We start from the raw sequence: 70,210 nt of genomic DNA on the forward strand, positions 1-70,210 counted from the left end.
CCAGCAGCTCTCCCAGCTCCTCAGAGACAGTGTGCGCAGGAAAGACTTGGGTACCGGGGGCCTGGGCGGGGGATTTTCCAGGGGGCTGTCTGATGGCCAGGCGTCCTCTCTCGCCCGGTGAGTGTCCAAGCCGTCCCTTGACCCCCGCAGGAGACCTGATTCCTGCCACAAGCGGCCCTCTAGCCACATGGGGCCGGGACACCTGGGCCCGGTGTGCCAGCAACTGGCCTACATGGAGGCAAACAAACAGACACCTCAGGCCCGACCCCACCACTGCGAAGATCCCCCTTTTCTTCCATCCGTAAAGGGGTCACGCTTGAGGAGTGGAAGAACATGGGGAGGCCCCCAGGAGATGGCTTTTCTCCGAGCTGCGGCTGTCTCGTTTCGGGCCTACACGTGGGCCGAGCGTGCGCACTCAGGCTCCCCACGCAAGACTCCCTCGGGTCACGGGACCCACCCTTGAGGTGTCTCCTGACCTACCCTTTAGGGGTCACGTGACCCACCCCTGAGGGGTCTCGTGACCCACCCCTGAGGGGTCACGTGACCCACCCCTGAGGGGTCTCGTGACCCACCCCTGAGGGGTCACGTGACCAACCCCCGAGGGGTCACGTGACCCACCCTTGAGGTGTCACGTGACCCACCCCCGAGGGGTCTGGTGACCCACCCCCGAGGGGTCACGTGACCAACCCCCGAGGGGTCTCGTGACCCACCCGTGAGGGGTCACGTGACCCACCCCTGAGGGGTCACGTGACCCACCCCTGAGGGGTCTCGTGACCCACCCTTTTGGGGTCACGTGACCCACCCTTGTGGGGTCCCGTGACCCACCCTTGAGGGGTCTCGTGACCCACCCTTGGGAGGTCACGTGCCCCACCCTTGAGGGGTCACATGACCCACCTTGAGAGGTCACAGCAGTTTTACAGGGTCCCTGCGCACCTGTTCGGGGAAACAGAAGCCCTCCCTGCCACTCAGAGGACCGCGCGATTTCCCACAGGCCACACTGCCTAGCAGCACCTTCAGCCCCGCACAGACAGTGTGCTAAGGACAGACTTGGGTACCGGGGGCATGGGCGGGGGATTTCCCATGGAACTCTCTAAGGGTCCGGTGCCCTGTGTGGCCCGGGGAGTGCCCATGCCGTTACTTTACCCCGCAGGACACTTGCATCCAGCAATAAGCAGCCCTCTGCCTCCACGGGGCTCAAACACCTGGGCCCGGTGTGCGGGCACCTGGCGTACGTGGAGGCAAACCCGCAGAGCCCTCTGGCCCGAACCCACCACTGCGAAGATCCCCCTTTTCTTCCATCCTTAAAGGGGTCACGCTTGAGGAGTGGAGGAACATGGGGAGGCCCCAGGAGATGGCTTTTCTCCGAGCCGCGGCTGGCTCGTTTCGGGCCCATACGTGGGCCGCGCATGCGCACTCAGGCTCCCAAGCACACGCCTCCCTCGGCTCACCTGACCCACCCTTTAGAGGTCACAGCAATTCCACAGGGTCCCTGGGCACCTGTCCGTGGACACAGGAGCCCTCCCTGCCACCCAGGGGACCGCGCCATTTCCCATGGGCCACACTTCCCAGCAGCTCTCCCAGCTCCTCAGAGACAGTGTGCGCAGGAAAGACTTGGGGACCGGGGGCCTGGGCGGGGGATTTTCCAGGGGGCTGTCTGATGGCCAGGCGTCCTCTCTCGCCCGGTGAGTGTCCAAGCCGTCCCTTGACCCCCGCAGGAGACCTGATTCCTGCCACAAGCGGCCCTCTAGCCACATGGGGCCGGGACACCTGGGCCCGGTGTGCCAGCAACTGGCCTACATGGAGGCAAACAAACAGACACCTCAGGCCCGACCCAACCACTGCGAAGATCCCCCTTTTCTTCCATCCGTAAAGGGGTCACGCTTGAGGAGTGGAAGAACATGGGGAGGCCCCCAGGAGATGGCTTTTCTCCGAGCTGCGGCTGGCTCGTTTCGGGCCTACACGTGGGCCGAGCGTGCGCACTCAGGCTCCCCACGCAAGCCTCCCTCGGGTCACGGGACCCACCCTTGAGGTGTCTCCTGACCTACCCTTGAGGGGTCTCGTGACCCACCCCTGAGGGGTCACGTGACTCACCCCGGAGGGGTCACGTGACCAACCCCCGAGGGGTCACGTGACCCACCCCCGAGGGGTCACGTGACCCACCCCTGAGGGGTCTCGTGACCCACCCCTGAGGGGTCACGTGACCAACCCCCGAGGGGTCACGTGACCCACCCTTGAGGTGTCACGTGACCCACCCCCGAGGGGTCTCGTGACCCACCCCCGAGGGGTCACGTGACCAACCCCCGAGGGGTCTCGTGACCCACCCCTGAGGGGTCACGTGACCCACCCCTGAGGGGTCAGGTGACCCACCCCTGAGGGGTCCCGTGACCCACCCTTTTGGGGTCACGTGACCCACCCTTGTGGGGTCCCGTGACCCACCCTTGGGAGGTCACGTGCCCCACCCTTGAGGGGTCACATGACCCACCTTGAGAGGTCACAGCAGTTTTACAGGGTCCCTGCGCACCTGTTCGGGGAAACAGAAGCCCTCCCTGCCACTCAGAGGACCCCGCGATTTCCCACAAGCCACACTGCCTAGCAGCACCTTCAGCCCCGCACAGACAGTGTGCTAAGGACAGACTTGGGTACCGGGGGCATGGGCGGGGGATTTCCCATGGAACTCTCTAAGGGTCCGGTGCCCTGTGTGGCCCGGGGAGTGCCCATGCCGTTACTTTACCCCGCAGGACACTTGCATCCAGCAATAAGCAGCCCTCTGCCTCCACGGGGCTCAAACACCTGGGCCCGGTGTGCGGGCACCTGGCGTACGTGGAGGCAAACCCGCAGAGCCCTCTGGCCCGAACCCACCACTGCGAAGATCCCCCTTTTCTTCCATCCGTAAAGGGGTCACGCTTGAGGAGTGGAAGAACATGGGGAGGCCCCCAGGAGATGGCTTTTCTCCGAGCCTCGGCTGGCTCGTTTCGGGCCCATACGTGGGCCGCGCATGCGCACTCAGGCTCCCAAGCACACGCCTCCCTCGGCTCACCTAACCCACCCTTTAGAGGTCACAGCAGTTTCACAGGGTCCCTGGCACCTGTCCGTGGACACAGGAGCCCTCCCTGCCACCCAGGGGACCGCGCGATTTCCCATGGGCCACACTTCCCAGCAGCTCTCCCAGCTCCTCAGAGACAGTGTGCGCAGGAAAGACTTGGGGACCGGGGGCCTGGGCGGGGGATTTTCCAGGGGGCTGTCTGATGGCCAGGCGTCCTCTCTCGCCCGGTGAGTGTCCAAGCCGTCCCTTGACCCCCGCAGGAGACCTGATTCCTGCCACAAGCGGCCCTCTAGCCACATGGGGCCGGGACACCTGGGCCCGGTGTGCCAGCAACTGGCCTACATGGAGGCAAACAAACAGACACCTCAGGCCCGACCCCACCACTGCGAAGATCCCCCTTTTCTTCCATCCGTAAAGGGGTCACGCTTGAGGAGTGCAAGAACATGGGGAGGCCCCCAGGAGATGGCTTTTCTCCGAGCTGCGGCTGGCTCGTTTCGGGCCTACACGTGGGCCGAGCGTGCGCACTCAGGCTCCCCACGCAAGACTCCCTCGGGTCACGGGACCCACCCTTGAGGTGTCTCCTGACCTACCCTTTAGGGGTCACGTGACCCACCCCTGAGGGGTCTCGTGACCCACCCCTGAGGGGTCACGTGACCCACCCCTGAGGGGTCTCGTGACCCACCCCTGAGGGGTCACGTGACCAACCCCCGAGGGGTCACATGACCCACCCTTGAGGTGTCACGTGACCCACCCCCGAGGGGTCTGGTGACTCACCCCCGAGGGGTCACGTGACCAACCCCCGAGGGGTCTCGTGACCCACCCCTGAGGGGTCACGTGACCCACCCCTGAGGGGTCAGGTGACCCACCCCTGAGGGGTCTCGTGACCCACCCTTTTGGGGTCACGTGACCCACCCTTGTGGGGTCCCGTGACCCACCCTTGAGGGGTCTCGTGACCCACCCTTGGGAGGTCACGTGCCCCACCCTTGAGGGGTCACATGACCCACCTTGAGAGGTCACAGCAGTTTTACAGGGTCCCTGCGCACCTGTTCGGGGAAACAGAAGCCCTCCCTGCCACTCAGAGGACCGCGCGATTTCCCACAGGCCACACTGCCTAGCAGCACCTTCAGCCCCGCACAGACAGTGTGCTAAGGACAGACTTGGGTACCGGGGGCATGGGCGGGGGATTTCCCATGGAACTCTCTAAGGGTCCGGTGCCCTGTGTGGCCCGGGGAGTGCCCATGACGTTACTTTACCCCGCAGGACACTTGCATCCAGCAATAAGCAGCCCTCTGCCTCCACGGGGCTCAAACACCTGGGCCCGGTGTGCGGGCACCTGGCGTACGTGGAGGCAAACCCGCAGAGCCCTCTGGCCCGAACCCACCACTGCGAAGATCCCCCTTTTCTTCCATCCGTAAAGGGGTCACGCTTGAGGAGTGGAAGAACATGGGGAGGCCCCCAGGAGATGGCTTTTCTCCGAGCCTCGGCTGGCTCGTTTCGGGCCCATACGTGGGCCGCGCATGCGCACTCAGGCTCCCAAGCACACGCCTCCCTCGGCTCACCTAACCCACCCTTTAGAGGTCACAGCAGTTTCACAGGGTCCCTGGCACCTGTCCGTGGACACAGGAGCCCTCCCTGCCACCCAGGGGACCGCGCGATTTCCCATGGGCCACACTTCCCAGCAGCTCTCCCAGCTCCTCAGAGACAGTGTGCGCAGGAAAGACTTGGGGACCGGGGGCCTGGGCGGGGGATTTTCCAGGGGGCTGTCTGATGGCCAGGCGTCCTCTCTTGCCCGGTGAGTGTCCAAGCCGTCCCTTGACCCCCGCAGGAGACCTGATTCCTGCCACAAGCGGCCCTCTAGCCACATGGGGCCGGGACACCTGGGCCCGGTGTGCCAGCAACTGGCCTACATGGAGGCAAACAAACAGACACCTCAGGCCCGACCCCACCACTGCGAAGATCCCCCTTTTCTTCCATCCGTAAAGGGGTCACGCTTGAGGAGTGGAAGAACGTGGGGCGGCCCCCAGGAGATGGCTTTTCTCCGAGCCGCGGCTGGCTGGTTTCGAGCCTGTACGTGGGCCGCGCGTGCGCACTCAGGCTCCCCACCACAAGCCTCCCTCGGGTCACGGGACCCACCCCTGAGGGGTCTCGTGACCCACCCCTGAGGGGTCACGTGACCCACCCCTGAGGGGTCTCGTGACCCACCCCTGAGGGGTCACGTGACCCACCCTTGAGGGGTCACGTGCCCCACCCTTGAGGGTCTCGTGAACCTACCCTTGTGGGGTAACGTGCCCCACCCTTGAGGGGTCTCGAGACCCACCCTTGGGAGGTCACGTGACCCACCCTGGAGGGGTCAGGTGACCTGCCCTTGAGAGGTCACAGCAGTTTCAGAGGGTCCCTGCTCACCTGTCCGTGGAAACAGAAGCCCTCCCTGCCACTCAGAGGACCGCGGGATTTCCCTTAGGCCACACTTCCCAGCAGCACTCTCACCCCCGCACAGACAGTGTGCTAAGGACAGACTTGGATACCGGGTGCCTGGGCGGGGGATTTTCCATGGAACTCTCTAAGGGCCCGGTGCCCTGTGTCGCCCGGGAGTTCCCATGCCCTTCCTTGACCCCGCAGGACACTTGCATCCAGCAATAAGCATCCCTCTGCCTCCACGGGGCTCAAACACCTGGGCCCGGTGTGCGGGCACCGGGCGTACCTGGAGGCAAACCCGCAGACCCCTCTGGCCCGAATCCACCACTGCGAAGATCCCCCTTTTCTTCCATCCGTAAAGGGGTCCTCCTTGGGGAGTGGAGGAACATGGGGAGGCCCCCAGGAGATGGCTTTTCTCCGAGCCGAGTCTGCCTGGTTTCGGGCCAACACCTGGGCCGCGCATGCGCACTCAGGCTCCCAAGCACACGCCTCCCTCGGCTCACCTGACCCACCCTTTAAGGTCACAGCAGTTCCACAGGGTCCCTGGGCACCTGTCCGTGGACACAGGAGCCCTCCCTGCCACCTAGAGGACCACGCGATTTCCGCTGGGGAACACTGCCCAGAAGCACTCCCAGCCTTGCACAGACACTGTGCGCAGGATAGACTTGTGGACCAGGGGCCTGGGCGGGGAATTTTCCAGGGAACTCTCTAAAGGCCAGGTGCCCTCTGTTGCCCTGGGAGTGCCCACGCCGACCCTTAACCCTGCAGGACACTATCATCCAGCAATAAGCAGCCCTCTGCCTCCACGGGGCTCAAACACCTGGGCCCGTTGTGCGAGCACCTGGCGTACGTGCAGGCAAACCCGCAGACCCCTCTGGCCCGAACCCACCACTGCGAAGATCCCCCTTTTCTTCCATCCGTAAAGGGGTCCTCCTTGAGGAGTGGAGGAACATGGGGAGGCCCCCAAAGAGATGGCTTTTCTCCGAGCCGCGGCTGGCTCGTTTCGGGCCCATACGTGGGCCGCGCATGCGCATTCAGGCTCCCAAGCACACGCCTCCCTCGGCTCACCTGACCCACCCTTTAGAGGTCACAGCAATTCCACAGGGTCCCTGGGCACCTGTCCGTGGACACAGGAGCCCTCCCTGCCACCCAGGGGACCGCGCGATTTCCCATGGGCCACACTTCCCAGCAGCTCTCCCAGCTCCTCAGAGACAGTGTGCGCAGGAAAGACTTGGGGACCGGGGGCCTGGGCGGGGGATTTTCCAGGGGGCTGTCTGATGGCCAGGCGTCCTCTCTCGCCCGGTGAGTGTCCAAACCATCCCTTGACCCCCGCAGGAGACCTGATTCCTGCGATAAGCGGCCCTCTAGCCACATGGGGCCGGGACACCTGGGCCCGGTGTGCCAGCAACTGGCCTACGTGGAGGCAAACAAACAGACACCTCAGGCCCGACCCCACCACTGCGAAGATCCCCCTTTTCTTCCATCTATAAACGGGTCCCCCATGAGGAGTGGAAGAACATGGGGAGGCCCCCAGGAGATGGCTATTCTCCGAGCCGGGGCTGCCTGGTTTCGGTTCTAGACCTGGGCCGAGCATGCGGACTCAGGCTCCCCACCACAAGCCTCCCTCGGCTCACGTGACACACCCTTGAGAGGTCACAGCAGTTTCACAGGTTCCCTGGGCACCTGTCCGTGGACACAGAAGCCCTCCCTGCCACCTAGCGGACCACGCGATTTCCGCTGGGGCACACTGCCCAGAAGCACTCCCAGCCTCGCACAGTCACTGGGCACAGCATAGACTTTGGGACCAGGGTCTAGGCGGGTATTTTCCAGGGAACTCTCTAAGGGCCAGGCGCTCTCTCTCACCCGGTGAGTGCCCACTCCGTCCCTTGTCCCCTGCAGGACACCTGAATCCCGCGATAAGCGACCCTCTAGCTCCATGGGGCTCGGACACCTTGGCCCGGTGTGCAAGCACCTGGTGTATGTGGAGGCCAACCCGCAGACCCCTCCGCCCCGTCCCCACCACTGCGAAGATCCCCTTTTTCTTCCATCCATTAAGGGGTCCCCTCCCCTTTTTCTTCCATCCATTAAGGGGTCCCCGTTGAGGAGTGGAAGAGCATGGGGAGGCTCAGGGAGATGGGATTTCTCGGAGCCGCGGCTGACTGGTTTCGGGCCTAGACCTGGCCGCGCATGCGCACTCAGGCTCTCCACCAAGGGCCTCCCTCGGGTCAGGTGACCCACCCTTGAGCTGTCAGACCATTTGCACAGGGTCCCTAGGCATCTGTCTGGGGAAACGGAAGCCCTCCCTGCCACCCATAGGACTGCGTGATTTCTGCTGGGCCACACATCCCAGCAGCTCTCCCAGCCCCTCAGAGACAGTGTGGGCAGGAAAGACTTGGGGACCGGGGGCCTGGGCGGGGGATTTTCAAGGCGGCTCTCTAAGGTTCAGGCATCCTCTCTCGCCCGGTAGTGCCCACGCAGTCCCTTGACCCCCACAGGACACTTGCATCACGTGATATGGGGCCCTGTAGCTTAATGGGGCTCGGACACCTGTGCCCATTGTGCAAGCAACTGGCCTACGTGGAGGCAAACCAGCAGACCCCTCCGTCCCGTCCCCAGCACTGTGAAGATACCCCTTTTCTTCCATCCGCAAAGGGGTCCCCCTTTTTCGAGTGGAAGAACATGGGGAGGCCCCCAGGAGATGGCTTTTCTCAGAGCCGCGGCGGCTGGCTAGTTTCGGGCCAAGATGCTGGGCCGGGCATGCGCACTCAGGCTACCCCAACCTCAAACCTCCCTCGGGGCAACGTGCCCCACCCTTGAGATGTCAGGCCAGTTTCACAGAGTCCCTGGGCCCCTGTCCAGAGAAACGCAAGCCCTCCCTGCCACCCAGAGGACCACAGGTTTTCCCATGGACCACATTTCCCAGCCGGTCTCCCACCCGCGTTGAAGCAGAGTACCAGGGAAGAACAAGGGATCTGGGCCAGGGACGGGGTGCCGGCCATGGTTCCACGCCCGGTGAAGGGGGTCCAGTCAGGCGTGACCCACATCCACGTTCGGGTTCTCCTGTGGGGAGTCAGGCCCTCGCCCTGCCTTGGCAACTAAGAGTTCTGCTTTGTCTGAAACTGCCCCACCCTGCCCCCAGGTGGCAGACTTTGACCCTGGGGCTTCCATCCTCCTGTGTGTGGTGAACCACCAAGAAAGTGAGTGTGACCGCTTCGATCTCAGTCCCCCAGAGCTCGAACCCCCTTCTCGGTGAAGAAATCGGCAGGCTCCTCCTGTCCTTGGTGTCCGCAAAGCGCATTCACCTGCGGTGAACCTGGGCCCGGGCGAGCAGCACCGGAGCCCATGGTAGGAGCCCGGGGACCCAATGGAAGCCACCCCTGCCAGGCCTCGGGCTCTCCCGGGGGAATATCTCGGGGAGCGGGCACCCTCTCTCGCCTAGATCATGCCCCGCCGTCCCATGAGCCCCACAGGATAGCTGCATCCCACGATAAGCGGCCCATTGCCTCCATGGAGCTCGGACCCCTGGGGCCAGGGTGCCAGTCACGGGGTTAAAAACCCCGTGGGATTTTTCTGTTGCTGGAAACCAGCAGACCCCTCCGTCTCGTTCTCCCCGCTGCGAAGATCCCCCTGTTCTTCCATCCGTAAGGGTGTACCCCCTTTCGATGAAAGAACAGGGGGGAGGCCCCCGGGAGATGGCTTTTGTCGGAGTCACGCCTGCCTGGTTTCCGGCCAACCCGCGGGGCCCAGCAGGCTCACGGCAGGCACCCCCACCAGAAGCCTCCCTTGGGGCAACGTGCCCCACCCTGGACATATCAGGCCAGCTTCACAGGGACCTGGGATTCTGTCTGTGGAACCGGGAGCTCTCCCTGCCACCCAGGGCACCGTGTCATTTCCCGTGGACCACAGTTCCCAGCCGGTCTCCCACTCCCGCTGAGGCAAGTGCCAGGAAAGAACAAGGGACCTGGGGCCGGGACAGGGTGCCGGCCACGGTTCCGCTCCCGGTGAAGCGGGTCCAGGCGGGCATGACCCACGTCCACGGATGGGTTCTCCCTTGAGGAGTAAGGCCCGCGCCCCGCCTGGGTGGCTAAGAGCTCTGCTTTGCCTGAAACTGCCCCACCCTGCCGCCAAGCGGCAGACTTTGACTCTGGGGCTTCCATCCTCTTGTCTGTGCTTAACCACCCAGGAAGGGAGTGTGACCCCTTCTACCTCAGTCCCCCAGAGCTCGAACCCCCTTCTCTGTGAAGAAATCGGCGGCCTCCTGTCCTTGGTGTCCGCAAAGGGCATTCCCCTGCGGTGAACCTGGGCCCAGGCGAGCAGCACCGGGCCCCATGGTAGGAGCCTGGGGACGCAATGGGAGCCTCCGCTGCCAGGCCTCGGCCTCTCCCAGGGGAATCTCTCGGGGCGCGGGCACCCTCTCTCGCCTAAAGAGTGCCCACGCCGTCCCTTCATCCCCGCAGGACACCTGCATCCCACGATAAGCGGCCCATTGCCTCCATGGAGCTCGGACCCCTGGGGTCGGGGTGCTAGTCACGGGGCTAAGTTGCTGGAAACCGGCAGACCCCTCCGTCCCATTCTCCCCGCTGCGAAGATCCCCCCTGTTCTTCCATCCGTAAGGGGGGACCCCCTTACGGATGGAAGAACAGGGGGGAGGCCCCCAGGAGATGGCTTTTGTCAGTGCCACGGCTAGCAGGTTTCGGGCCAAGACGCCGGGTCCGGCATGCTCAGGGCAGGCACCCCCACCAGAAGCCTCCCTAGAGGCAACGTGCCCCACCCTTGACATAGCAGGCCAGGTTCACAGGGTCCCTGGGGTCGTGTCCATGGAACTGGAAGCTCTCCCTGCCACACAGAGGACTGCAGGATTTCCTGTGGACCACAGCTCCCAGCACGTCTCCCACACCGCAGAGGCAGAGTGCCAGGAAAGAACTAGGGACCTGAGACCTCGACGGGGTGCAAGCCACGGTTCCGCGCCAGGTGGAGCAGGTCTGGGGGGGGTGTGACCTAGGTCCGAGGACGGGGTCTCACGTGGGGAGTCAGGCCTGCAACCCGCCTGGGAGGCGAAGAGCCTGGCTTTGGCTGAAACTCCCCCACCCTGCCTCAAGGGGGCAGACTTTGACCCAGTGGCTTCAACCCTCTAGTGTGTGCTGAACCACCCAGGAAGGGAGTGTGACCACTTCTACCTCAGTCCCCCAGAGCTCGAACCCCCTTTTCTGTGAAGAAATCGGCGGCCTCCTGTCCTTGGTGTCCGCAAAGGGCATTCACCTGGGGTTAACCTGGGCCAGGGCGAGCAGGACCGGACCCCATGGTAGGAGCCCGGGGAGGCAATGGGAGCCACTGCTGCCAGGCCTCGGGCTCTCCCTGGGGCTGTCTCAGGGCACGTGACCCTTGTCCTCGGACAGGGTCTCCCGTTGAGAGTCAGGCCTGTGCCCAGCCTGAGTGGCTAAGATTCTTCCTTTGGCTGAAACTCCGCAGCCTGCCTGAGTCGGCAAACATTTACCAAGCGTCTTGACTCCCTATAGTTGTGCTAAACCACGCAAAGAAGGGAGTGTAACCACTTTGACCGTGGTCCCCCCAAGAGCTCTAAGACCCTTCTCTGTGTTGGATCAGTGGTCCCCTGCCCTTGGTTTCCACAAATGGCATTTACCTGTGGTGAACGTGGGCCCGGGCGAGGAGGACCAGGCCCCATGGTAGTAGCCCAAGGAGGCAACAGGAGCCTCTGTGGCCAGGGCTCGGGCTTTCCCTGTTGCCTCCCTCTGGGCCCTGGCTCCCTCTGTCGCCTAGAGAGTGCCCACGCCGTCCTTTGATTCCCCGCAGGAGGCCTGGGAACTTCGGGGTGTGGTCCTCTGCCTCCCCAGAGCTGGGACTCCAGGGCCAGAGTGCACATCACTCATCTAACTTGCTGGAACCGGGTGGGTCCTCCACTCCAGGCCTCCCCACTGTGATGATCCCCATGTCTTTCCATCCGTAAGTGGAGAGGCCCACAGGAGATGGCTTCCGTCAGAGCCAGGGCTAGCTCACTTGGGCCCAAGATGTGGGGCCGGGCAGTTTCGGGCCGGCACTCCCAATAGAAGCCTCCCTCGGGGCAATGTGCCCCACCTGGAGATATCATGCCGGGTTCACAGGGTCCCTTGGACCGTGTCCATGGAACTGTTACAGAGCAGGGCAGGGGGTGGTTCACGATAAATTATTACAGAAAGGACTCCCCCTTTCTGTCTCTGGAGGTTCCTTCCCCCCACGCCCACCTGCTAGGTTTGAAATGCCCGCCGCCAGAGGAAAGACGTCTCTCAATGCCAGAGACTGGTGAAAAGGAAAGGAATTGTTTATTTAAAAGTTACACAAACTTAGAGTAATGACTTAATGTCTTCAATAAGATACTAAAGTCCTCTAGAATACCCACAGATGCACAGTCCTTCCCTCTCCCTGTGCCCAGTCCGGGGTACCGTGTCTCAGGAAAAGAAGTAGAAGTCCGTGATTCAGGCTCCCGGCACCATCAGCTGTGTGGCCGCTTCGATCTCCAGTTAATCCAAAGCCATGTGGCACCTTCTCATGGCCCAGCAGCAAGAGTCCTTTCTCCCCTTTTCAGAACCGCATGGTCCTCTCTTTACTTCACCAAAGCTGCCTGAATCTGGCCCTCTTCCTTTCCCCTCAGAACCTCGTGGTACTCTCCTCTTTTACTTCAGAACCACATGGACCTCTATCTATCTACTTGCTTCAGAGCCTCGTGGTTCTCCCATTTACTTCAGAGCTGCGTGGTCTACTCTTTCCTTCAGAGCCGCATGGTCTCCTCCCTCTTTTCTTCGGAGCCGCATGGTCTCCTCTTTTCTCCCCCAAAACCTTGTGGTCCTCCCCCTTCTATGGCTGCCGGGCCTAGGTTTAAATCCCAGCGCCCATCTTCCTTTGCAGCCCCATTTCCGACTCCTCCTACAGTCAGTTACACCTGCCAGCATCCCTGTATTCTTCCAGCTTTACTGGGCTGCCATAGTAAGTCTGGGCAGGTGTGGCCCCATGGCATGGAGCCAATCATCTCCACACTCTCACACAGGTGCTGTAACCAGGGGGAGTTGCTTCCCAGTCCCATCATGGGTGGAAGTCACTCCCATCTCCCTGGCTCAAAGCAGGGCCACAGCTATTTAACATATCCATGAAACCAGTTAAAGGTTATAGATATGTTAAATGACTGTGCCAGGGGTTAGCTGCAAAGCTCTTGCTACCCAAAACAGCTCTGAATGGCCCTGTTCCATGTGTCCCATCCCCCCTGGCTCAGGCCTGTGGGGGTGAGGACATCCTACATACATTTTTCTAATATTTCCTGGACACCCTGAGTCCTGGACCCCATTACAAATCCCTTCTTGGGGCCCTCCTCTTGGCTGCACCCTGCTTCAGAACTGCATGCTTTCCCTGCCATCCGGAGGACCGGGTGTTTTTCTGGAGACCACACTTCCCAGCAGGTCTCCCAGCCTCCCAAAGGCAGAGTACCCAGTGAAGAACCAGGGTCCTGGGGTCAGGTCGGGTCCCGGGCATGGTTCCACACCAGGTGGAGCGGGTTCAGGTGGGTGGGACCCACGTCCAGGGCCTGGTTCTCCAGTGAGGAGTCATGCCTGTGCTTTGCGTGGCTGGCTAATAGTGTGCCACCCCCATATGGGTGGGACCCCCTTACGAATGTAAGAACGGGGGAATTCACAGTGGGGAGGCCTGGAGCGAGGAGTCGGCACGTTACCCACCAGTTTGGCGAGTGGCGTGCACCCCGGCCCCCGGGGTCCCTGCTCCAGGGAGGCAGAGGACCAATTCCCCAGTTGTCCAGGAGACCTGCGGGGAATCAAGGGATGGCATGGGCACTCTCTAGGCCAGAGAGGGATCCAGGGCCCAGAGAGAGGCTCCAGGGAAAGCCTGAGGCCTGGCTGCAGAGGCTCCTGTTGCCTCCCTGGGCTCCCACCATGGGGCCTGGTTCTGCTCGCCCAGGCCCAGGTTCATGGCAGATGAATGCCTTTTGCAGACACCAAGGGTAGGAGGCCACCGATTTCTTCACAGAAAATGGTGTTCGAGCTCTGGGGAGACCATGGTCGAAGCAGTTACCCTCCCTTCTTGGGTGGTTTAGCACAGATTTTAGGGAGTTCAAGACGCTCGGTCAATGTTGGCTGCCTCAGAGCAGGTTGGGGGAGTTTCTGCCAAAGCAAGAGTCTTAGCCACCCAGGCAGAGCGCAAGCCTGACTCCCCATGGGAGAACCCATCGTGGGCGTGTGTCCTGCCCGCCCGAAGCCGCTCAACGTGGCGGGGAACCTTGGCCGGCACCCCGTCCGGGCCTCAGGTCCCTGGTTCTTGCCTGGGCCCTCTGCCTTTGCAGGGCTGGGAGACCTGCTCGGAAGTGTGGTCTCCAGGAAAATGTGGGGTCCTCCGGACGGCAGGGAAAATGTCCAGTTCCACGGACATGACCCCAGGGACCCTGTGAACCTGGCCTGATATTTCCAGGGTGGGGCACATTGCCCCGAGGGAGGCTTCTGGTGGGAGTGCTGGCCCTGTAACTGCCTGGTCCCACATCTTGGCCCCAAGAGAGCTAGCCTTGGCTCTGACAAAAGCCATCTCCTGGGCGCCTCCCCCCTATCTTACGGACGGAAAGACAGGGGTACTTCGCAGTGGGGAGGCCTAGAGCGGGGGAGCCTGCGCATTTCCCGCACGTAGGCGAGTGACGGGCACCGCAGCCCCCGGAGTCCCAGCTCGGAGGTCAGGAACTTGCTTAGCCCTATCCCCGGGGTTCCTGATTCAGAGGGCCTGGTTGACGCTGCTGGTCAGCACCATAGTTTGAGGCCGTTGCCCTGGAAAGGGGGTAAGTGAGCTAACGCTCACAGAGTTGGAGCCCGCACCTGTCACCAAGGAAACCCTCAGTGAATTCGGCTACTCTTTTCCTAAGCCCACAGCTGTGTTTCCAGGCCACATGGGGTCACCCTGGCACCCACCTGGGCCCAGCTCTGAAGCTAGAGTCCTGGCCATCTCCTGGCTCTTTGCCCTGGAATGTATCATGGAGCCTCGATTTCACATCTGTAAAACGGGAGTAAAAACCCCTGCCTCTCCAGGCTGAGATGAGAGAAGATGGTCTATGCAAAGTACCTGGCACAGGGTACATCTCAAGAATTGGTTGCGAATCTTCATGAGCTTGGATTAGACGATGATTTCTTAAGTTTTCTATCAAAAGCACGAGAGACAAAAGAAAACCCTAAGTTGGACTTCATTATATTCAAAGGGCACCAGCAAGAAGTGATGACAACCCAGAGAACGGGAGAAAGCATTTGTAAACCATCTATTTGACAAGGGGCCTGTATCCAGAACACACAAAACCTCTCACAGCAAACAATCTGAAAAGAAACTTTCCCAAACGTGGCATACAAACAGCTCATAAGCACACAGAGATGCTTGACAGTGTTGGTCATACGGGAAACACAAACCAAAACCACAACGAGGTGCCACTTCCTATCCGCGAGGGCGGTTAGAGTAACTTTTTAATACAGGTATTAACACGTGCTGGTGAGAATGGGAAGAAATTGGAGTGTCCACATAAAATGGTGTAGCTGCTTTGGAAAACAGTTTGACAATTTCTCAAAGATTCAACTTATAAGTTACCATATGACCCAGCAATTCCACTCCTAAATATGTACCCCAAGAGAAGGAAAGCTAGGGTCACATAAAAACTTGTACACCGAATCCATAGCAGTCTTATTCATAGCAGCCCAAGCAGAAATAACCCAGTGGTCTACCAAGTGATAAATGGATAAGCAAATGTAGTATGTCACACACCAGAATGTTACTCATCCATAAAATACAATGAAGTTCAGATACGAACTACCACACAGATGAACCTTGAAAACACTGTACTCATTGAAAGAAACCTGTCACAAAAGGCCACATATTATATAATTCCATTTGCATGAAATGTCCAGGATAGGCAAACCCATACAGACAGGAAGGAGATTAGTCGTTGCCAGGGCTTGCAGGGAAGGGAATGGGGAAGACTGCTAATGGATACTGGGTTTCTCTCACGGGTGATGCAAGTGTTCTGGGATTAATGATTGTGACTGCTGTACAACTCTGTAAATACACTTACAAAACACTCACTAGTCTGCTTTAAAAGGGGGAACTTTATGATATACGAAATATATCTCAATGAAGCTGTAATTTTTAAAAGGAGACGATTTATATTTTTTTGTCATGGATATGATATTTGGATTGGATTTCAGGGAGTTGGAAGGGCTAGAGGTTCTTGGGGTGGTGGGACTCCAAGCAGTGGAGGCTGCACGTGCAAAGGCCCTGTGGCCCCACAGAGCACTGTGCTCACAGGGAACGCCATCCCCCAGCACACTGTAGGTAGCGCTACAGGCAGCAGCAGGCCTCGAATGCCAAGCTTAAGGAGCTTGTGCCTTGTCCCAAGGAGTGAAAGACGGTTCCAATTGCAGCCTGGTGAGAAACGAGGTGGGTTGGGGTGAGGCTAAGTGTGACCCTCCAGGGTAAGGGAGGACCAGAATGGAGATCCCAGAGCTGAAGACCCTGCAGGATTGGCCTTTAGCTAAGGGGAGGTAGCAAGCCATCCCCCAACGAGCCCCCCAGCCCCAGTCATCCTCTACTCCAGTCGACAGCCACCACACGTTTCCTGCGAGTGGCCCCAGCCAGGACTCAGAATGGGAAGGAAACTTTTGCAGAAATACAAAGAGGACTGAAGCCGTTCTCAGCGATTGTCCCTTAGCCCAAGGTGGGCGGGCCTGGGATGGCGGCCAGATTCTCAGGCACCAGGGAGTGCAGAAACAGCCAATACAGACAAGAGATTCCCGGCTTCCTCCTCTTGGCTGGCCCCCTAGACTCCCGCAGAATTGCCCCAGCACTGCCTTGCCTTTTCTTGCCACTACTAGTTAGAACCGTACACAAACTGAGAGTTAACAGGCAGCAAGCCACCCCTGTGAGTATGAGCTTTGGCACAGGGGCTGGAAGGGTTCCTTCGAGCTGGTTGGAGTCTCTTATTTCCCTCTTGGTTCCCAGTGGCATGGCTGGCAGGCAAGGCTGGGGACCCCCCAAGATCTCCACCGGCCTGAGTGATCAGTCCCATCCCATCTGCCTGGGCTTCTCCCCTCCTCGGGACCAGTTCAGACACCCTCTTTCCCAGCTGGGCTGTGCCCAGAATGCCTGCCTCGGGCTACAGGGGTGAGGGCAATGTGTGCCAAGGTCCCTGGAGACGGGACGGGCCAGGACAGGCAGGAGGCAGAAGTCCCAGGCTCACCAAGCTCTGGCCCTGCTGCTGCACTGCTGTGCCTCAGGCAGGTGCCAGAGCCGCATCTGGATGCCCCACCAGGGGGCGCAGGACGGGCCAGCCCCTGACCCACCTTCCTGCCCCGCAGATGGTGAAGCCCTGACCCATTGTTCTCGGGGACACTTTGACGGAGGGCACAAGGAATGTGGGGCCTGGGGACGGGAAGTCCTGGCTTCTGTGGGGGGGGAGGTCTCTCTTCCAAACTCAGGCCCATCCTCCAGAGAGAGGCCTTGGTCCCCTTGTGCCCCTCCTAGCTCACCAAGCCACACTGTAACAGGGCCTTGACCTCTCTGTGCCTCTGCAGGGGCGAGGGTGCAGGAGGGTTGGTCAATAGGGTAATGGGACAATGACTCCAGATGACAGAGGAGGAGGGTGCTGCCCAAGGCCTGGCCCGCCCACGGCTCAGCTGCACCCCTCAGCCTGCTCATGTACCCTAAACCCACACACGGTCACACACATGTGGGCGCCTTACAAGTTCCGTGCATGCTCTTCCATGTGCACATACAGCTGCCAAACGAATGCACACACGGTGCCTGTGCTCACACCCTGACATGTGTACACATGTGACAGTGATGCGGCATCGCTGGCATGACTCATGTTTATTGAGCACCTACTGTATGCCAGCCACTGCTCTAGGCACTTCACTTGAACCTTCTCAACTCCTCCTCCCAGCAACCCCATGAGAAAGACGTGCAATCAGTCCCATTTTACAGAAGGGGAAACAAAGACACGAAAGCTACATGGCTTGTCCAGGATCGTCAAGACTGTAAGTGGCAGAGGCAGCTGGGTTCAGGACACAGCCCGAGACACCCTCCGAACCCTCATGCTCATCTGCTCCTTGCTCCTCCCCTGCGGTCCACAGCATGGTTCCCTAACTGGCTTCCCCGGATGTTGAGAAAAGTGAGACACATCTGGGAAAGTGCTCCGCGGATGCGGTATTGTTCTCAGTGTCGGGAATTCAGTCCCTGGCCAGCCAGTCCTTTCCTGGTCCCAGAGAGGCCTCTCTCACCTCCCGTCCCCCCACCCAGCTCTAGCGACCGCCCGCTCAGTGGCCCTGGCTTGTGGTTCACCAGCCTGTGGCCTCTCCCTGGCCTGCTGACAGGCCACAGTGTGGATAGGGAGATTCTGCTAAAATTCAGGGCTCCTTGGGCCCCTGCTTGGGGTGAGGGGCCCAGGGTCCCCCTGCCTGAGCTCTCAGTGTGGCATGAGAGGCCCCACCCCCTGGCTTCATCCCCAGCCAGTCCCTCCCTGCACCTGAGTGCTTCCCCCCCCCACCCCAAGGAATGGCTTCTCCTTCCCAAATAGGCCTTGGTGCCCTTGACCTTGCTGTCCCCTCTGCTCAGCCAGGTCTGCTCTGTGCTTGGTGACCTCCTGCCCATCCTTTCAGAGCAACCTGGGGACTCCGTGGTCCAGGAGCTGGGAGCACACCCAGCAGGGGGCACGCACCTCAGCCACCAACCTGGCCCTACCCAGTACAGCATACTGCTCTGCCATCAGAGAGATGGGGCGTCCATCTCTCCCATCAAAGTGGGGACACATGAAGGACAAGGACCCAGCCTGAGTCACCTCTGTGTCCTCCATTCCCAGCACAGAGCTGGGCCCAGTTTGGGCACTGTAACTGAGCATCAAACATTGTTAAACAATGACTGGTTGTCAGCAGCAGGAGGATGCGGAGTGAGCACTAAACGGAACCGCAAGATGCAGGCGGCTCCTGGCTCTGCTACTCTGGGGCTGTGTGACCTTGGGTAAGTGACACAGCCTCTCTGAGCCTCCTCAGCTCCCTTATCAGGGAATGCAGATAGTATTTGCAACTCTCAGGGCTGTCGTGTGGAATCATTACCTACATAAGAAAATAGGGGAGGGGCCCAATAGGCTCTCAAACTGAACAAGTGGGGTGTAGAGTGGGGTGGAAGCTTCTGAGAGGACAAAATGCTTTCCAGAATGGGAATCTAGGAAGGTTGGATGCAGGGTGAGCTGGGCACTGGAGGGCTAGGAGGGTCTGGGCTGGCAGAGGTAGAAAGGACAGGGCACCCCAGGTAGCAAGGAGAGGTGGGCACAGGCTAGGGGGCAGGAAGCTGCAGCATCTCAGCCTAAGAGTGGATCTAGGTTGTTCTGCAAGGCTAGGGCACTCACCTGAGCCCTGGTTCCAGCTGGGCACTGATGTGGTAGGCCGGTCACTTAACACTATAAAATGGGCAGAGCCATATGCCGCCCTCAAGGTCAGTTCATGGTCATGGTAGTGACTGTAACTAACTCTACCCCCCGTGTCAGAGTTTATCAGCGGACAGCATCTTTCACTTCCCTGAATCCCACCCTCCTCCTGGCCCAGGGTTGGGCAGCCAGCAGGGCAGAGAGATTGGTTGGTTGACTGGGTACTGCCTTGAAGCCTTGGAGAAAAGGACTCGCTGTGCGCTGGGATGGGATACGCCACAGAACACAGGCATACACCTGGCCCCGCGCCTGTGTCTGCCTCAACATGCCAGTGGTTCATCCACCCAGGCGTTCACCCAGTCATGCCTTCATCGGTTCCATAACCCCGACTCCGCTCCCGCCCTGAGCTCAGCTCCTGGCACTCCAATGTGAGCCTAGCCCCATCCCTGCTCTGAGGAGCTCTTCCTGCTTCTGTGGGACCACAGCTGTTCCTCCTTCCTGCTCCTCCTCCCTCCGGAGCCCCCAGAGCCCACCCCACACTGACCCCCATTCTCTTTCCCCTCAGCGAAGCCAAGGAGCTTCCCCAAATCCTGCTGGGCAGTAACACAGCAGGCCAGCAGGCCGGCCCTGAGGCCAAGCCGCCCTCTCTCCCTGCAGTCAGGAGCCCAGTGGGCCGCCTGTGAGTCCAACGCACCCCACCGTCCCCCTCTGTGAGGGCTTTGCACACAGGTCGGGGCCACCCGGTGCAGGGAGAAGAGACCCACACCCCACACTGCCCCTGCAGGAGCTGCAGATCTGGCCCCCAGTGCGCAGACTGCCATCCTAAGGGCCCCCAGTGTCATGTGAGCATCTACGGAGCACTTGCCCTGCGCTGGACGCCCGTCAGGAGCACACGCACCAAGGAGACAGACCCAAGCCGGGTGGAGGGAGCAAAGATGAGCGGGTGAGGGAGGTGGTGGGTGGTGAAGGGGGCCTTATAAATGCTTCCGGAGCCTAGAGGAGGGTGTGGAGCAGAGGGATAGTCTGGGTGGAGAAGGTGGATGGGGCTCTGCAGGCAGGCGACGGCAGAGCCCCAGCAGCCCAGGCACCGGGGCTGGGGGGCGGGCAGCGGCATGGCGGGGGGGTGGGAGGGTGACTGCCGAAGCCAGTGGCACAGCTTCCAGACCCGTCCTCAGGCCCCCACAGACCACCCAGGGGAAGAGGCGACAGGGAACTCGGCTCAGTGGAATGGGAGGCCCGGTTCAGAATTCCCGTCCCACCACCGCAAGCTCTGCTTGCAGGGCTCGCTGAATTCCTAGTCTCTGTTTCCCCATCTGTGTAATGGGGATGACGACAGTGCCGTCCCCCAGGGCTGGCCGGAGCCTGCAAGGGGAGGCCCCGGGGACGGCCCAGTGCGCTGCCAGCACACACAGACCACAGACGGCGGCCCTCAACCATGCCCGCACTGACATGGTCTGGGAGCTGCAGGCAGTAGGTCGTGGGGGCCCACTGCCAGCAAGTCTCACTCCACGGGCCTGGGGAGGGGACCAGGAATCTGCATTTCCACACCCCCCGCCCCCGCCAATTGATTCTGATTCTGAGACAGGTGGAGAGACGCTCGCTCGATAAATGCTGTTGCTCCCAGCATTTACTTCCGTGGTCCCACCTGATGCACAGGACGGCCTGAAAGCCCGACCCAGTCACCCACTTCCCAGGTGCAGAAAGAGGCTCCGAGAGGCTCGTCAACAGCCCCAGGTCACAGAGTCAGGGATGGGTCGGGGAGGGTCTGGCCTGGGTCTGCCAACCCCCAAGGCCAGGCCAGTCCAAGCAGGACGTGCCAGGGCCCCCTCCCTGGACAGAGGCAGGGTGGGTGTCCCAGGCCTCCCCACTGCCCCCATCCTTGCTTCCTCCTCTTCGCTGCTAATCAGGCCTCGCACACCATCCCATTTCCTGCCGGCCTGCCAGCTGCCTCCTTTGCCCCTGATAGCACTTCCTGGCCTTGCACCTTCCCATTACCTCCTTTGCTGCCACACAGGTTGGAGCAGGGGGTGGGCAGTGGCAGAAATCGGGCATGAGATCCTTGGGGGCACTAGCCTCCCTCCTGGGGCCTGGACTACCTCGGCATGGCCACGCTGTCCCCACCCCAGGGGCACGAGCCTGGACGGCCATCCCTTGTTTACAACATGACAGGAACAGCGGGTTTCAGGGCAGGGTCAACTTCCCCACAGACTGGGACACAAAGGGAACTGGCAGATGGTGGCAGGACAGACCCCGCCAGGGTCTGCCACCAGCAGCAGGTCGGAGACCCAGCAGGAAGCTATGCCCCTGTGGGCACGTACACCACCAGGGCGGGCGGCTGGCCCAGGCAGGGTGAGGGGCTGGAGCACCAGGGACAGAGCACTGGCCTGGCCTGGCCTGGCTCCTCTGTGGTCACCTCCCAGCCCCTGGCAGGAGAAGGCAGAGTTAATCCAGTTGGAGAAGGAAAGGCTGAGCTTTGTTTATTCCACAAACACTGATCGAATGTGCTGGATCCCACTCAGAGGCCACCACAGGACCAAGACCTCCAGCAGACCTGGACTTCCCAACTGCTGGACATCCCCTCAGCACACAAACATAGCTTTAAAAAAAAAATTTTTTTTTTTAAACCAGAAAGCCTTGTACTCCTCCGCTCCCACTTGCTCCAAGTCCCGGGGCAGGGGCTGTGATCGCGCCCGCCTCCACGTCCTCACCCCTTTCACCAGGCCCTAACCCGTCCAGCTGCTCCTCTCTGGTTACCCTGCTCTGTCACAGTCATCGATGGCCTCCCTCTTCCAAAGCCACCCTCACTCCTCCAAGGCTGACCCAGCTGACACCTCCCCATTCTCTCATCCCTGGCTCCCCTCCTTCTTCTATGGGCTCCCTTCACTTGAAAATCTACACACCCCAGTGGCTCGGGCCACTCCCTGTAGGCGCCTCCACGCCCAGGCTTCCAGTGTTAGCCAGAAAGAAGCCCCCAGATTCCAACTTCATCTCCAGGCCACCTGTGTCTGCCCATCTCCAACTGCCAACCTGACATCGCCACCTGGGTGTCCAAGGGCCATCTCAAACTCAACACACCCAGAAATCTGTACCTCTCCCTCCCCAAAACACACTTCTCTACACCATGCCCCATCTCCAAACTAGTGTCCTCTGACTTACAGAGTGCCCCTGGGCGAGGCCCTCTTCCTCCCAGGTCTCTGTCCTACTGTCCAACGGAACCAGTTCGGGACTTCCCAACCATTCATTCACCCGTGGAAAAATGGACAGCTATTCAAAGGGCAGACTCCCACTGTGCGCCCTGGGAGATTCCAAATCAGCTGGCCTGGGGTGGGGCCCCAGTGTCTGTAGTTTGTGAAAGTTCCTCATATGATTTTCATACGAATCTGGGACACGCACCCCCACCTGCCCACCCAGCTTCTCGGGCCCCATGAGCTCTGGCCCTGCCTCAGCTTCCCTATCTTCCAAGCTGCAATTTGAGTTTTGTTTATGTCAACAGCCCTGTAGGGTTGAGGCTCTGATTACCCCCACTTCACAGGTGGGGAAACTGAGGCTCAAGGGGACACAACTGGCCCACAGTGACATCAGAAGCAGAACCAGGGCACCTGACTCCACCTGACACTCCTAAACCCAAACGGCCCCCACAAGGCCAGGCTGGCACTCCGCGCTGGAACCCCTGCCCACCCCGCCATGGAGAAGCCTCTGGGCCCTCCAGGGCCAAGAGCTGCAGTTTGTCCGCCTTCTCCCCCCACCAACCTCACCCCCAAAGCCCCTAAAGCCTCCCCAGATCCTGCAAAGTCTGTGCCTCCGTCAGCATGTCAGGAAATCACCTGAGAAAATCTGGCTCCGGGCCCAGGCTGACCCCAGCGGGCTCTCTGATCCTGCTATGCCCCAGCTGGGTGGACAGGCTCAGACTGGCTGAGTCCCAGTGTCTTAAGCTATAAAATGACAGTGATGATACCTGCTCTTGGGGTAACAAGAAGGATGAACCAAGGCCCTTGGCAGGTGCTAAGGCCCCACTGAGTGCAGATTTGAGGCCTGGGGTCAGCATATGAATTGAGCGTCCCAGGCGGGTCCAGGGCTAGGCCTCCGTGGGGACAGCATGGCTGGGCCGAGGCGGCCGCCCACCACGGCCTGCCTATCTGCAGCCAGCCCAGCCCTCACACAGAAACAATAACAGGAAACCATCCCAGGGGGAAGTGGGCCAGGGCCAGCTGGAAAACCTGAAGGGGGCGGCGGCCGACCTCCCTCGCCGCTGCCGGGTGTGGCTCCCCTCGAGAGGCCATCGGAGCTGCTCCACAGAGCTCCACAGCACTCAGTCCTGGACAGACGGTCTGACTGACGGAACACAGACTCCTCAGCCCCCAGCACGGTGAGTGAGCGCCCCCTGAACCCTGGCCCACCCCACAGCCATCGCCTCGTGCCCAAGACAAAGAGGGTCCTGCCTTCCCCATTGGCAGAATGGTTGCCGTTGGGGTCCCAGGTGAGAGCCAGGCCTCAGGGCAGACGGGGTCTCCTCCTGGCACAGAGCAGGGCTGGGAAGCACACGAACGGGCATCCTCAGGGCTGAGGGAGTGGGTAAGGGCCAGGCTCTCCCTCGTGTAGACTCTCCCCCTCGTGACTCCCACTGGCGCCGGGCTCAAAGAGAGCAGGGTGCTGCCTGAGCCGCCAGCACGCCAGGGCTGGAGGACTGGGACCTAGGCCTAAGCTCCTCTGATGCCCCTTCCCCCATGGGAGAGGACAGACTGCGGCCTGCCCTCATGCCCTCCCCCCAAGGCTCTGTGCTGGGACCAGGAGACGAGCCCTGGAAGGGGCGTGCAGAGCCCTCTGCCAGCCTGTGCCCCCAGCTTCAGAACAGGCAAACAGAGGCTTAACTCTGGGTACTCGAGGCCCTGCCTGTGGAAGCCCTTCCCCTACCTGCCCCACTCAGAGCTGTGGGAGCTGGGGTCAGGAGGGCGGCCACCCTCTCTCCCTCAACACCCAGGCACCCACAGCCCTCGAATGTTAGGGAAGCCCCTCAAAAGGACCTGACTCAGGTAGTCTAGGTGAGAGCCCAGGCAGGAGACAGTGGTGCCGGGTACAGATCCCAGCCCTCCCACTCACTTCCCATGTTACTATGGGAAAATCACTCCACGTTACCAGACCTCAGTTTGCTGGTCTGAACAATCTGCTGTGGGACTGGAGGTGATGCATGGACGGCTCGTAGGCAACAGAGCTCCTTATCTTACCGCTCACTACCAACCACCCGTGAGTTAGCCGCAGCCTCTCTCCATTTCTCAGTGAAGGAAACTGGGATTTGGAGAAGTTAAGTAAGAGCTGGGGTGGGGGGTTCGAACCAGGAGCTCACACCCCAAAGCTCAGGCTCTTTCTGGCAGCATGGAGCTTCTCCGTGTCTCAGCTTTCTTGTCCATCAAACAGAGGAGACGGCCTCTTCCTGGGGGAATTTAATGAGGCAAAGGACACACCTGGCTCCCAAAGTGGCTCACAGTAGGGCATCTTCAAAAAATCACAGCCGGCCCTGGCCAGGTGGCTAAGTGGGTTGGAGCGTCGTCTCATGCACCGAAAAGGTCACAGGGTCCATCCCCGGTCAGGGCACATCCCTGGGTTTCGGGTTCAATCCCCAGTCAGGGCGTGTACAGGAGGCAACTGATCGGTGTTTCTCCCTCACATCAATGATTCTTTCTCTCTCCCCTGCCCCACCCCTTCCTCTCTCTCTAAAATCAATAAACATCCTTGGCTGAGGATTAAAAAAAAAAAATCACAGCTGAATTTACCTGCTGCCCCAGAGCTGACCATGGCTGTGAATGCCACACAGGTTTTGGCCCCTGAGGTCAGGAGGCCCCAGCAGGTGAGAGGGGCGGTAAAAGCCAGAGGACCTCCCCCCTGCCCTTCCTCTGGCAAGCACTCTGGGGAGTTCCTGTGAGCCAAGCACTGCACGCTAGTTCCCCAACTGACAAGGGCGTGTCTGCCCTGAGGGATGGGCAGACAGAAGCCTACAGGGGGAGAAGGGCATGCTGGGGGAGGCCGATGTGGTATGGCCGGATGGTTGTAGAGCAGGGCATGGCAAGAGGGCTAGAGATGCTGGAGGCCAGGAGCGCCAGGGCCAGGCGCTTTGGTTCACCTTCAAGGAGACAGGGAGCAGGGTCTCTCCTGTCTGGCCTGAATCCAGACACCTGTGGGCTCTGGCCTGGTGGCAGCAGCAGACCTCCTAGTGCCTGGGAGCTGCTGAGTCCCAGGCAGCCCTGCCGATTCCAGCTTCCTGTGGTGAGGGGGTAGGGGAGGCATCCACTGGCCTTGGAGGGGTTAAACTGCCCGCCCTGCAGTCTGGGCCTGAGCAATTGTGCTGCTGAACAAGGGCCGGACATGGGGGCAGGAAGCCAGAGGGGGCCATGCTTATTTTCTCCCAAAGTCGGATGACTCACAGCTCTGCTGCTGCCTCGGGGGCGCAAGGTGGACACAGCAGCCACCAGCTTGGGAAAACTGTTGAGCCCCTTAGCCATGTGGGCCCATGCCTGCTACATCCATCACTTCTCTGCACCCCATACACCCCCGCCCCAAGCAACCCTGAAGCTACTAAAAGAATGCCCATTTGACAGATGGGACCACAGAGGCTGAGAGAGGCTGCGTGGAGAGGTTACAGTATGAGATGAAAGCAGGATATGAGTGAGACCAGAACCTTCTGACCCCACAGCCCCCAGCACACACCATAATCAAGCTCAGAGAGGGGATAAGACAGGAAGGTTTGGACATGACTGTTCAAGCCACAGAAGCAGGAGTCAGGATGAGCCAGGAGACCAATAAGCTCAGGGAAGGAATGTTCCAGGAGACAAGACCTACCCTGAGGAGCTTGACTTCTGGCTGGAGAAATACTGAAAAGCCCATCCTAACACAGGTCCAAGATGATGTTGGGTGGAGAGATCATGGAAGGCTTCCTGGAGGAAGAGAAGAAGCACAATAAGATATTGGCAGGCCTTGGGTCATCATGATCTGATCCTCAGTCTTCTATCTCTAGGGCAGGGGATGAACTCAAAGGGCCCCAAACTCCTTCAGGGACCTCCAGATGGCCTGCATGGGGCTCCAGAGTAACAGTCAGATCCTGGCAGGTGTGCAGACCAGGAAGAGGAGGGAGTGGGGCCCATGGGACCGGGCCGGGCAGGCAGTAAATGAGATTTCCTTCTGGGGGAGAACAGAGGGGAGTAGAAGTGAACCCAGGACAGAACCAGGAAATGAGGTCAGGTGTGACTCGGCCAGTCGAGTTCATAGCCTTCTAGGCTGGAACTTACTGAGCACCTACTGTATACTGGGCTTTAAACCGATGATTTTGCTTAATGCTCCTGACAAAGGAGGCAGCTGATCTTGATGAAGCAGCTAGAGCTCAGAAAGGGCAAGGGGTGGGCCTACAGCCACGCAGCTCATGGACAGGTTCAAACAAGCAAGTGGTGGAGCTCATTCTGTTGCTCCCACCGACTGCCTCAGAGCCCCAGGCAAAGTCAGGAAGCCCAGAGGAGCCTAGCAAAGGCTCTGTAGGGGAGCGTTCTCTCCTTGAAGCTTGGAGATGCCCCATTAGGAGACAGGGGCATAGACTGGATGATCCTAGAACCCAGGGACCCGAGCACAGATTTGTTTCAAATTGCAAACCAGCTCTACTAAATTTGTGGTACCTACTTCAGAGTTTGGACTGAAGATTCAGGGACTGAGTTCAAGTTCAGTGGGAATAAACCCAGTGGTTGATTAGTGATGTCTACCAAGGGTATGGGAACAGGTGAGTGACAGCCTATGAGCTCTGTTTTCCCAACCCTACTGTAAGAGGCCCCCACACAGGGGTAGGCGTGTGTTCATCAGGGACCCATAAGAAGGCGAATCTTAATGTCCTCAAAGGATCGGCGCTTTGTGATGTGCCTGATAACATCATGGGCCATTAGTGAAGCTATCTGGGGACAGGGAAGGGCTTCTTGGAGGGATATCAACTATTGCATTGCTCTGCCCACCTGAGGTGCTGTCTGCAAATACGCGGATTTGTTCTAAACCCCATGAGTGAATACAGACGCAGTGACAAGGCCAGAACTGGAGACTGAGGCAGGCCGGCAGGCAGCAGTGGGGACACCGGAGCCTTGAGTTCATGCAGCTAGGTGTTGGATGAAGGGGAGACAGACCGGGACCTCCCTGGTCAGAGACACTAGGCTGTGCTAGGGACAGGAGTCAATCAGAAGACCTCATGGACGAAGTGACCTGGGGCTTGAAAAGAAATACAGCATTCACTCGGGGGACACAGCAAGGAAGGGCGTTCGGGAGGAGGGAACAGCCTATGCAGAAAGCCTGCTGGAGAGAGGGAGAGCACTGTGCGCTCCAGGAAGGTCTTGTTCTCCTCCGGCAGGAAGGGGCAGGGAGGTGGGGAAGAGGAGAGCCAGAGGGGTGGGCAGGGGACAAACCGTCCTGCAGGGCCTTGAACTCTGGCTCAAGAGCTAGATTCATGCTGCAGGGGGTGGGGACCCAGGGAGAGGGGTCAGCAGGGAAGCTGTGTGGTCAGTGTGGTCAGCTCTAAACAGAGTCAAGACAGGGAAGGACCCCGAGGGGAGGGGATCGGGTCTGGGACCACGGGAGCAGGCCCCTGGGCTGAACTGAGCTGCAAACCAGGAGAAAGCCCGGGGGCAGCTCTTAGCTACCCCGTTCCACACCCAACACACCCCACCTCCGAGGCTCCCAGGGCCTCACCCTCCATCCTCCTAGTGTGTGGCTGCCAAGGCCCAGCTATAAATGCTTGGGCTTAGTGGACAACTTGGGAATCCATGAAGGAGTTTGGGGATCCCTGGCTCTAGCTTCTGCCCTGGGCTGAGGTTGTGGGGTGGGAGGGTGCTGGGAAGAGTTGCCCAGGGCCACACAGGGAGCAGGAGAAGGAGCAGGAACTGGGAGTGTGGCCCAATGTGTCCCCTCCCAAAGACACGCCTCCTGCAGGCTTGGGACCCAGCCCCTCATCCCTGACCCGGGCCTCTGGGCCAGAGCCCAGAGCCTGCAGGAGGCTGTGCTGGGACTAAGTGTCCAGTCCCCCTTCTGGGGCTTCGCCTGGGGCTGGGCCCAGCTGACAGATAATGTGCTGGGCGGGAACAGAGGGGCCAGACCCCAGGAGCAGAGACCCTTCAGGAGCTGGTGTGGGCAGACTCCTGGGGACAGGGATGTGACTTGTGTAGGCACATTTGCGGGTGTGGTGTATCCATTTGGCCTGAGGATGTCATGTGGGTATCCCTGACCTGGAGGCTTCCTCCACCGCACCCCAGGGCCCATGGCCTACTCGATACCCCCCGGGGTCCAGACTTAGCCCCTGAAACCTCAGGCTTGAGAAGGGCCCTGGTCACGCCAGCAGCTAGGGCCTGCCCAATGGTCAGGGGCAGGGCCAGCCCAGGAGTATCTTCCAGGCCACCCTGCTGAGTGGCTCCCAGCAGGGTCCAGGCTTCTTGGGGTCCATGTAGCTACAAATGAAGCAGCTCCAGACCCTCCCATCCCCTCCCTTTGTGCCCTGTGACCCCCTAGCCTCTCCTTTTAAAGAGCACAGAGCTAAGCAGATCTCACAGCCCCAAAGACACATGGGGGCCAGAAAAATAAAAGGAGCAAAGGGAGTTTTGCCTGACGTCCCACACAATAGGACAGAGAGAGGCAGGACTCACGCCTGGACTGCAACCCCCAGACCAGCCGAGGTCCCCACTCTCAGCCCTCTCCTAGCTTCCTGACTCCCCCCTCAAAGCCTGCACCACAATCTGAAACCACGTGTTCTACCCAATGGCAGCGACCACCTCTTCCACCGGGACATAGCCTGTGCTTGCTCCCCAAGCTCAGTTCAGTACCAGCCCATAGTCGCTGCTCAATAACTGTTTGTCAGGTGACTGTGTCACCCCGAGGCTCTAGAGCAGGCTTCAGAGAGGTGGTGACATGGGAACTAAATCTGGGCAGCGGAGAGAGAGCGGCAAGGGCAAAGGGCAAGGTGTGACTGAGTCTGGTGGGTGTTATCATCCTACGGGCTGGAACTGTGCTTGGAGGCTCCCCAAGCTCCTCTGGGACCCAGACAGGCAACCAAAGCAAAGAGCCCACTTGGCTCGACCCTGAGACCCTGCTCAGTTCTTGGGCCCAGCCCAGGCATCTGGGTTTCAACCACACAGTGGACACAGACCGGACCTGCAGCTCTCCACAGCCCCGCCCTGCCGTCCAGGCATGGCTGACCCCAGCCACTCCCTGGGTCCCCTGCCCCTGCTCCTGGGCTCCCTGCCCGCTCCCCAGAGGCTTTGGGCCACACTTTGTCCTCTCATTTTGGGCCCTCCAGATCTTCCCAGATTGACCAAGGGCACAGAGGGCCCGCCCCTACACACGAGTCTATCTGGAGCTGCCCCCAAATCTCTTACGGGGCTCCAGAGATGGGCATGGTCCTGGATCCTGCGTGACAGGGACATGGGCGGGCACCTGGCCTCTGCGCGCCCAGCATGCACATCTGAGCTGCCACGTAAGTCCTCTCTCCCCTCAACGCAGTTGTGGGCAAGTTCTCAGGGCTGTTCGGCTAGGAATTTCTGAGCCTGGAAATCACTTCCAGAATCTTCCAACCTCTGCATATCTGTCATACCAAACCCACCCTGCACCAGCAGATCGCTCTGAAAACTGTAAGTGCACCCGAGAGGCTTGAGTCCTATCTGTGGCAAGGTCAAGGGTTAAAGTGAGCCTGACCTCAGCTGTGGCTCTGACAACAGGGAGGTGCGGCCAGGAGCACCCTGCTTCCAGCTGTGGGTACCATCCATCCTGCCACCTGACTTCCTTCTCATTAGCAGCAGGAGGAGGAAAGAAAGATTGAAAACCCATCCCCTGGGCACCCTTTTTAACAGCCAAATTTCTCACACAAAAGGCTAAAGACACAAATAAACATGGCTTTTCAGATGGAAAAGTCCGTCAGGTCCATCAGTTGGGAAGAGGTGTAGGAGTCCAGGGTGTCGGGAAAGGTGGGCAAGGGTCCCAGATCTACCCCTTGGAAGTAGTTTGTCTTGAGCCTCGGTTTCCTCCTCTGTGAAAGGGGCTGATACTCCCTACCTCTGGGGACAGTGGGAAAACTGAACGAGACGGGCTCTGGGAAAGCCCAGCAAGGAGGACGGTCCGTTGTTGTTACTGCACGTCTGTCACGGCAGAGGGGGGCATGATGGCAGAAGGACTATGTGGGGAGAAAGGCAGCCTAAGTTCAAATCCCGGCTCCGCCTCTTGCTGCTGTGTGGCCCAGGAGGACTCGCTCCACCTCTCGGAGCCTCCCCTGCAAAACGGAATTACGTGCAAGTGCCTCCCAGTCTGACCCTGTGCCACCGAGGAGGTGCTCAGCAATGTCACTTAGGGCTCACAGGACTGCCCCCCCACCCCGGCCACCCACCCCAGTCAAACTAATGATGTGATGTGGGCTGACTGTGGGGCTAGTGTCAGTCCTGTGTGCCCAGGAAGCTCTCCCCGGGGCTCACAGTAGGGCCCTTGCTGGCACAGATGGAACCTAAGGGACTTGTCTGCACACTGAGAGAAGACTTTGTCCATGGGGCCAGCCAAAGCCCACTGCGGGGCTGATGTCCCCTGTGAGGCCTGTGGCCCTCGCCTGTGACTGGCTCTGGGGGAAAATCCACTCCCTCGCCTTTTCCTTGGCCTGTGGGCCCACAGCACTGTAACCTCCATTTCTGTGGTCACGTCCCCTTCTTCCTGATTCTTTCCCACCTCCGCCCCCGCAACACACACGCACACACTCTACCCACACGATCCAGGACGGTCTCTCTGGCTCAAGATCCTTAACTGGATCTTATCTGCTAACAGCCCCTTGTCACGTACAGGTTCCAGGGATGCGGACGTGGACACTTTGGGGCGGGGGACACCGTTCAGCCTACTGCACTGGCCTGACCTCCGCTTCTTGCGCCCCACTCACTCTCCCCCCCGCCCCCCCTGCTCATTTCTATCTGACCCAGGGGCCTTCTTTCGGTTCTTCAAATACACTAACCACTTTTCTACCTCCGGGCCTTTGTCCTTGTGGGTCCCTGTGCTGAGAATTCCCTTCCTTCCCCTGCATCCCTAGGGCTGACCCTCAGATCCTGCCTGAAGTGCCATCTCTCTGAGAGGCCTTCCCTGGCCTCTGCATCCCAGCCAGCTGCCCCCCTCTATTGTGGCCTCCACTGTAACCCCCTGAGCACCCCCGAGTCACTAGCTGTTGCTTTTGCCCATTTACTTGCTCTCCTGGGGTTCCCACTACGGTGTGTATATCCTGAGGGTGGGCCCCGTCGGCCTGGCTCAGTGCTGCACCCCAGGGGGCCCAGCACAAAACAGGTGCTCAGGGCCCAGCCAGGCCAGCACCCTGTCCAGCTCAGAGGCCTGACAATTCTCTCTCCCTGTCTCTCAGTTTTAATTCGGTTTATTTTACTTTTTCTTTTTTGAATCACTTCTCACTTCTGGAAGGAAGAAGAACTAAGACTTGTAGTTCCTTTCTAGGCAAAGAAGGAAATGACCCACCAGGCCTGGGTCCAGAGAGGCTAGGACAGGGGTCATGCCTGCTGTCTCCCCAGAGTCAGGACCAGCTTCCTGGCCGGGACTCCCAACCTCCCACGCCTTTGTTTACTGCCTGCCTCTAGCAGGAATGGCTGCCCTTTCCAAATCCTACATCAAAGGACACGAGTCTCTTCCAAGTAAACCGCCTCATCTGTTACTCAGGAATGTGATACGCAAAGCCAGGAGGGCGTCCCCCCAGGCACATGGTACTTGCGTTCTGGGGCCTGCCCTGCCCCAGCCCAGCCCCAGCAGGCCACTTCCTCATGGGCCAGTGGCAGAGGCCACAAGGTGGGGCCTTTGGATGCTAAGATCAGCAGTCCAAGAGGCCAGGCCAGCCCAGAGCAGACATCCTCAGCACTTGGGGAGGCCAGCTTGGCGCCAGGGTCTCAGAGGAAGTTACAAGCGTTCGGAGATCTCCTGAGCTGTGCAGAGGCCAGCCTCTCCCCTAGGCTGGGGCAGGGGACAGCTGTAGAAGAGGCCTCCTACCCAGCACCCTGCGAGTCTGCATCTCCCCAGGCAGGAGCCCTGGTCCCACTACCACCCACCCGCCTTCTTCCCCTGAACCATCCCAGGGGCCACAGGTCAGTGACACAGGGACCCAGCAGGGGAGGACGGATGGGGTCAGGGCTGAGGGCGCAGTGACAGCCGCAGTCAGAGCCTCCACCTACCGTGGGGCAGTGGGGCAATCCCTCTTCCCGGAATTCTGGAGGAAGCCAAGCCCCCCTCGATGGGTGACCCAGGTCCCAGCCCAGGCTGACCCAAGGGCTGCCTTCAAGGGCATGCAGTCTGGGCAAGGCAGGGACCCTGTGCTTGAAAGCCCCCCGTGCTTGGTTTCATGGTTCCTCTGTCTCCGTCCTGAAATTCTTAATAACTTCTGAACATAGGACAGCACATTTAAATTTGGCCCTGGGCCCTGAGAATAATGACACCAGTCTCGTGAGCCCAGACTCTCGACCCCCACCCCGCCACCCCTTTGCTCATGCAGCTGCTGCCGAGATGATCACCTCCAGTGAGGTCTGGGGTGAGGTCTGACCCTCTGGGCTAAGACATCCGGGTTTCCCAGAGCCTTTCAAGGCAGCACCAAAGCAATGCAGCCACAGGGGCTCTCGGGCTGGCCAGGGAGGGCACAGGTTTACTTAGAGGAGCCTTCAAATCCCACATCCTCCTAGCAGCTGCTGGGACCAGAGAGAGCAGTAGGTTCCGGTCCAGGTAACAGCAGGTGAACCAAATACACACATCCTCCCACAACCACATCGAAATTACTACCAAACTGCAGGACAACTATCATTTAGAAAGAGCTACCTGAAGTCTAGCTGAACAGAAGTCCTATAAGTAAGGATGTAAAGAGGAAACCACATGGAGACCGGGAGGAGGGATGGAGAGGCAGAAGGGGCTGGCCCCTCACCCACGTGTGGCAGCTAGAAATTGAGAGGGGTATCTCAGCTACAGAGGTACCCCCCGGAGCAGCAAGGGGTCTAAACCCCAGCCCAGGCTCCCCAGCCCAGGGGTCCAGTGCCAGGAAGAGAAGTCCCCCATAACTTCTGGCTGTGAAAACCAGCAGGGATTGGGGCTGAGGGAGATGGAGGGCTGTTGGAGTCCCAGGCGTTCCTCTTTTTTTTTTTTTTTTCTTTGGTTTTAATTGAATGTATTGGGGGCACATTGGTTAATAAAACCACATAGGTGTCAATGGTACAACTCAACAAAACATCATCTGTGTATCTCACCATGCGCACACAGCCCGAAGTCAAGTCTCTTTCCACCCCCATTCTTCCCCCTTTGCCCACTTGCAGCTCCCCACACCCTCCTTTCCCTCTGGTTATCACCATAATGTCGTCCGGGTCTGTCATGTATATATTTTTTTTTTCTTAATCCATTCACTTTTTTCATCCAGCCCCTAGACCCCTCCTTTCTGACGGCTATCAGCCTGTTCTCTGTATCTACGCTTCTATTTTGTTTGTTAAATTATTTTGATGATTAGATTCCACATATAAGTGAGATCATATGGTATTTGTCTTTCCCTGACTTGCTTGTTTCACTTAGCATAATAATTCCTAGGTCTATTCATGTTGTGGCAAAGGGTAAGATTTTGTTCTTTTCTTTACAGCTGAGTACTATTCCCTTGTGTAAATGTACCACAGCTTTTTAATCCACTCATCTACTAATGGGCACTTGGGCTGCTTCCATACCTTGGCTTTGTAAATAACAGGGCAATGAACCTAAGGGTGCATATATTCTTCGGAATTCGTGTTTGGGGTTTTTTCAGATAGATTCCCAGCTGTGGGATCACTGGGTCAAAAGTGGTCCCATCTTTAATTTTTTGAGGAAACTCCATACTGTTTTCCACAGTGGCTGCACCAATCTGCATTCCCACCAACAGTACATGAGGTTCCCTTATCCGGACCTACTGAGACTCAGTACTCTGAGCTCTAGTGCTAGGGCAGCAGACTGAAAGGCACCAGGGACATACAAGGAGGAACTAAATGGTCTGGCTTTGAGGTGGGGGCTGGAGGGGCAGCTTTCTCCCAGACAAAAGCACTGGCTGAGGCCATTGTTCTCTGCTGAGCCCTCCACCACATAGCCGGAAGACAGGCACCATACCAGAGCCCCCATCCACCTGGCTAACACAGTTTGCCCTGCCCTGGTGATTCCCTGAGACTCTACCACACCCAACTTGCAGCAGACCCCAGCCACTTCCATGCCATTTCCATACAAAGGCCCGTCTTGGCTCAAACTACAGATTTTCCTAAAATCTCTCAGAGGTTCAAAAATCCCAAACAAGGAGCTTCTAGGCTCAACGCACCCTGTACTGTTTTGCAAAGTGGCCCTAGGCCCTTCACTGGGGGCAGCCGGCCTTGGTTCTTAGCTGCTTTCCCAGGCACCTCCAAGCCCAGCACAAGAAGCAGCACTCTGCAGATTGCTTTGTAGCTCATGTCAGGTGGCCCTAGGCAGGGCACAGGTGGTGACTGACCTTGGCCTGCACCTCCCCAAAGGCCCCAAGCCAGCACACCAGGTGGACAGCATCAGGTCATGCTGCAGCACCACCTAACCACCTCCAGAGCAACACACTCAAGGGGTAAACCCACTGGGGACCAGAGCCCCCCTGAAGGAAGTCCTGCTCCACAGGGTGGACCTCTATAGCAGCTTCCCCCAAAACCCTTGCCACTGATCGGCCTGGGGGTAAATCCCTCCCACTGACACGCCAACAGCTATCTAGGCTCAACTACAACAGTGGGGTACACACAACTCACACAGGAGGTAACCTGGAGCAGTAACTCAGGTGCTCAGGGAGGCAGCACACCTGGGGCCTACAGGACACCTATTATATAAGGTCACTCTCCCAAGACTGGGAGATGTAGCAGCTCTTCCTAATACACAGAAACAAACACAGGGAGGCAGCTAAAATGGGGAGACACAAAGAAGCATGTCCCAGATGAAAGAACAGAGCAGAACTCCATAAAAAGGACTAAACAAAATGGAAACAAGCAATCTACCAGATACAGAGTTCGATACCCTAGTTATAAGGATGCTCAACAAACTTAGGGGAAGAGCAGATCAACTTAGTGAGAACTGCAACAAAGAGATAGAAATTATCAAAGTGGAGATAGAGAACATTAAAAAGAGTCATTCAGAAAAGAATATGATAACTGAAATGAAGAATACATTACAGGGAATCAACAGTAGATGAAGCAGAGGATCAAATCAGCAATTTGAAAGATAAGGAAACAGAAAACACCCAATCAGAACAGTAAAGAGAAAAAAGAATATAAAAAAAAATTAGGATAGTGTAATGAGCCTCTGGGACAATGTCAAGCATACCAGGGTTTGCATCATGGGGGTTCCAGAAGGAAAAGCTAGACAGCAAGGATTTAAAACCTATTTGAAAAAACAATGACAGAAAACTTCCCTAACCTGGTGAAGAAAATAGACACACAAGTCCAAGAAGGACAGAGAGTCCCAAACAAGATGGATGCAAAGAAGCCCACACCAAGACACAGCATAATTAAAATGTCAAAGTTAAAGATAAAGAGAGAATCTTAAGAGCAGCAAGAGAAAAGCAGTTACCTACAAGAGAGTTCCCATAAGACAATCAGCTGATTTTTCAGTGGCAACTTGGCAGACCAGAAGGGACTGGCACCAAATATTCAAAGTGATGAAAGGCAAGGACCTATAACCAAGAGTATTCTCCCAAGCCAAGCCATCATTTAGAATTGAAGGACAGATAGAGAGCTTCCCAGACAAGAAAAAGTTGAAGGAGTTCAGTACCACCAAGTCAGTATTATAAGAAATGTAAAGGTTCTTCTTTAAGAAGAAGAAAAAATCAAAAATACGAAAAATAAAATGGCAATAAATTCATATCAACAATTACTTTAATTGCAAATGGATTAAATGCTCTAATCAAAAGACATCCGGTGGCTGAATGGTAACAAAACGAGACCCTTCCATATGCTGTCACTTCAGACGACCCTCACTTCAGTTCAAAAGACACATACAGACTGAAAGCAAAGGGATGGGAAGGAACATTTCATGAAAATTGAAATTAAAAAAAAAAAACTGGGGTAGCAATACTTACAGCAGAAAAAAAAAAAAAACTTTAAGAAGAGACAAAGAAGGACCCAGCAATTCCACTTCTGGGTATTTATTTGAAGAAACCCAAAACACTAAATCTAAAAGACATATATATCCATATGTTCCTTGCAGTATTATTTTCTTTTTTTTTAAAGATTTTATTTATTGCCCTGGCTAGTGTGGCTCAGTGGATTGAGCGCTGGCGTGTGGACCAGAGGGTCGCAGGTTCGATTCCCAGTTTGGGCAGGTGCCTGGTTGTGGGCCAGATCCCCAGTAGGGGGCATGTGAGAGGCAACCACACATTGATGTTTCTCTCCCTCTCTTTCTCCCTTCCTCTCTGGCTAAAAGTAAATAAAGAAAATATTCTTTTAAAAAAAGATTTTATTTATTTTATTTTTAGAGAGGGGACAGGAGGGAGAAAGAGGGGGAGAGAGACATCGATGTGTAAGCGAAACATCAACTGATTACCTCTCATACACTTTCCAACCGGGACTGGCCCTCAACCCAGGCAAGGACCCTGACTAGGAATCGAACCAGCGATGTTTCGCTTTGCAGGACCACCCCCAACCAACAGAGCCATGCAGGTCAGGGCAACGGCAGCACTATTTTGAATAGCCAGGATATGGAAGCAACCTAAGTGTCCATCAGTAGAATGAACGGATGAAGAAGCAGTGGTGCGTACATACAATGGAACAGGACCCAGCCATAGAAGAAAAAAGCATGAAGTCTTGCGTCTGCAACGGCACGGATGAGCGGGGAGGGTGCTGCGTGAGGCGAGATACGTCAGGGGACACAAATGCTGTGCGGTTTCACATACATGTAGAATCTAAAACACAAACAAACAAGCAGAACAGAAACAGACTCACAGATAGAGAAGATTCTGACAGGTGCCCGATGGGAGGGAGGGTTTTGGGGGGGGATGGAGAAAAAAGGGGGAAAGATGAGTAGGTACAAACTGGTTGTAACCAGGTAGTCATGGGGATGTGAAGTACAGTGTAGGGGATACAGTCGATAATATCGTAGTAACTGTGTATGGTGTCAGATGGGTACTAGATTTATCGGGGGTGACCATCAAGTTATAGAAATGTCTAATCACTGGGCTGTACGCCTGAAACTAATTTAACATTACACATAATAAACAAACAAACAGAGAGCAGAAGGGAAGAGCATGAACTTTTGGGCCCTCCCGACGCTGCTGCTTGTAGTCTGAATGATCTCAGAAATGTTACTAAACCTCTCTGTCCCTCAGCTTCCCTGTACAATGAGGATCACAGTTACATACGCACCTCGGGGGTTACTGGGAGAATTAAATAGGGTAACACAGAGTGCTTGAATGGCGCCGGGCAAATAATAAGTGCTGGATACATGTTAGCTGGGTTCCACCGTCGGCCCCGCCACTTGCTCCAACGTGAACTTAACTCCTTTGTGTATTGGTTTCTCAGGGATAAAACGAGGAAAACTGGGTGCCCACTGCACAGGGCTTTGGGAGCAAACCATCAGCATCAGCATTGCCCCTCCTCCAAGAAGTTCTCCCAGCAGCCCCCTTCTGGGCCCGCCTCTCACCTGTACTTGCTTCCACACTAGCACATGTGACACTTAACAGGAATTCTTTCTGTGTCTGTCTTCCCCTCCCAGACTTGGAGCTCATCTCTGGGGCAGGAACAGAGTCCGGCTCTGCTGGTACCAGCAGAGGGTGAAGGGTGAGGGAGTGAACGGAGGAGGGGAGTTCGGCTGTCCCTGGGACCTGCTTGCTCACACGGGTGGCAACGAATGTGCCCTGATGGCATCTCCTCTCCTTCCCCAGATCGGTGCCTCCTGGGAAGATGCACTTGCCCCTGATACTACTGGCCGCAGTGGGCACCTGCCTAGGCCTGCTGACAGCAGCGGCCACAAGCACTGACCCTGCCCAGCTGGACAGTCCCAGCATGCCACCCACCCACCGGCGCCAGAAGAGAGACTGGATTTGGAACCAGATGCACATTGATGAGGAGAAAAACACCTCGCTGCCCCATTACGTGGGCAAGGTAAGGCTCAGGCCAGGGCAGGAGAGGCTTCGGCGGCAGGTGGGCCACGGGGATAGCGGCAGTGGTAAAGAGGGTGGTGGCGGTAGGGGTGGGGATGGCAGTTGCAAGGGTAATGGCACTGGGGGTGGAGCTGATGGGGGTGGTAGATGTAGGGGTGATGGTGGTCGAGATAATGAAGGGAAAGGGGATGCCGTGGTGATGCTCGTGGTGGTGATGATGGTGATGGCAAAGAGGAAGATCGTGGTGGTGGTGGTGATGATGGAGGCCATGAGATTGATGGGAAGGGGGGGGAAGTGGGCGGTAATAATGGAGGTGATGCTGGTGATAATGGTGATGAGCAATGGGAAGCGGGAAGGTGGTGATGGTGATCATGGAGGTGACGATGGTAGTGATGTGGTGGTGGTGGTGATGGTGATGATGAAGAGGAAGGTCATAGCGGAGGTGGAGGCAGCAATAACGGTGGTTAGGATGAGGAAGAGGAAGTTGTTGTTAGTGGCGGTGGTGCAGGCACTGTGCCAGGGATGGTGGTGGTGGTGACGCAGTGTTGGCGATGCAGTTGTGGTGGAAATGACGGGGAATGCTATGGTTCCTTTTCTCCCAGATCTTGGTCTGTGGCCCAAATACCACAGGTGGAAGGACCACCCCATGCACAGGCCGAAAAGACCAGTGCAGGCCTTGGGGCAGAGCCAGCCACATCTGCCGTTTAAGTTCCCCATCTGAGAGGTCTGGAATACCTGAGCGCCTTCTACAAAACTGTGCTGGTGATAAAGTTAATTATCCAGGCCACAGTTTGCCAACCTTGGTCTAGGCCTTTGAACTTCCTCAAAAAAACAAAAACAAAAAGAAGGGAAAAAAAGCCTATCTCTCAGACTATCCCTCCTAGTTTTCCGTCACCCTAATCAACGCCCCAGATTCTAGAACATCCACAGCAAGGTGCCTAACCCAAGCCTGCCCTCCAGGGCTCCAGCTCCTACTTCCTCCCTCTTTAAAACCCGCTCACCCCTAGTCCCCTTACAGTGACGACTGAACTGTCTTACTGCGCCACACTGGTGCTGGTGTCAAACCCACCATTGTAATGGAAAAGAATGGCTCTAGTGGGGGATCTCACCCACAGGACAGGGGGATGGACTAGGTATTTTCAGAGCTTCCAATGAGGAAAAAAGTTTCTTTCAAGTGCATAAAATCCTACCATGTCAGCTTCCTGGACTCCAAACATGTTTGGCCAAAGAAATAATAGATCAACGCACTGATGAGAGGAAATACAGTGCCAGCCACCGTGGGCAGAGATAACGTGGTCCCCATCCTTGTGGAGCTTATGGTCTAAAATAGGGGCTGGCAGAACTGGCCCCCCACCTGGTTTTGGAAATCAAGTTTTATTGGGACAGAGTCACACCCACACACTTACAAATTGTGGTGGCTGCTTTCATGCTATAATGGCATATTTGAGTAGCTGTGACAAAGGCCATAGGACCTTCAGAGTTGAAAATACTATCTGGCCTTTCACAGAAACAGTTTGCCGCTCCCCCGCCCCTTGTCTTAGAAGCACAGCACGCCTTACACAGAGAACTCCGCCAGCAGCCATGTGGGAGAGCCCTGCGGTTACAGAAAAACAGACTGGACAGGACCCTGTGATGGAGGAGGGTCCAGTCTGCCTCACATCAGAAATGCCACCACAGCAGGGGGACCCACTCTCAACGGGCCTGCTGACTGTGTGCATGGGCTGCTCTGGCTCCCAAGAATGACTGGGAAGCTTAAACCCCTCAGTGAAGCTTAAACCCCTCAGTGTGGCTACGGGGGGGGGGGGGGGGGGGGACGTTCGCCCAGGACGGAGCCGTAGGAGAACGTAGTCCCAGGAAAGCGCAGGGCTCCTGACTCCCAGCACGAATGTGAACACTATGTGTCGTAGAGGAAAATGCCATCCCCACCCACGTCCTTCAGAATGGAATAATTACACCGTGAGTCATCCACTGAAGAGAGTGGCTGGACCCGAGGACAAGTCAGGGAGGATCAGCAGGAAACAAAAACACCTGAGTCACACGCAGCCGGACACGGTGCCCTTTACGCGGGTAGCCCAAGGGTCTTAGAGCTGGAGGAAGAGCGTCAGGCCTGCCGTCATCTGCCATCAGGGTCCGCATGGTACCTGCATGGAGCTGGGGGACAGAGGAGCCGCATACAGTCCCTACCCTGAATAGAAAAAAGGGTGCCTGGGAGGGACAAGAACAGGGCCCCCAAGGATCGCCTCTTGGCTCCCAAAGACGTCACCTAAGGGAAGGAAGTCCCTGTTTATCAAGGGCAGAGCAAGGGGCCTTTGTCTACAGAGCGGGCTGCACAATGGGAGTGCGCCCTGGGCAGGCTTCTGAATCCACAGATATCAGTCATTAAGAGGTTATGTCCAAATACAGTGATCATTTGTATTTGTATTTATTTATTTTTTTCATAACACAGAGTTTCTTTAGAAAGTCCCCAAGGTAGGAAAAGTGAACCAGCTGGGCACGGGCTCAGAAAATGAGTCACAGAGAGAGGCCAAAGAAGGGCCCTGGGGACTCAGGGGAGAGAAAGCCACGTTCTGCGAAAGGAAGACTCGGGTGAGCGTGGTCTGGCGCGCGAGAGCGCACCCGTACATAGCGGTGATTTTACAGAGGAGGGCCCCCCAAATCCAATGATGAGAAAAATGTCAGGCCAATTCCCATAGGAGGGCATCCTACACCAGGACCAAAACCTCTGCCAGTCTGAGGCGCTGCCCCAGCCCAGAGGAGCGTAAAGAAACACGATGACTGGATGTGACGGGGTGTCCCGGGTCGGATCTGAGAACAGAAAAAACACATTAAGTAAAAACTAAGAAAAATGTGCACAAGCGATGGACTTTAGTCAACAGCGATGCGTCAGTATTGTTCCATTGATTGTAACAAACGTACCAGACTAATGCATGATGCCGGTGGTGAGGGAGACCGGAATCGGGATATAGGAGAACTCTCCTATCTTTTTCCACTTTTCTCTAAACCTAAAATTTTCTAAAAAATAAAGTCTACTTAAGAAAAGCTGGGGGAAGGAACACAGAAACATAATCAGATGAAATCTTGGGCAGAGCTCTAATACAATGGATCAGAGCTGACTCACTGCCCCTCACGCCCCCATCCCCGCGGATTCTAACACACCCACTCATACCCACACTTGCAGCCACCAGCTTATCCTAATCCTGAGCAACTCACGCAGGGCCCCGCTGTCCCTCCTCCTGAGTCCTCACTGTCCCTTCAGGCCACAGGCTACAGAGCCTAGTTGTTCATCATATGACTCAGCCACTGAGCCTTAGGACCTCCTCATGAGATGGCATGCCTGGCCCTGCACCTCGCAGCCCTGTTCCAGAAAGCTCCGCCACCTCCCGCTGCTGCCCTGCCTATGCAGGGAGAGAGTCCTGACCCTCCCCCGTCTCCACTTCCTTACCTTGCAGGCCCTTCTCCACGCTCTGTTCCCAGGCTTCTCGCTCCACCACCCCCTGGGTGCTGCTCCCACCAGGGCTCCAGGGACCGCAAAACCCGAGGGACATGCCCAGACCTCGTGCAATCTGACCACACCTTTCTGGAAGCTCCCTTTTCTGTCTGAAACCCCCTCTTTCTTGGGCAACAGACACATGAAAAAATGTTCAACATTTCTAACCGTCAGAGAAATACAAATTAAAACCACAATGAGACATCACCCCACACCTGTCAGAATGGCTATCCTCAAAAAGACAACCAACAAGTGTTGGGGAGGATGTGGAGAAAAGGGAACCCTCGTGCGCTGTTGGTGGGAATGCAGGCTGGTGCAGCTGCTGTGGAAAAGAGCGTGAGGTTTAATTAAAATAAAAACAGAACTGCCACACAACCCTGCAATTCCACTTCTGGGTACTCATCCAAAGAAAAACAAAAACGCTGATTCAAAAATACATATGGACCCTCTGTTCGTGCAGCGTTATTTACAATAGCCGTGACGCAGAAGCAACCTGGGCGTCCATAGATAGGTGAATGGATAAAAAAGATATATGGACACACACACACACACACACAGGGCTTACTTCACTTGCACGTGGAATCTAAGAAAACACAAACCAGGAAAAAACCTCATAGAGAGAACAAACTGGTCATTGCCAGAGGGACGGGCGGTGGGGGATGAGTGACAAGGGTGAAGGGGAATAAGAGACACAAACTCCAGTTCTGAGTAAATAACTAAGTCATGAGGATGTCACGTGCAGCATGGGGACGACAGCCAGTAGCATCAGTGTAACTTTGTGCCGTGACAGGTGGTTACGGGACTGAGTGTGGCGGTCACATCACAAGGAACATCAATGCTGGATCGGCGTGTGGTGCACCTCAGACTAATATAATACTGTTCAACCGCTACACTTTCAAAACCTGTAGTGTCACATCCCCAATACCACACACACGTGTATGACACACACACGCCACCACCCCTTCCTGGCTCAGGGCACCTCTTCTTTCCTAGATCAAATCGAGTGTGAACAGCAAGAATGCCAGGTACCTGCTCCGAGGAGAGTCTGCCGGCAAGGTCTTCCGGGTCGACGAGGAAACAGGGGACGTGTACGCTTTGGAGAGGCTGGACAGGGAGAAGATCTCCGAGTACCTCCTCACTGCCCTCGTGGTGGACAAGAACACCAACGAGGACCTGGAGGCTCCTTCCAGCTTCACCATCAAAGTTCACGACGTCAATGACAAGTGGCCTGTGTTCACCCACCGGTTTTTCAATGCGTCTGTGCTCGAGATGTCGACCATGGGTACGCACTCGGTCTGTCCCTCTCCCCTCTCCCCTCTCCCTCCCTCCCCGCCAGCCTGAAGGCACCTCTCCATCTGCAACTTCACCGCCTGGGGCCAGGATCGGTGAGCTCAGGGCAGCGATTGTGATGACCCTGGTCATGGGCTGAGCCTTAACCATCACAGATACACACATGTCATTACTCTTCAGAGCAAACACCACCCATTGCTCTGACTCTCAGAACCAACACAACAAGAGCATAGCTTTTGCCCGTGAGTAATGCCAGCTCTGCACGAAGAGTCATTCCCGGGATCCATGCAGGAGTAGAGGGGGGGACTAGAGCCCTCACCCGAGGCGTGTCTCCAGCCTGCACCGCCAGCCTCCAGAGGTTACTCTTCGTCCGTTGATTCTACTCCAAGCCTCCAGGAGGTGCCAGAAAGGGTTCCCTTCCCCACCCTTTAGTCCAGGGTCCCTGGCCAATGCCCGGGAACCAGATCTTCCTGTTAAGTCTGGGGATCCTGCAGTTCAAGGGAAAAAGAGCTGTGACACCCGCCCCTTTGGGGGCCCCTTCCCGTTCCCTTGCATCCACCCTACCGGGAGAGGAAAGAAGCAGCCCCTCACCGCCCCAGGTTTCTCCTCATGACCTCAACCATGCACCCTCCCTCATGTCCCCACCGATGAAAACCTGCACCCTTCAACGCTGACCAGGCTGGGCCTCCACCCCTGCCAGCACTCTGGCCCCAGGCAGGCTCCCTGGGAAACAAAGCAGCCTTTCCTTCCTGCAGACCAGGGGCAGGTGGGTTCAGGGAACCCCTGAGCCCCACCTGCCGTCATCCGAGACTGGGGGGAAGGGCCGGCAGTCACAAGGCCGCAGCCCCTGGTCTCTCTGTCCACAGGGACCTCGGTCATCCGTCTGACAGCAGTGGATGCAGATGACCCCACTGTGGGAGACCACACCTCTGTCATGTACCAGATACTGAGAGGAGGCGAAAACTTCGGCATTGATAATAGAGGTCTGTATGACTCACCCTCCTGTGGCTTGGGGGGAGGGGAGAAGTTCCAGGTGCAGGTGCTGGGGGAAGTCCAGTCTGACAGGTGTCAGTGACCACTGAGCATCACTGCCCTATGGAGGTGGTCGGTATCACGTGTTAAGACAAGGTGGCTGAGGTTAGAAGGAAGCAGACAGGTGCCCAAGCCATGGACCCCAATCCTGGGAACCGAGTCAGGACGCAGGCGGTGACAGGAGCCAGGGGTGAGAGCTGGTTGGCAGCTCTGGTGCAGATTCAGGCAGATCCGCCTTCCAAGCCCAGCTCTTCTACTCACCTTCTCTAAAGGCCTCAGGCAGGTCAGCCGACCTCTGCAAGCCTGGGTCCCCTCATCGAGAAGTGGGGATGCTGACGCTCACCTGCACGGCAGCTGTGCAGTATGGGTTAGATAACATGTAGAGAGCACTGGGTCATTGTAATTATCCACTCACTGTGACTACTCAAACTGTAACGACTGAGAGTTGGGAGCCCGGTGGGGCCAGGCCCGGAGAGACGGCAGACGCACAGCCCCGAGCACACCCCAAGCTGTGAGGCGCCAAGGCAGGCATCACCGGTCCAGCGCAGCACGCTTGTGGCGCCGAGCCCAGAGGTGGCCTCATGCTCTTTCTCAACACCGCGCTCCAGGCAGCCAGGGCTGACACTGACCTACCTGTTTGGGCAGCTTTGGCCTCGAAGGGCGGGGCGTGGAGGCAGAGGGTGGCTGACCAGTGTCTCTCGGCCTTGGCTGCACCTGGAATGACCTGGGTGCTTTAAGTCAGCTGCTCTCTGGAGAGGCCTGGACAGCAGTATTTCCTCCAAGCTCCCCGGGTCACACGGCTCCTACTGGGACACTTTCCGCAGGACTCATTTCCACAAAAAGCAATAACTTGGACCGAGAGATGCAGGCCAGGTACGAGATTGTGGTGGAAGCACGGGATGCCCAAGGCCTCCAGGGGGAGTCAGGCACGGCCACTGTGCTGGTCACTCTGCAGGACATCAACGACAACTTCCCCATCTTCACCCAGAGTAAGCCCCTCCCCTGGGGCCCTGGGGAGGGCAGGGGTTGGGATACCCCAGGGACAGAGCTAGGAGTCCCTTTACCCCTTCCCCCACCCCAGGGTGGGCCTAAGGCCCAGGGAAGTCATTTTGGTGAAGAGGGGGGCTCTGCTCCCCACCCCTGAACAATTTCCCAGGACTGTCCTGCTGCCCCCGACTCAGGACACTGATCCCACCCACAGAATGATTCTCCCCAAAAGTGTCTGACGAGAGCTGTTCACATAGCCTGGGTGGTGCTGGGGAGGAAGTCAGAAGGCTCTTCACTTGTACCCCCATTGCTGAGGCATAATTCATAGGCTCAGCAGCCACCCCAAGGACCGGCCAGTTTTCCTCAAGCGGCCTCATTGTGTATGGCATAAGCTCCCTGAAAGCAGGACTTATATCCTTGTCTCTCTTGTCGATGAGTAACTCCCCTAGCAAAGTGCCCAGCACACAGTAGGTGCTCAATAATTAGTTGGCTGGAAGGAAGGGGGGAAGAATAGAACAGAATCACTTTGCCTTGGGACCCAAAATTCTAGTGACATTATCATTATTCATTGTTATTATTATCGCCCCATGTCCGTTTCCTATATGAGAATACATTAGGGTGGTAGGAGGGACGATCACCTTGTCTGTCTCATTAACCCAATGCCCTTTGTGGTGTTCTATTTACATCAGCCACGTACACGTTTACGGTGCCTGAAGACCTCCGTGTGGGCAGCCCCCTGGGCTATCTGTCTGTTGAGGACCCAGACGAGCCCCAGAACCGGATGACCAAGTACAGCATCGTGCAGGGCGAGTACAGGGACACCTTCAAGATCGAGACAGACCACACCCGCAACGAGGGCATCATCAAGCCCATGAAGGTTTGCAGGCCTGGGGCAGATGTGGGGCTGGGGGCTCCCAGCACGCCCACAACTCGCGCAGGGGCTGCTCCCAGGTCAGAGGCCATCAGAGGTGCACTCCGGGCCAGCATGGAGCTGGCTGTGTATCCACGGGAACTGGGACGGGGAGCCAGGAGGGAAGGGTCGGTGCCTTAGGCTGGGTTACCCCGAAGCAGACCGTGAGGCAAGGATTTGGGTGTAAAAAGTTTATTTGGAAGGTGATCCCAGGAAGCTCCAGGAGCGGAGACACATGAAAACGAGGAAGATGATGCTGGGCTCCTTAGTGAGCAGGTTCTCACTGTGGACAATGGGGCGTGGTCCCACTGAGGACATCTGGGGGGTGGCTGCCGAGGACTCGCAGCAGCTGAGGGTGAGACAGGGTGTGGACAGAGGGCTGCTGCTGGGGGCACTCACTCCCTGAGACTTTGCAGCCTGCCCCCGGCACCACCCACTAGAGCGCCGTTAGTTACAGTTGTGTGCGGCAGAAAGTCCCCAGCTCATGAGGAAACAGTGGGCACCGTGAGGATATCCGTGGTCACTGGCAGTGGCTGCTGACAGCCAAAGCAGTCAGAGGGACTGAATCTGGAAGAGGGGGGGAGGTCCTGCCAGGGGCACAAAGTGCCTCCAGAATGTCCATGCGGAGGACTGGAAGCCTAAGTCAGTGATGATCCACCTCAGATGGGACATTCCAGAACCCTTCTGCCTGAGCCAGACCTCTAGCAGCCCTCTCCTGCGTCTGTCCCTGGCCCGGTCCTGCGCTAGGGACTGCAGACACCCAAGGGAGTCAGTCAGCCTCCACGGTACCAGAGTTCTCAGTAGCAGGGAAGACATGCGAAGACAAAAAGGGTAGGGAGGTCAGTGCTACAGCCGCCCGCACAGGGGCAGTCTCCTGTGTCAGGAGGGGCTGGGCTGGGTTCTGAGAGAACGCCTGATTGCCTTCGAACTGGCTCCGGGAGGGGAGAGAGCAGTAGGCGGGCAAGGGGAGATTCTTGAGTAGAAACACATGAAAAGACTCATCCCCAAGGAGCTGTGGCTGCAAGCACTAGTCTTTGATCCCCTTGGGAGCACGACTGGGGCTGACCCTACGTGACCCCAGTACTCGGGACTCGGCCAGGCGTAGAGCCAGGCTTGCAGATGCGGCCGCAAAGCGGCTCAGATGGAAGGATGGAATGGGGGCAGCTGAAGATGGCCAGACCCAGCCACTGTCTTGATGACCTTGGAAATAAATATCAGTTCTCCAGGCTTCAGGCCTCTCACCTATAAAATGGGCATCATCCCAGAACCACGTCCCAGGATGGCTATAAAGACCACATGCCACCTGCTTGGCTGTGAACAGGGGCTCCCCGAACTCACCCTATCCCCCCATCCCCCATGGCAGCCCCTGGACTATGAACACATCCAGCAATACACCTTCACCATCGAGGCCACGGACCCCACCATCAACTTCCGTTACAAGAGCAGCCCCTCTGGCAAAAACAAGGCCCGTGTCACCATCAACGTCACAGACGTGGACGAGCCCCCTGTCTTCCAGCAGCCCTTCTACCACTTCCAGCTGCGGGAGAACCTGAAGAAACCTCTGATCGGCTCAGTGCTGGCCAAGGACCCTGACGCCACTCGGCGGAGCATTGGGTAAGAAGGGGGTGATGAGGGTGGTGATCGTGACAATCTTGACCTTGAGGTTCTTCTGCCTGCTGGACTGAGATCAGGAGTCAAAGGCGAAACCTGCTTCTCCCAGCACGTACGTGGGAAGTGGCAGAGTCGGGACTAGCAGCCCCAGCTCTTCCACTGACCCACACGGCCCTGTGGGCTCTTGTCCTGCCTGAGCACCCACCCAGCCCCGGCCATCAGAGCTGCTCGACCTTGAGGGGCCTGTTCTTTGGACCCTGGCTCCCACAGGCCCCATCTAGGGAGATCTGATGGTCAAGAGGGCAACCAAATAGATAATACATCGAATCCTCTTTGCTAAACATGATTTATTACAGTTGTCTTCCCCAAACCACAAGAGGAGTAAGCGTTCATGTCACAGAGGAACAACACAGAGATCGCTAAGGAAACAGCGGCAGGCCCCACTCCCCGGTAACGCGCGTTCACCAAACTCACGTTGGATGTGGCCCTGCCACGCCTTTCTTCATGACCCCACAAACATCCAGTTACACTCGTGGCGGATCTGTTGTTTGCTTGTCTGGTTTTGGCGTTTGTTTAAAAAATTTTTCTTTGGGTTATACCACGCCCATTTCATCACTGTCCGTTCTTCTCTCTACTAGACCCCTCTCTTCTATCCTCTGGGACAAGAGACAGTTCTAACTCTTACTTCCTAGAGGCACTTGCCATTGGACAGTAGGTGTGAATGTAATCCCGTCTCATTGTATTCCAAAGCAGCAGCCAGCTGTGCCAGCAGCACTGAAACGACGCACCGTTTCCTGGCCTTCCTTACACACTAGGCTCCTGTATGTACCCGAACCCATCTCTGAATCCTCTATTCTATCTACTCTGTGGCAAAGCCTTTTTGTTTTATTGTAGCAGTTTTACACTGAAACTTAGGGTGTCTAAGGCAAGCCCCTCACTCACTGTTTCTTTTTTTAATTTACATAATATTTTAAAAGATTTTATTTATTTTATTTTTAGAGAGAGGGGAAGGGAGGGAGAAAGGGAGAGAAATATCAATGCAAGAGAGAAACATCGATTAGTTGCCTCTCACACACCCCCAACCTGGATCAGGGCCCGCAACCCAGGGATGTGCCCCAAACAGGGATCGAACCTGCGACCTTTTGCTTCCTGAGAGGATGCCCAACCCACTGAGCCACACCAGTCAGGGCTACTTTACATAATTTTATACACTCTAAAACATTCTTTTTTTCATATGGACTTTAAAATTCTTTATCAGGTTCTTTTTTTAAAAAAAAAATTGGAGTTCTAATAAGAATCATGTTTACATATCCATTTGGGGGGAGTTAATGTTTCCGTGTTGTCAGCTCTTCTTATCAAGGACAAAACACGTCCCTCCATTTGGGCCACATCTCGTACGTTTGGGGGCTACTGTGCCCATAGCCATTCTACTCTAAATGGTCTGTGATGATCCCTGGTATTTCTGCATTGATCCAAGGGTTCCCTCAAGAGATTTATTTTTCCTTCCCAGGTGCAAGCGGCAGGGTATTCTGTATTTTTGCTTTAACTTGTTTGGTGATACAACACCACTGTATTGTATTTGTGTTCGCTTTCTCCCTAGAGTATTTTGTGTCCTTCAGTGTTTATATTGTTAACAGAGGTTCATAACTGTTTCACCCTCATCACCACGTGAAACTTTTGTTCCTGTGACATCACCCAGTTTGTGCAGCGTACACATTCTGCCTCCGGTTCCACGCCGCCCGGCGTTACCTCATCGGTCCAGTACTGATGTCATGTGTGTCTGCCTGATGAATTCCCCACCCTTTCCTTTTAACTTTTCTAGGTTATTTGGCACTAAGTTGTCTTTCAAAAATACAAAGTAGTTGGCTTTGCTTTTTCATCTAAACTGGGATGCTTTGTGTTTAACCATTCACATTTTTCATCATAAATGGTATGTCTCATTGTACTTCTTTTATCTCGTCTTACATAGCTTTGAAATTCCAAAGTATTGACAGGATACACCTAAGTATTGACCTCGTTTTAGAACTATGCCTACCATCAACGGCCTCTTTTGATCTGCAGATGGGGGGGGGGGCCTTTCCCCGGGTCAGGAAAGTTTCCTTTTATTATATCTTTTGTTTCTGCTGTTCTATCTGTTCTGGAGCTTTCCTCAGGAGTGGCAAATCTTCCAAATACATATGTCATCATGACATTTTTTTCCTCTCTCTTTTCATCTACTCTTACCTTTGGTTTTGTGGGGGGGGGGGGGGTGTTTTTTTTTTTTGATTTCTGGAAGAACTGTTCAAATTTTTACTTCACAAATTTAATTGTCTTTCACTCACTTCTTATCTCTTCCAGCTCCTTCTCTATTTCTTCCTGGGTCTTCCCCAACTATCTTTTCATCCGTGACAAAAACCAACCCCAGCTTCAGTGTAGCTGACGACAGTGCCGCCCGCTGCAGCCCCAAAAGTGCCATGGGGGGAGGGGTCTCAGGCACCGCCCTCAGCCTGGTGACGGCACTGTTGCTAAAATCCAAGGGATCACCTCACTACTCTGAACCCCCCTGGACAGTAGGGCGCGATGGGAAGGGAGAGGAAGATGAGGAGGATGCAAGGGACAGATCCCGGAGGGCCTTGTCTCTCGTGCTAGGAATCTGGACGCAGCGAAGTCACGAACCTCTTTCCCCCGGCAGATACTTCATCCGCAGGACCAGTGACAAGGGCCAGTTCTTCCAAGTGAACAAGCAGGGAAACATTTTCAACGACAAAGAACTGGACAGAGAAATCCACCCCTGGTATAACCTGACTGTGGAGGCCAAAGAACTGTATCCTAATGGTGAGCAGCCCCCTCTGCCAGGGTACCTTTGCCCCTTCCCCTCACTCATTCAAAACTGGCATAATCTGTCTTGGTGGGTCTCTGGAGGTAGTAGAAGCTCCTACTGAAGTGCCACTGGGCTGGATGCTACAGAGCCTTCCTCCCCAAGAGTGGAGAGACCAGGAGCATCCGTATCCTCTGAGACTTTGGCATAACGGCCAAACGCCAGGCCCCAGACCGAATCAGAATCTCGTGCAGAGCACAGTTTGAGAAGCACTGCTGATCAACAGGATGCCGACGTCCCTCCAGCGAGAATCACCCAGGGCACCTCTTGGCATAGAGCTTCCCAGCGCCCTGCCTGGAGGTTCAGGTCCAGTGAGCGAGAAATGGGGCAAAGGAACGCACACCGAATGAGTGTCGAATGATCCTCATTATCGTGGGTTTTGGATTACCACGTTTTGGGGGCTCTTTATGTTCCAGTTAGTTTATAATATTTGTATAAAATCATATCCTGCATTTTTACTTCACCTTATCCAGAACCACTTTCTTATGGTACTAAAAGGTCTTTTTCTTAATTACATTGTAAAATATAACTTACACGGGCATTATAAACGGCCCCACAGTCCATTCTTTTAAAGTGGTATAATTTATTAACCCCATCTCACTGAGGTTGTTTACCTTTTAAATCACTTTGCAATTAATTAATTTAATATATCATGCTTTTTAAAATTAATTTAATTAATCAAGTCATTAGATACTTTAAGGATTACTAATTAATTTGATTAAAACCATCTTAAATTCACTTAGGTTGCCTTTTTATTCTTACAAATAATTCAAGCACCCTTGTGCATGAAGCCTGACCCCTACTTCTTCCACTCCTTTTATCCAGAATGCCACCCCTGGCTTCTCCTGGAGGTCCACAGTCCCCTCTCCCTGTTAGAAGGGCACCCCTCCAGGAATCCCCACCCACAGGTCATCTGAGCTACCTGAGGTGACAAGTCCTTTCCCCCTTCAGGGATCCCCACAGGTAAAGAATCCATTGCACAGGTCCACATAGAAGTTTTGGATGAGAACGACAATGCCCCGGAGATTGTCCAGCCCCACGCTCCCAACGTGTGTGAGAATGCTCCTCAGGGCCAGGTGAGTCTGGCTCAGGTGGGAGGCAAGGTGCTGCCCGCGTGGGACAGGCTTCAGAGCAGCACCTCCCACCCACGGTCAGCTGCTTAATGTAACCTGCACAACAGTCTTGAGGAAAGGTGACATTATCCCCACCTCAAAGATGGAGAAATTGAGACTCAGAGAAAATACATGGAGGGGAGAGGGCTGGGACAAAGAATATCTTTGTGGAGATGATTTAGGTTAGTGTTGCAAGTGAGAGGCAGCCATGGTCAAGTCTAAACCCCAAGTCCCCATCACTGACCATCCCCCATCTTCTGCACTCCAGCTGGTGGTGCAAATCTCGGCAACAGACAAGGACATAACACCAAGGAACGTGAAGTTCACATTTTCCCTGGGCACTGAAGACAGCAACTTCACCCTCACGGATAATCGTGGTACGTACACATGAAAGTAGTCAGCCCGCTCTTGCGGGGCAAAGGGTGGGCTTCTTGGAGTTTTGATGTGCCAGGGCCAAGGGCCAAGCCAACAAACTGGGGCAGGCCCTCACCGGGGTTTCAGGTTACGGCATACTTTGCACAACTTCCGCCAAATACCTTGTCGGTCTGTGCCCTGGCCAAACCGTCAAGTCCACATGGCCTGCCGTTCCGCATAGGACACTAGGAGCACAGAACAGACACAGGGTGCAGACAGCCAGCTCCATCCACAAACTAGCCAAGGGCTCCTCTCACAACGAGTCTCTGAGCTCAGCACAGCTACAAATTACTCTACGACATGGAACTTTGCAGTCACTCCCAAAGAGTCACAACCAGAAATGTGAAATCCAAAATGCCAAGGACACACAAAACTTTGGCTTAATTCAATTACAGTAATTACTTACCACCAAAGGGGACTGGGCCAGAATCTGGGCCACCAATCACAGCCCAGAGAGTCCTGTGATGTCCGCAGTAGCCAATCAGAGCTCCTGACAAGTCTGTGCTTCGCAGAGGGACCGGGCTGAGTTGACTGAATTCCAGCAGCCAACAGTAGACAGGTTTCCATAGCTTCAGCAGCTTCCTCAGAAAAACAGGAAAAAAAATTCCCTTTAAATCTAAATAGAGCAATCCTTCACCCAGCACGGGGTGGAATCCCTGCCTTTTCCTGACTGACAAAACTGTCGATGAGGATCCCTGTATGGAAACAACCGCTGAGGAAGGCCGCAAGTGGGGTCTCTCTCTGAGAGCGGGCCAGACCCAGAGGATCAGCCGCAGCCTCCTTCCTGGGCGACGGGGAAGGTGGCCATGACGTGTTGACAATCCACGACACACCCGTCCACGTTCAGCTGTCCTTATTACTAAAAAATGTGGCAGACATACCCACCACCCCATCCCCAAGGCCCGGCTCAATCCCACTTCGCAGGGGGGTCTGCAATAGGGTAGAGAAAGCACAAGTGCTACCCCAAAGACACCCAGGTGCAAGCAGGAGGCAAGCTTTTGGCCTTGGACTCGCTGAGAGCGCGAATGTGCCACCATAGCACTAAATGCGGACAGTGAGAAACCTCTCGTTTCTCCCATAAAGTGTCAATGCCCATCGTGTTTACTCTCAATTGTAATAGACAAGGCTACTTAATAATGGAATACAACTGGCTTTCATTTGAAATCCAAAAGATGGCCTCCTTTGCTCTCAGCTGGCTTTTTAAGTGGGCTGACCCTACACAGCTGGTCAAGTCCCCCCTCCTGGACCCACCCCTGACCATCAGCATCGGGACCTCTCAGGGAGCCTACAAAAGGCACATTACCTGACCTCCACCTGAAGCCACTGAATCCAAAGGGTGGAAATCGAGAAAGGGAAGAAGGTGGCAGAGGCGGGGAGGGATTGTGGAAATCAGCTGGTTTAAAAAGCACCCTGGGGAGTTCTGTACATGAAACCACCGTTGGGAGCTAGGAGGAACTGCCAGTATTTGGGCCAAAGCATAGTCCTAATTCCAGCCTGCCTCAAATATTCTCAGTTCTGTGTGTGAGCATTCCCTCAGCGCCCCCGGGAACATAAGCATTGTTTTTAGCCTCTAACCAATGTGCAAGGATAATAGCAAGAGCCTCAGAAGTTAGTCCGATGCTAAAAGACTTTTTAAAACTTCATTTCCCCCCTGATTACTTGTCAAAGCTTGAAATAATACATCCAGTAATTGAGCTGAAAGAGAGTCACCTATTATTAAAGTTAGGGAGAAAGGGGTCAGGCTTATTGGTTGCCCACAGAAATGGAAAGCAAGGATTTTACATTCTGGCCAAGCCATTCTTAGTAGCTAAGTCCAAGTTGCTGCCCAAAATATCCCCTCTCTGGAGGAAGAGACTTGTGCTCAAATGGCCAACATGAAAGGCAGGGGAAGGAAAGGACACAGAAGCACCCAAGGTGGCACATGGCTGGCGCAATCAGGGAGGACTCCCTGGAGGAGGCAGGCCACTGTGAGTGTGGACAAGGGGACGGGCACTCCAGGTAGCACAACCTGATTCTGAGGCCCTGGTGCTTCCAGATAACACAGCCAACATCACAGTCAAGTACGGGCAGTTTGACCGGGAGCACACCAAGGTCCACCACCTGCCTGTGATCATCTCAGACAACGGGAGGCCAAGCCTCACAAGCACTAACACGCTGGCTGTGACGGTGTGCAAGTGCAACGAGCGTGGCGAGTTCACCTTCTGTGAGGAGGCAGCTGCCCAGGCGGGCATCAGCATCCAGGCGCTGGTAGCCATCTTCCTCTGCATTCTCACCATCACAGGTCAGTGCCCAGGGGGGTGGGGCGGGGACACTGAGCGGGCTGCTCCAGAGGAGGAAGAGGCCAGGGTCCCAGGCCCAGTCCTGCCTCCAGCCCACAGTGTAGCCCCAGGCCAGGACCCCACCCTGGGCCGCAGTGGGATATGGGCCTGCCAGCTCCTCCTCCCTGGGCGCCTAAGGATGGGGGTGGACGAGGGGCGAGTGAGGGAGGTAGTTTGAACGTGTATTGTGGGCCAGGCACTGTTCTAGGAATTTATTTACATGAAACCTATTTTGAAAACAGAGGATCCCGTTCATCTTTTGGAAAGAAATGCAGTATTTAAAAACTTCCAGTTTAGATTCTCTCTGGGAGCTTTTTTCCCTTTCCTAGGATTCCTCCTGCCTTGATATCTGTTTTTTCTTGTTTGGGCCACCGAAATTTTAGGAGCCTTTTGGACAAGGATTGGGGTGTAAGCGGGTTTTTTGGGAGGTGCTCCCAGGAAGCCCAGAAAGAAGAGGAGGCATGAGATGGGGAAAGGAGGCATTGGATAAAGGGTGCATTTTCACACACGTTCCCTCCGTGGGTCACTGGGCCTTCCTCCCCCTGGGGCCTGGGAGGCAGCGTGGCACTCGCCAGCTGGTGGGTGGGGTCTCCTCGTAAAGGTGCAAATTCTCCTGCGCTTCACCTGCCACGGGTCGGGTCCTCCAGAGGACATCCGCAGGCAGCCAGGGACCAGCCTGTGCACTGCAGGGATGGGGCCCACGTGACCTGCCCCAGGCCTTTCCTGCTGGGAGCCCCCCTGAGGGGGCCCTTGCCCTCTTCTGTGCTCCAGAAGGGTGTGCTCCTCTTCTGGGGAGCTCCTGAGCCAGAGGGTCCAGACCCACATTCCCCTCTAAGTAACAACGAGTAATAATAAGGATAGTGGCACCGCCACCACACACAGAATTGCACTAACCTTATCACCACTTTACCAGACATAAACAGAGCAGAGCCGTCATCATTCCCACTTGACAGACAAGGAAGCTTAGGATGAGAGAGGGTGTCCCAACTCTACTTGTGTATGCAGTGGTCTGTTCAGTAACTCAAGGCTAGAAGGACAGAGGCTGGGGGAAGGCCTGAGCCTAAGTGTAGGGGCTGTCTGCTCCACACGGCCCAGCCCTGCTCAGGGGTGGGAGACTCTCACACATCCACCCCCCTCAGAGCCCTGAGCAGGGTCGCGTTGACACCACTGCCTGGCCGTGAGATCCTGCAAATCACTCGGCCTCCCTGAGCTGCTTGCTTAACCCTAATGTGGGATACAGACACCTACCCTGGGCGGGGTAACATGACAATGTGCCAATCACATGGCAGCGTGTATGCAGCAGGTGCTCACGAGTGGCTGTGGCCCCTGCAATGAGTGCGGGTCTGCCAGCACCACCGCTATCCATCCCGAAGCCGGGGCTCCGAATCCGGGCACTCCAAATCCCAGCTCCATCCCTTTCCCCATTTCAGCCCTGACCCCTGGCTCGCTGGCCCTCAGAAGGGACAGAGGACTTGCCACAGTGGTATGAGAAGGGAGGGGATGAGGATGCAGGCCATGAGGCTGGGATGGAAGGAGGAAATGACTTTGAGGGAGGCCCCCTCTGTGCTTCTCCCCCTCCCACAGGGCCAGTGGCTAGGAGAGCCAGCCAGGACCACATGGGGGCAAGGTGGGGCAGAGACTCACTCCCACCCGCAGAGGTGGGGAGGTGGACCCCCCCAGATGTCTGAACCAAAGCAAGTCAGTGTGAGGTTGGGGTGTCACTGGCAAGTGGGAGGAATTCCCAGGGAAGAGAGGAGGGTGCAGGGGAGACCCAGAGGGCCGGGGCCAGCTGGGCCGCGTCTGACTCCCTCTAATTGCTTGCTGCTTGCAGTGATCACCCTCCTCATCTTCCTGCGGCGGCGGCTCCGGAAGCAAGCCCGTGCCCAAGGCAAAAGCACGCTGGAGATCCATGAGCAGCTGGTCACCTACGATGAGGAGGGCGGTGGCGAGATGGACACCACCAGCTACGATGTGTCGGTGCTCAACTCCGCGCGCCACCGTGGAGCCAAGCCCCCGCGACCCAGGCGGGATGTGCCGCCCGCAGTGTACGCGCAGGTGCAGAAGCCACCACAGCACACGCCCCTCACCAAGTACGGGGAGCCCGGGGACATGGCCACCGTGATCGAGGTGAAGAAGGACGAGGCGGACCACGACAGCAGCAGCCTGCCCTACGACACGCTGCACCTGTTCGACTACGAGGGCTCCGAGTCCGTCGCCGAGTCCCTCAGCTCCCTGGGCACCCACTCCTCCAACTCGGACATCGACTACGACTTCCTCAACGACTGGGGGCCCAGGTTCAAGATGCTGGCCGAACTGTACAGCACGGACTCCCGGGAGGAGCTAGGGTATTAGGGGCTGCGAGCCTCTGGGTCTGGAGACCCAAACCCCGGCAGCCCCAGCCACTGGACACCCTGAGCCCCTGAGTTACAGCACTGATGCCCCAGCCCAGCAGCCCCTCCTGGTGGGCCCCAGTGACCTCAGCGCCTTGGGTGGCAAACCACAGGTCCCTGAAATGTCCTGGAACATATTTCAGGGATGGCTACCCCCAAATGCTGGGAAACCCAAGCTGGTGTTCTGTCTGGGCTTGGGTGTCCACATAACCCTGTCACCAGGGACCACAGGTCCAACTCAGAGACTTTCTCGGGCTCCTCGAAGAGCTTATGTTCAACTACCAGGGAGAGGTCTTCCCCTGAGGTCCCTAAACCCTCTGGCGATGCTGGCAAGGCCCTGGCACCTGTCTGCCTGAGAGCAATGGGCAGGACAGGGTGGCCGGTGGGTGGCACTCCCTGCGGCCCGGTCCAAAGGGAGACTGGGGCTGTGTGCCATGCCTGCCCTGCTGCGACTTCCTTGCTCCCCCGAGTCCCCCACCACTCCGAGGCCCTCCCCAGGCCTGTCAAGAGGCAGGAAGGGGCCCTTGGCAGCTCCCAACCTGGGCCCTCAGGTGACCTCACTTGCCTGCCACACAGTAACTGCACTGCACTGAGCGATGGAAATTCAGCTGAAGTCAGGGAAATGGATGGCTGAACCTTAGAGCAACTGTGAATTCATCTTGGAGGGACAGTGGAGACCACGTATGACAGATCGCGGGGTGAGGGCCACCTCCACACCCACACCCTCTGAGAGGGCTTAGAGTAGCGGTGACCCCAATTTCAGACTCACTGACAGTCCTCCAGCTTTGTCTGGGAAGTGAGAGCAGACGCCCCCAAGCACAGCACCTTTTCCCATCTCTGCCTTGCCGGGTTGTACACACATGCTCTCTCCTATCTTTCTCTCTCCCCTCCTCATCCCTTGACCAAGAGGCACTCAAGATACAACCCACAGCAACGAGCAACTCTGGCCAATGCCCAAACCCAAATATCACTGCACAATGGAGCCAGGCGATTTGCCTTTACACCTCGTTGCTGCCACACCTCAGGGAACCCCAGCAGGGCCCCACCCCTCAGGCACCGGCTGCGGAAGGCTCGGCCTCTGTCCTACCCAAGCCCTGTGGTCTTCTGTGCATCTCCCACTTCGAGCCACATGAGGCGCACTCCACGGCAAACACACCGGGCCAACTCACCCATGGCCGTGACTGAGCTTCCCGCTCTGGCAAGGCCCCTCCCTCGCCAGGGGATTGTAGATAACACTGACTTTATTTTTAACCAATGACTAGTTTCTTATCATTTTTGTTACTAATAGTACTGACACATTTCTAGCTCTCACAAACGTATAAAATAAGATTTTTTTTTGCATAATAAGGTTGCTATGTAGGTTAACAATTTTAATTCAGGTGTTTTAGTTGAATAAGCCAGTTCCTGTAACCTTCTGTTTCCGGTCATTGTCATGGCTGCCCTCGGGGTAATCACCTAGGGTGTCGGCCGCACTGGTGCGCGAGAAGTACTGTATTTTTATATATGCCTAAATAAAGAGCTTGAGATTCTTCCATTTCCAGGGCTCAGAGAGTGCGTGTGAAGCACATACACCGCCGCCCCCACCCTGGTCACCACAGGAACCCAAGGAGCGAGGGGACATTTGCCAACAGGACTTCAGAAACACTCACCATAGAAAAGGGACTGCAGCAGCAGATGACAAGGGATACCTAGTCCAGCCCCCTGTCCTCCTGGAACCCCATACCCCTACCCAGCTCTGTACGTGCCCCCCAGCCCCACCCTGCACACCAGGCAAGGACCCCTGGAAGCTGAAGCCGCAATGTCACTTCCACGTGGCACATGAAGAGCTGGGGGCTGGGGGGGGGGGTGAGATACGTCAGCAAGGAGGGAGGGGATCGATTCCCGATCCATTGGCTGACAACGGTAAGCAGCTGTCACGTTATTGGGACGTGTGGGCCCCAACGCTGGGATCCTGGCTGGGAAATCTCACTATCAAAAGCAGCGGGTGCCTTCATGTCAGACTCAGGTCTTGAATTGGGGCCTGGGGGGGGGGGCGGGGATAAAGCCCACTTCAGCATGGCCCGTGCTCTGTGACCCCTGCCAGCACGGTTCCCACAGCAGCGTGTCCCCAGGAACAGTATTTTGCAAATTATGCTCCACACAAACCCTACCCTTTGAAGCTCTCGGGGATCAGCGTATCTCAATTCCAATTTTTGCTCTATTTCCTTTGTGATTTCTTTCTTTCTTTTGATACACTGGTCATTTAGGAATGTATTGTTTAATTTCCACATGTTTGCGAATTTTCCAAATTTCATTCTGGGACTGATTTCTAATTGATTCCTAGTTTTTTGTATCATTTCCATCCTTCTAAATCAACGGAGACGCGTTTCACGCCGTGACCTACGGTTCATGCTGGAGAAGGTCCCAGGTGTGAGGGCAGTGTGCACACTGCTGGGTCGGACGGGGTGCCCTACAGGAGTCTCCCACGGTTCGCAGTGCTGTTCCGGCCTTGCATCTCCTGGATCTCTGCCTCCCTTAGTCCATCCGTTACTCAAACTGCTAAAATCGGCTGTGATTCTAGAATTGTCTGTTTTCCCCTCAATTCTATCAGTGTTTGCTTTGCATACTTTCGGTCCCTGTTGGTAGGGGCCCGGAAGTTTATAACGACTGCGTCCTCCTGACAGGCTGATCTTTTAGCATTATAAAAGGCACCTCTTGCATCCGGGAACAATGTCTGTCTTGACATCTATTCTGTCTGACATTAGAATAGTCATTCCAGCTCTCTTTTGGTCACTGTTTATATGGTGCGTCTTCTTCCACCTTTCACCTGTCTTTTCATAGTGTGTCTTCTGTGTACAAAATATGGTCGGATCATGGCGGTTTATCCGTCCTATCAAACTCTGCTTTTTTTAAAGATGTTATTTATTTTGGAGAGAGAGGGGAAGACAGGGAGAAAAAGAGAAAGAGAAACATCAGTGTGTGAGAGAAGCATGGTTGCCTCTTGCGTGTCCTCACTTGGGGGCCTGGCCCACAACCCAGGCACGTGCCCTGGCTGGAAAGGGAACCCGCCCCCTTTTGGTTCGCAGGCTGGTGCTCAGCCCACTGAGCTACACCAGCCAGGGTACCAATCTGCTTTTTGATTGGAATGTTTAATCCTTTTCCATTTAACACAATTACCAATAAGGTAGGATTTACGCCTGCCATTTTACTATTTGTCTTTCTGTATCTTATGTTTTTTGTTCTATTATCCCAATACTGCCTTCTTTTATGTTAAATAGATATTTTCTAGTGTAGCATTTTAATTACCTTGTCAAATCTTTTACTCTATTTTTTAAGTTATTTTCTTAGTGGTTCCCCTGAGGATTATAAAATTGTGCCAACTTAATGCAAAACTTCACTCCTAGCCTGACCGGTGTGGCTCAGCAGGTGGGGTGTCATCCCACAAAGCAAAAGGTCACTGGTTTGATTCCCAGTCAGGGCACACGCCTGGGTTGCAGGTTCAGTCCCAATCAGGGCGCATACGGGAGGCAACCAATCGACGTTTCTCTCTCGCATCGATGTTTCTCTCCCTTCCTTACCCTCTCTCTAAAAATAAATAAATAAAATCTTTCTAAAAAAGCTTTGCCCCTATACAGCTCGACTACCACCATTTCTTTGTGCTATGCTGTCATACATATTACTTTTTTACATACATTGTATGCCCATCGACATAGATTTACAATTATTGCCTTAGGCAGTGGTCTTGTAAATCACATAGGAAAGAAAAGTACAAACAAGAAAATATCTACTTAAACTGTCTTTTATATCGACCTCTACAATTACCTTTACTACTGATCTTTATTCCTGTACGTGGTTTGAAGATACTGTCTAGTGTATTTTCATTTCAGCCTGAAGGACTGAAATGAAAATAAACCCCCTCAGTATTTTTTGTAGGGAAGGAATTCTCATCGTTTTGTTTAACTCTAAATGTCCTTATTTCTCCTTTATTTCTGAAGGTTAGTTTTGTCAGATATAAACTTCTTGGTTTATGGGCTTTTAACCAAGAAGTTTAAACTTGGTTAAACTTCTTCCAGCACTTTGAAGGTCAACCCACTGTCTTCTAGCTTCCCTGGCTGTTGATGAGAAATGGCTGTTAATCCCGTTGAGGAAACTTTGGATGTGATGAGTTGTTTCTCTCTTGCTGCCTTCAATATTCCCTCTGTCTTTGATTTCCAGTAGTTTCATTATGATGTGTCTATGATAAATTCTACGATAAATTCTTACTTTACTTTGAGTTCACTGAACTTCTTGGATATATAGAGTTGTATTTTTATCAAACTTGGGAAGTTTAGGGCCATTATTTCTCCAAATAGTCTTTCTGCCTCTTTCTCTTCTCTCCCATGGGACTCAAATTATACGTATATTAGAAAGTTTGCTGGACTTCCAGTCAAGATGGCAGCATAGGTAAACATGGCTTACCTCCTCACACAACCACAGCAAAAATTACAACTAGACTACAAAACAAATATCACCCAGAACTGTCAGAAAAGCACGCTGCATGGAAGTCCAACAACCAAGGAATTAAAGAAGCAACATTCATCCAGATGGGTAGGAGGGGCAGAGACACAGAGAGGCACAGAGATGGGAACAGGAGGTCCCACACCCACGTGTGGTGGATAAAAGTCAGGAGGGACACCTTGCGAGCAAGTGATCTCAGCCCCACACCAAATCACCCAGCCCTGGGTTCCAGCTCCAAGAAGATAAGTCCCCATAACTTCTGGCTGTAAAAATCAGTGGGGTTTGGGACAGCAGAAGAAACTGCAGGATTCTCAGGAGTCTCCTCTTAAAGGGCCCGCAATAGACTTAGTACTTACACAGACTCACTCCCTCTGGGCTTCAGCACCATGACAACAGCTGGAAAAGCACCAGGGGCCTACGGGGAGAAACTGAAGTGACTGGTATCAGGGTGAGTGTGGAGAGACAGCTTCCTTCCAGACAAAACTCCAGAGGGCAGGCAGCAGCACTGTCCCCTCTCTGAGCCCTCCCCCACACAGAGCAAGAGAGTAACAGAGCAGCGACACAGGTTACCCCACCCTGGCGGTTACCTAAGGCTCTGCCCCATCCAACTTAGCAGTGTGCTTTTCTACAATAGGCCACGCTACAAAGACAGGGAGTCAAAGCAGCTCTACCTAATACACAGCAACAAACACAGGGTGGGGAGGTGCCAAAATAAGGAGACAAAGAAATACAGCCCAAATGAAAGAACAGAACAAAACTCCAGAAAAAGAACTAAGCGAAATGGAGATAGCCAAACTATCAGATACAGAGCTCAAAACACCGGCTATTATGATGCCCAAGGATCTCATTGGGTACTTGAACACCATAAAAAAGACCCAGGCAGAATTGAAGATTACACTAAGTGAAATAAAGAAAAACCTACAGGGAACCTAAAAACCTAAACTCTAAGTGGAGGGGATGAAGCCAAGAATCAAATCAACAATTTGGAACATAAGGAAGCAAAAAACATCCCATCAAAACAGCAAAAAGAACCTCTTGGGTTCCGACCTACTTTGCAGAGAAACGACTAAACGCACCAAGAAAGTCAGAATCGTTGGTAAAGAGAGCACCCACTATGGCACCGCCCTCAGGAAAACGGTGAAGAAAACCGAGATCAGCCACCACACCAAGTACACTTGCTCCTTTTGTGGCAAAACCAAGATGAAGAGACGAGCGGTGGGGACCTGGCACTGCGGCTCCTGCGTGAAAATGGCCGCTGGCGGTGCCTGGACCCACAGCCCCACTTCTGCCGTCATGGCCACGTCTGCCATCAGAAGACTGAAGGGACCGAAAGACCAGGAGGAGCTCCACAGTTTGACACATTGCTAGCCTATAATAAACGGGCTAATGTATGTAACAAGAAACAAACAGCAAGAAGAAAGAAGAATCCGAAAATATGAGGAGAGGCTGAGGAGCCTCTGGGACGTCTTCAAACCTACCAACATCTGAATCACAGGGGTGCCAGAAGGAGAAGAGGAAATGCAAGAAATTGACAACTTAATTTGAAAAAGAATAATGAAAACTTCCCTAATTTGGTGAAAGAAATAGGCATACAAGTCCAGGAAGCACAGAGTCCCAAACAAGATGGACCCAAAGAGGCCTGCGCCAAGACACATCATAATCAAAATGCCAAAGATTAAAGATAAAGAGAGAATCTTAAAAGCATCAAGAGAAAAGCAGACAGTTACCTACAAAGGAGTTCCCATAAATCTGTCAGCTGATTTCTCAAAAGAAACTTTGCAGGCTAGAAAAGACTGGCAAGAATTATTCAAAGTGATGAAAAGCAAGGACCTACAGCCTAGATTACTCTATCCAGCAAAGCTGTCATTTAGAGTGGGAGGACAGATAAAGTGCTTCCCAGACAAGATAAAGCTGAAGGAGTTCACTATCACCAAGTGATTATTGTATGAAATGTTAAAGGGACTTATTTAAGAAAAAGATCAAAACTATGAACATTAAAATGGCAACAAATGCACAACTATCAACAACTGAATCTAAAAAACAGACTAAGCAAACAAGCAGAACAGAAACAATCACAGATATGGAGATCATTTGGAGGGTTATCAGTTGGGAAGAGGAAGGGGGGGAATGGGGGAAAAGGTGCAGGGATTAAGAAGCAAAATTGGTAGGTACAAATAGACAGGGGGAGGTTAAGAACAGCATAGGGGAAGAAGTAGCCAAAGAACCTATATGCATGACCCACAGACATGAACTAAGGGGGGGATTGCTGGAGGAAATGGGGGTTACTGGATGGAGGAGGGCAAAGGGGGAAAAACTGGGACAACTCTAATAGTATTATCAATAAAATATTTTTTTTAAAAAAGAAAGCTTGCTGATGTCCAATAGGTACTTAAGGTTCTATTCACTTTATTTTTTTTTCTTTCTGTTCCCCGGGCTACATAAGCTCAGCTGACTTATCCTCAAGTTTGCTGGTCAGTTTCCAGCTCACACCAGCTCTTAAGCTCTTCCAATGAATTTTTTTCCACTTATTGTACTTTCAACTCCAGAATTTCTTCCTATTTGGTGCTTTTTAAATAATTTCTACTTGTTGTTGATATTCTCTACTTGGTGAGACATCATGCTCATACTTTTCTTTAGTTCTTTAGACATATTTTAAATAACTGGTTTAGAGGCTTTGTCTGGAAAGTCTAACATCGGCGTTTCTTTGGGGATAGTTTCTACTGCTTTTTTTTTTTTTCCTTGTGAATGCGCCACACTTCCTTGTTTCTTTGACTGTTTCACAATTTTTGTAGAAAGCTGCATATTTTAAATAACATAATGTGACAACTGCGGAAACCAGACCCTTGTGCCCCAGGGATTATTGCTGTGACCGATTTCTGTGGCTGCTGCACTTTGCTGGGTGGCTTTCCTAACCTACCACCATATAAAGTTTGTACTTCCTGGTGCGTGTAGCCACTGAAGTCGCTGCTTGGCAGCGGTCGGCTAATGAGCGGCAGATATTCCCTTAGATGCCGAGATCCAGTGAGTCCCTCAGCGTCTGCTGAGGGGCTGTGTGTCTGTGTGTCGGGGAAATCCTTCAAAGCACAGCTCTGCCCTCGCCTTCACTTTCTGATGGCACGGAGCCTCGGTCAGCCAGCGCTGGGAGCTTAGAGCTTCCCCAGGTCTCCCCTGGGCATGTGCACTGCTTCACACACGTGAGCGGCCTTTTTGATTTCCAAGAACACGCCAAAGTTCTCAAAGCCCTCTGTGGACAGTTCATTCACCCACGGTTCCCTTTAAGACTTTTGGTCAGCGGCCTACTTGCCCCCACTGTTCTCACCGCCTCAGGCAGCGCCTGTTATTCAACTACCACTGATTATTTTCAACAGATGCCCTCGCCAACAAGGCTGTTTGCATTGAGCGAGCTTCGAGTCAGGTTAAATAAATGAGGTCTTCTAGGGAAAACTGTCTGGGAACTGCGCTTTGGGCGTTTGCCCCTGACTTGCCCCTTCCAGAGGCTGCCGGGCTGCGTATTTCCACTGTGACTGTGGGGATATTGAGTTCCAAGGCTACCGCGTGGCTAGAAAGAAAGGGATGAGACTAGGATGAGTTAAAACACATCAAAATTCACTGTTCCTACCCAGATAGAGCCTTTTTCTTGAATAAACATTCCCCAAATTATTGCAAGTCTTCAGTTAATCCCAGGGTTCTGAAATGTGGATTTTCACCATTTTTTCCACTCTCCTCCTCCCTTTGGTGGAAGAGAGGATTTCTTTATCCCGCCATTCCTGCTAGTGCAAGCCCCTCACCCTGGCTTTTGAGTTCAGTTTTCCTAACTGTCTGAAGTACCTGCTCCCTAACTCACAGCCGTTCAACCCTTGGGATCCATGAGATCCGTCCACTACCTCCTCCTCCTCCTCCAAGAAGACTCCCAGGCCTCAAGTCATCCCCGGAGCAGGCAGTCCCTATTCCTGCAACCCCCCAGTGGAGCCTGGCTATGATCTCTTGGCCCCCTCCTCCTCTCTGTGGTTCCTGCTTACTGTGAGGCAGGAGGAGTGATCCTTCTGAAGACAGAGGGCTCACTTCTAAATTTGGAGCCTTTGGTGGACACCACGGTAACGCACAGACCCAGGGCTCCCTGGAATCTGCTTACTACACTGCGCACACCTGCTCCAGCCAACCCTGGGCCTGACCAAAGTGGGCAGGGGCAGCAGAGGCTCAGAGACCTTCCTTTCCCCAAGGTCAAACCTGTGAGGCCAGCATGGCCTCCCTTCACAAATGACTAAAGTGAGACCCAAACGAAAGGTGTTAGAGCCAGTGGCTAGAGCCACACAGCAAGTTAAAGACGTTGCTAGAACTAGAACCCACTTCCTGGCCTCCAGGAATAGGTGGATGTGCTGGAGATTTCCCCAGTCTAGGGCTGGGAAACACCGTTCAGACTCACTGTGGGGAAGTGGCCGCTAGGGGGCGCGCGGCATCAACAAACGTTCAGCCCTCACCGGCATCATCTCTGCAACAGCCAACACACCAAACTCCAAGAGTCCTGAACCTCGACAGAGAACCTGGATCAGACAGGCAGCCTCGGAGTCCCGCACCACAACTCCTCGGGGATCCCGCTCCGCGCCTCCCCTCCTGCCAGGCTCTGATGGGGAATAGTCAGGAGCCTATTTCCTCGCCTCCCTGAGGGGAGAGGGTACCTGGGGCTTCCAGCAGCCCTGTTGGCACCCAGAGCAGCTGGCCCTGCCTGCCAGATCCCCGGGCTTGTGAGGGTCACGATACACCCCACGATCCCTCCTGGCACCAGGAACCCCTGCCTCAGGGTCCACGCCCAGCCCTCCTACTCTGCCCTGTCCTGCTTTTGCCTAGCCAGTCCTGGAGCACTGACTCTGGGCCAGAAACCGTGGCCGTGCCTGCGTGCTCCGGTTCCAGGCACCTCCCAGGTCAAGAGTCTTTACCACAAACCCTGCTGTCTTCCAGCTGATGGGTTGAGTCTCTGATCTTCCAAACCAAAACCCCAGGCCCCCCAGCATCCCCCCTAGAAGACATGCACAGAGTATATCTGCTCAATATTAATTTTAGGTTATGTACAAAAAATACTGGAAAAAGTAGAAATGTCTGAAAATAAGAGGTGGTTAGGGCCATTATAGCGAATACGTAAATAATACTGGGCAGCCATTAAAAGTCGTGTTGTGCACGGTGATCTGGAGCTGAGTTCAAGGTCGATCAAAAAGGCAGAACCCAATGCAAGTTACAGTCAGATCCCCAGTTTTTTTTAACTCGTGGAATGTTATCCCCATGTTTTAAAGTTAGGAATAATTTTTCTTTTCCTCTTAGTGTTTTCCAAATTTTCTATAATCAGCACACATTATGTTTATAATCAGAAAAGATGTCATTTTAATGTTAATTTGTAAACACTTTGTTCTCATTGAAAAACAATGAATTTGATAAGCAAAGTTTATTCCCAAATATCATTTTTTAAACAGTCAAAGTTTTTGTTGAAAAATAATGTTTTGAGTTTACTATTCATGCAACAGGCACTTCTTAAAAAATTAACTAAATTGCTTTGAAATCATTACATTTGAACCTGGCAAAACTGTTTTTGGGGTGTTCATTAATTTATTGGGTTCTTAAAACAAATTTTTTTTATTTCTGAAAGCATCTCTTTGAACTTGGTCACGTGGGGCCTGCACCTCTTAGCCTTTGGAATGCCTTAACCCCCCAAATCCAGCAACCTTCTGGGTCAGAGCAATCTCAGTCCATGAGATGAAAACAACCTTGTTTTCAGCCAGGTGGCGCCCACAGGATTCTGCAACGCACAGACATACGCTACCTTACTCTCTCCCAAAGAAATAAGAGACACAACTGGGACCGGTTCCCCGCAGCCCACCCAGAGGCCGTCTGCGCTTGGCTCGGAAAACCAAATGGGCACCGGCGCCGCGGACTTCACGGCACTTGGCGCTGTGCTTTTGTAGCCTCCACGGTAGACAGCGCGGTTAACTTACGAGTAACGGTTGCTGGCAGGATGTTTAAAGACGTCACGTAGGAAGCTGTGCGAGGAATTTTGTTTTCATAAAAGACCCTGAGCAGGAAGTGAGTCTTCATATCGAAACTCTTCCTTTGAGCTCAGGGAACCAGAGAAGGCTTTTCTTGGCTGAACAGAGGGAGACCTACAGGCACAGGGACAGAAAAGCCCCACCTGGGACACGACAGAAAGCAGCCAAAGCGGGAAAAGGGATCTGGGACTTTCTCTGCGTTAACCAACTGTAGTGCAGCCGTACACGGAAGCACTCCTGAGTAGTAGGAAGGGCAGAAACACTGATACAAGCAACCACGTGGGTGAATCTCAAAATGCATATTGTACTAAGTGAAAGAAGGTAGATGCAAAAGGCTACACATTGTATGATGCCATTCATACAACATTCTGAAAAAAACAAAACAGGGCACAGACTGGGGTTTCCGGGAGCTGGGGAGGGAAAGGGGGCAGGCGGGGGTTGGGGGGGAATAGAACTGTTCCCTACCCTATGCGTGGTAGTGGTTACACAAGTCTATGCATTTGCTAAAATCACAGAACTGCACTCCGAAAAAAAGTGAATGCTACTATATATAAGTTAAAAGTAAGATTTTTAAAATCACCAACAATTTTTTTAAATGGAGACATAGCTGATCAGGGTCCACCTCACTTTAACAGTGATCAATGCAGGGTCACCTCCCTGGCGCACAGGGCCCAAGTACGCGCATGCCCTTACTCCTTTTCCTTCTAAAACTCTGAACGCTGTGCCAGCTTCCCTCGATTCCATCCCTGACATCTCTTGAAACGCTCTCCTTCCCCACCGCTGCAGCCATAGTTGGGGGCCCTCTTCATTCTCTCCACAGTGACATTCCCAAAGTTTCCCAACTGCTCTTCCTACCTCTAGTCTCCACCCCTGCCAGGCGTTCCTCTGCTGGCACCGAAATGACTTTCCTGAAGTGCCCACACTATCTTGCACTCCCTTGCGTAAAACTCAAGAGAATTTTTCAAACCTCCGCGGCGCTCCGCTGGCGCACAGTGGGGCCCAAACCTTCACCCGGTGCCCAAGGCCCGGCATGATGGAGCTTCCCCTGCACCCTGTCATCTCTTTATCGTCCTGTCTGCCCCGACACCGTGCGCTCCACCACATTGAGCTGTCAGCCTTTCCTCACACACGAGGGAGAGGGTCTTACTGGCCAAAATACACACTTCCTTCTCCGTGGGAGGACGACACGCCCCTAACCCACCGATGTCGAGCGTGGCCACGGGACCCACTGTGTCAAACACACGGTGAGTAGGAGACACTTGCCACTTCAGAGCAGAATCATGAAGAGCCACCTCGTGACTCCACCCTCTCTCTTCGCTCTGCCACCAGCCGTGAAGGCAGAACCTGAGTGAAACATAAACGGTCGCTGTTGTAATCCGAGATTTGGGGCTGTTTGTCACCCAAGCACAATTTAACCCGCGCTGACTGAACAATCAGTGTAAACTCCACAACCGTTCAGTTTGCCGCCTCTGTGCAGAGTACAGACACATGGCTGGCATTTAACACCTACTCGTTGAAGGAAGAAATACAATGAGTGAATGAACACATGACCTCTGGGCCTCTGCACAGGCTACTCTCTCCGTGAAGAGCGACCAGCTCTGCTTCTTCGCTTGCCCAGCTCCAACTCCTCCCAGGGGCCTTCCATGGCCACCCCTCAGCCCTCCCTGCACATTCCTGCTCTCACATAACTGTCTGTCTCCCGCCCTGACTATGGGACCTTAGGCAGGGCCAAGTCTGCCTGCCCTGGTGGCCCTGCGTCCAGCACAGAGTCTGGCCCGGGGCAAACGGGCAGATGAACAAGTGCAGAAGTAGAGATGTTGGGAGTTCCTCATCCTTCAGGGAAGCCACGGGCTGACTGCCTGCCTGGAGCATCAGCCCCTCCCTGGCGGCCAGTCCCACTCTTCTAAATGCTCCAGCACCGCCTGCCCCACCCACTGCACCCCCCCCCCCCCCGTCACAGTTAAGGCGCTCCTCCCTGCTCCCACAGCCTTAACACACCCCTTCGACAGAGCCCTCGTTGCGCAGTGCTGAGATTTAATACGTCCATCTCCTCCGTGAGCACTCTGAGGACAGGGCCTCCCCAGATTTGTCCCTATGTCTCCATGTGTAGGGCTTAATGACGACGGCAACAACAAAGACAACAGCCGACCAGGGCTCATTTGATCAAATGAATGGATGGCTGTTTGAGTGAATGAATTCCAGTGAGTAGGTTTTAGCGTCTCCGCCCACCATCCCTCAGAAAGCCCAGTCTCATCCCTGGAGGATGGCTCTCTGACACTGTCACCACAGCTGGCTCCCCTCCCAGGACCTTGCTGCTAACCCCAACCTCACAAGCTCATGGCCCCATCACTGGCGAGTGCGTGGGGGCTGTAAGCTCAGCGCACGGTGCCCCCCCCACCAAGCCCACCATCCGCTTTCCCCCGCAGACTTGGCAGAGATGTCCCAGAGTGCATGACTCCGGGGAAGCGTGTGTACCAGGTCTGCCAACCGTGGAGCCTCCTCTAATCGGCTGCCAAGGGAGGGCGACTGGGAGATGGAAGGAGTGGGGAAAGATATGCAGAAAAGGAGGAGCAAGGAGGAATCTGCATCCAGCCTGAGGTCACTGTGTGGCTAATTGTATAATCGACTGCAGATGTGAACAGGAACTCTGAAAAGGATGGTGAACACCCAAGGTCAAGGAGCACTAATCACCTCCACATCACGCCTCCCTCCTCTGACTGACTCTTGCTCCGGAGAATCCCAAGGAAGCAGGCGAATGAGGAGAAAGAAAAAGAAGCGCTTGTCCAGAACTCATCCTAAAGACAGACCTCCAGGAACTTCAACCATCTGGAAACCACCCGGGAAGTGGAAGCAAATAAAAAGCTTCCATATAACAATCAGTACTCCTCAGAGAGGTCAAGGTCATAAAAGCAACGAAAGAAGTTAGGAACTCTCACAGAATGTAAGAACCTCAGGAGACACAGCGAGAGTGAGCGGCGTGGGGATCCTGCAGCAGATCGTGAAACAGAAAAGGAGCATGAGGTGAAAAGTAGTGAAATCCACACACGGTACAACAATAGCGTTGTACCAATGTTAATTTCTGGGTTTTGATCATTGGACGGTTATGTAAGTTGTTACCATTCAGGGAAGTTGGGTGAAGGATATACATAAACTCACCCTGGCTGGTGTGGCTCAGTGGATTGAGTGCCAGCCTGTGAACCAAAGGGTTGCTGGTTCGATTCCCAGTCAAGGCACAGGCCTGGGTTGTGGGCCAGGTCCCCAGTAAGGGGTGCATGACAGGC

At 55.1% G+C, this 70,210-nt stretch overlaps 2 protein-coding genes across 4 annotated transcripts; both read left to right on the plus strand.

The window, feature by feature from the left end:
• The first annotated feature begins 23,102 nt into the window (after positions 1-23,102).
• Positions 23,103-57,142, plus strand: CDH5 (cadherin 5). Of its 3 annotated transcripts, none has more exons than XM_024555957.3 (12): positions 23,103-23,259; positions 37,795-38,014; positions 42,494-42,782; positions 43,657-43,773; positions 44,647-44,811; positions 45,499-45,686; positions 47,083-47,333; positions 50,002-50,144; positions 51,139-51,263; positions 51,568-51,676; positions 53,749-53,994; positions 55,863-57,142. In XM_024555957.3, exons 2-12 carry the CDS (start codon positions 37,814-37,816, stop codon positions 56,381-56,383), a joined length of 2,355 nt encoding a protein of 784 aa, XP_024411725.2. In that variant the 5' UTR covers positions 23,103-23,259; positions 37,795-37,813; the 3' UTR covers positions 56,384-57,142. The 3 variants fall into 3 exon arrangements, with proteins under 3 accessions (XP_024411725.2, XP_045047859.2, XP_045047858.2); XM_045191924.3 differs by having other exon boundaries at positions 23,135-23,370; XM_045191923.3 differs by lacking the exon at positions 23,103-23,259 and adding an exon at positions 31,756-32,005.
• A 4,535-nt stretch (positions 57,143-61,677) lies between these two features.
• LOC128779621 (large ribosomal subunit protein eL43-like) lies at positions 61,678-62,265 on the plus strand. The gene is made up of 2 exons (XM_071219935.1): positions 61,678-61,748; positions 61,956-62,265. Exons 1-2 carry the CDS (start codon positions 61,678-61,680, stop codon positions 62,263-62,265), a joined length of 381 nt encoding a protein of 126 aa, XP_071076036.1.
• The last annotated feature ends 7,945 nt before the right edge of the window (positions 62,266-70,210 follow it).

This window comes from Desmodus rotundus, chromosome 12 (assembly GCF_022682495.2).
Source record: "Desmodus rotundus isolate HL8 chromosome 12, HLdesRot8A.1, whole genome shotgun sequence".
NCBI lineage: Eukaryota > Metazoa > Chordata > Mammalia > Chiroptera > Phyllostomidae > Desmodus > Desmodus rotundus.

Excerpts from the sequence above, each read along its gene's own strand:
- CDH5 (XM_024555957.3), top strand. The coding sequence starts at position 37,814 with ATGCACTTGCCCCTGATACTACTGGCCGCAGTGGGCACCTGCCTAGGC. Across the intron at positions 45,687-47,082 it reads GCATCATCAAGCCCATGAAG|CCCCTGGACTATGAACACAT; the intron begins GTTTGCAGGCCT and ends CCCCCATGGCAG. Across the intron at positions 51,264-51,567 it reads AGAATGCTCCTCAGGGCCAG|CTGGTGGTGCAAATCTCGGC; the intron begins GTGAGTCTGGCT and ends TCTGCACTCCAG.
- LOC128779621 (XM_071219935.1), top strand. The coding sequence starts at position 61,678 with ATGGAGATAGCCAAACTATCAGATACAGAGCTCAAAACACCGGCTATT. Across the intron at positions 61,749-61,955 it reads ATGCCCAAGGATCTCATTGG|AGAAACGACTAAACGCACCA; the intron begins GTACTTGAACAC and ends CCTACTTTGCAG.